The 67112-nt window shown below is 43.6% G+C and overlaps 1 protein-coding gene across 1 annotated transcript; it reads left to right on the top strand.

The window, feature by feature from the left end:
• Positions 1 to 6391: 6391 nt before the first annotated feature.
• Sel1l (SEL1L adaptor subunit of ERAD E3 ubiquitin ligase) lies at positions 6392 to 48610 on the top strand. Its single transcript, XM_021202138.2, has 21 exons — positions 6392 to 6578; positions 12482 to 12519; positions 13872 to 14088; positions 22548 to 22715; positions 24111 to 24216; positions 25074 to 25236; positions 27588 to 27641; positions 27729 to 27788; positions 28915 to 28996; positions 29321 to 29475; positions 30820 to 30876; positions 34353 to 34421; positions 36174 to 36251; positions 37163 to 37225; positions 38180 to 38267; positions 38566 to 38714; positions 39347 to 39512; positions 39793 to 39867; positions 40486 to 40658; positions 42495 to 42623; positions 44471 to 48610. Exons 1-21 carry the CDS (start codon positions 6506 to 6508, stop codon positions 44678 to 44680), a joined length of 2373 nt encoding a protein of 790 aa, XP_021057797.1. The 5' UTR covers positions 6392 to 6505; the 3' UTR covers positions 44681 to 48610.
• Positions 48611 to 67112: the final 18502 nt, after the last annotated feature.

Genomic DNA, 67112 nt, shown 5'->3' with positions numbered 1-67112 from the left:
AGAGAGAGAGAGAGAGAGAGAGAGAGAGAGAGAGAGAGAGAGAGAGAGAGAGAGAGAGAGAGAGAACAGCTGCGCACACAGCTCTTCTGCTAAGCTGTCCACTCTGACTTCGTCTCACTTTCCCTCTCGCCCCTCTTCCCGTCTCCCTTGGTCCCCACAGTCGCAGGCGTTCCCAGCTTGCCTGCCCTGTTGTTTTTCTCTCCATAACTCTAATAAATCACCTTTGCATTCCCGTATGCACGAAGAGATGATTTCATCTGCAAGTCCAAGAACCTGCAAAAATGGACCCTGTGTATGACAGTAACGGAAGGGAGGCAGGGAGGGAAGAAGGGATGAGAGAGGAAGGATTTTCCATATGAATATAATGTTTCAAATGCAAAATTGACTAATTAGACATGTTGCCATTCACTCCAGCACTGCCAACTCTGAACTGAATGGGGACTCCAAGTGTTCTGTCTCCTTGTAATATCAGCGAATCCATTCTTGCTGCAAGCTAGTTTTGACCTAAGAGTTTAAAAAAAAAAAAAAAAAAAAAATCTACTCAAAGACTAAACCCAAAGATGCCTATCCAGTTATTCTGGATACAAAAGCCTCCTGGATTTTCCTTTATCTAATATGATCAATAATGTCCAGTGAGAAAATATCCCACAAAGTAAATGCTACCTCAGACTGGAGCTTGGTAAACAGCCTGAGGGCCTACCACCCTCTGTCAGCTTCTCATCTTCTGTCAGCTTCAAAGTCTGGTAAAGCCACGCCTCCACAATCTATAATCTACTCTTAGAACTGCTGATCTTGAACTGTAATGACCGAACGGGACAAGAACATCTGAGGGTGATTTATTTGGATTATTATGATGTACCTTCCAGATGCTGTCCCCACGCTCTGAGGGATATGATGAGGTAGAAAGCCATTGTTCAAGTTAATAGCTCAGAATGTAAATGAAGACCACAGTATGCCCTCGGATCTGGTTACTACTTATTGGATTTATACTTTATTTATGGATGAAAAACAAACACGTGAAAAATGACTTTAATTTGCCTCCGCTCCATCAAAGAAAGTACTTTGTCTTCTATGCTCTGAGAACATGTCCTGTTTCTCTCTCCCTAATCCTTCCTTTGGCAGACACTGCAATACAAATGCAAGCAACCTGTGTACATTACCAGCTCAAACGAATCCCTTAGCATAGGGAAGGATATAACCCTCTAAGAGCTGATGATAGCCACTCCACTCTCAGGATAAAGCTAGGAGCCGCCCCACCAGGCGTAAGGGAAAAGTAAGCTGAGTGGGTACACTGAAGTCCTTTTAGGAGGTCACCCGCTGACTTACTGTCCTCTTTCAGGTTCTGTGTCGAGTTGTCATAAAGAGCAAACAGGTTCTCTGCAACTTGGCAGTCTACAACAGTGAGTTAGAAAACTAATAGGGGGCAGACAGAATGGGAGACAGCTGAGCAAATACTACAGACTGACAAATGATAGCATTTTATCACCGTGTGCAAGCACAGGAAGTACCTAACCTTAAGTGGAGATGCTGGCCGGGAACCTGGAGGAACATGTGCTCAGACTGGATAAGGCCACTGAGAATTCACAGCCTTTCCACCCCCCACCCCCAACTAAAACATCATTCAAGGCAGCAGGCTGACCAAATAAATCTGATTTTCCCACAGTTCCGACCCTACTCTGAAAATGTCAAGTTTACCCAGGAAGTCAAGGTTCTGTTAGCATTTTCAAAACATGTCAGTTATACATTGCTGGCTAGTGGTAAAAACTCTACCAGCTCTAGACCTTTCCAAATCAAGGGGCTAAAATGAATTTCCTTCCACCCCTTACAACCTGCAAGAAATAGTAACATTAGTTAAACACGACACAATATAGAAAGCACTTTCTCTCTGAATTTGGCAACTGTATACCAGACAAGTTCATCTATTGGTCAACAAGTATCTAGTGTTAGTTGAGGGCAAAGCCAACAGAGGAGTCATACAAATGATGGCTGATTTTAGCAAGTTTAAATCCATTTAAAGGGCCAGATTGAAAACAGTTGAGGGATGTCTAGAGAAATAACTAGGAATAAGGAAACTGCTAGTTGAAAAAGTCTCAGCAATGAAGAGATTCATGTAAAATTGGGAAGGATGCCAAGCTTGAGCCAAAGAACAAGTAAAGGTCATTGGGAAGAAGGTAAAGGGACAGGAAAGCAGAAGTTGGTATTAATGTAGAAATCTGCAAGGCAAATGAAAAGAAGCAGAGCTCCATCTAGGTAGCAGCTAGCCAGGGCTCTAACAGCATAAAGCACTCCATGAAAACCATAAGTGAGGGGCTGGAGAGATGGCTCAGTGGTTAAGAGTACTGGCTGCTCTTCCAGAGGTCCTGAGTTCAAATCCCAGCAACCACACAGTGACTCACAATCATCTGTAATGGGATCTGATGCCCTCTTCCAGTGTGTATGAGAACAACATACTCATATACATTAAATAAATAAATCTTTAAAATATTAAAAAAAATTAGTGGGGGAAAAAAAAAAAGTTGACCCTCCACAAAGCAGTGAGAGCTATCCAATCTCCACTGTTTCCTGTGTGGAAAGCAGAAGTTTCTTCCCCAAAAGAGAACCTAGAACACAGATTCCTAGTTTATAAGTAAAGGAAGTTCCGAATAATTTCTGTTAAAAGAGAAGCTGGTGAAAACTTCAAACAGATATATGAAAGGGATGTTTAAGGAAACACAGCCACTGTCTGTGTCTTAGGTTTGAGTGGAGGGAGACTGGCATTGGTGAATATGGCTACTAGGATTCAGGTGTGTCCAGAAAAAAGAAAATGAGGGCCAATAAGGGAGTTTCTAGGAAGAAAGGGAAAAAAATGAGTCATACAATACTATGAGCAATTTGATAATATGAACTAATATGAAGTAACACAACAGAATACAAAAATAATTAAATGTCATAAAAAAAGTGTGCTGCTGATAAATTAATTATTAGTGAAAGTACATTTTAAAAGTTATTACACGGTTCAAAAGGACTAGACTCGATAATAGGTAAGATAAAAGGTAGGAAAGTAAATCGTATTTTATTCTCTAGTTTCAAAACAGTGGATGTTAGGGTTCCTGCCGCTGCAATGAGACACCATAACCAAAGGAAAGTTGGGGAGGAAAGGGTTTATTTGGCTTACACTTCCATATCACTGTTCATCATTGAAGGAGAGAAGTCTGGACAGGAACTCAAACAGGGCAGGAACCTGGAGGCAGGAGCTGATACAGAGGCCATAGAGGAGTGCCGCTTACTAGCTTGCTCCTCACAGCTTGATCAACCTGCTTTCTTATAGAACCCAGGAATACCAGTCCAAGGATAGCACTACCCACAATAGGCTGGGCTCTCCCCAATCAATTACTAATTAAGAAAATGCCTTACATGCCTGCCTGTAGCCTGATTTTATGGAGGCATTTTCTCTCCCCTCTTCTTTAGGAATTTCACATCATGCACTCCAATCCCACTCATCTTCCCCTCCCTTCATACCTGCTCTCCACCCTTGTGACCTCCCCTACCAACAGAGGAAAAAAAAAATCATTGTGGTAGCTGCAGTGTGTCACAAGAGTGTTCCACAGCATACCCTTTTGTCCACACTTCTTTGCTTGCAAATATTTATTGCAATGAGTCGTTGGTCTGGTTTGACGCCTCTGGCTTCTGCTACACCATCAATACTGGAACTTCACTGGGACTCCTCTCAGACATCCTGTTGTTGCCCTGTGTCATGGAGATCCTGTTGTTTTGAATCTGTAAGACTGCCCCTTTATGCACTCCAGCAGTTCACTGATAGGGTAGATGTTGTGGTGGGCAATTTCAAAGCCCTGGATCTGTGTCTGCATGGTAGCTAACTGATCAGCCTGCCAGCTCTCCTACACCCACACCACCCAGGTGAGCTCTCCTATCTTGCCCTGGCTGGTCCATGCAATGCCTTGGCCAGCAAAAGGCAAAGCTAGGTCTCCTACTCTCCTGTGCTCAGGACTGGGTCATCCACACCCATGATGTCAGGACCAGCTCTACTGTGCTGCCCAGGTAAAGGGCATGGCCCGCTTTTCGGAGTGTTGCAGCTGATGAGGGACAGGGCCAGTTCTCCCAGTCTCGTGACTCCAGAGCCAGCTCTTCCAACTACCATAGGTATCAAGGGATGAGAGGGGGAGGAAGCCATTTCTCCCTCATCCATGCCACCACACAGCAGACAAGAGTAAGAGCCAGCTCTCCCATGCTCTCGCCCTCAGTCTGGGTCACCCAAAATCTTTATTGGATATATATATATATATATATATATATATATATATATATATATATATATTCAGATATAGATATACTCCAGAATGTTAGTAAAGAAATGGCCAAAATGACCACTCCATGATAAGGTTAAGGTTTTAATTGTTTATATGAGCAGGAAAACAGCCAGATGCATCTAGAAGAGTCCAAAACAGAAAGGAAAGCAGGCTGTGCATTGCCTGGGCTAGGAAAGCAGGAGAGAGGGAGAGAATCTTGGAGACAGCAAGAGATGGCATACTGGGAGAATAATAAGGGTTGGGGTACGTGCAGGAAGAGTAGAGAATGGTGAGCTATAAGGAGGGTGAGTAACTTCTGGGAGGGAAGGGCCAAAAGGCCAATGAGAGTGCTTTGAAATGTATAACAAGTGCTTGTGAGCAGAGACTGAGGGCACCTAGAGGCCGGCATGGGCTTTACTACACAGCCACAGGTCCATGTCAATGGTGAGCCATATGTCACTTCTGCCAGAGGTACAAGAAATGATTCCTTTTGGCAGATGGAAAGCAATTTCACAGGTTTCTGAAACCTGTAGTTCAGCTGGAGCTCATTTCTAAATATCCTGAGATCTAATACTGAGGACCTTAGCTCCATCCTTCAGAACCCAGGTTTTTAAAAAGCAGGCGCAACAGCATGAACCTGGAGTCCCATTGCTGTGGAGGAGCAGATGGGACAATCCTTGGGCCGTCCTAGTTAAACCAGTCTGGATTTGGCTAGATGAATCAACAAGACCCATATTGAGAACTTGTCTCAAAAACTAAGGTGGAGAAGGTGATCAATTGAGAACGAACCCTGACATTAACCTCCATCCTACGTACCTTTATGTGCACACATACGTGTGCATACACATACACACACACACACACACACACAGAGTCGGTGTTGGGAGGATGAGGGAGAGCTTTTCCCCATTCCCTCTGATGCAAACGTCCAGCAGCTAATTTTTAACATCCTCCTAAAAATAATGACTGCCAAAAAAGATAGAAAACAACAAGTGTTCAGAAAAGTCAAGACACTGAGACAGGAAAGACTTTCCCCTATCCCCCTGCTGAGTTCTTTGGCTTAGAATCAGCTGTATGCAGTGCTGAAAAATAAATCGTAGAAGGACTCAGTTTGATTAAGAAGACTGAAAAGCATCAAGGTGCTGCCCTGCTACTCAAAGAGATTGTGTGTGCATCGGTACTCACTACATAACTATCGCAATCTCTGAAATGCCTAGGCTCTCATCTCTGTGGCCACACAAACCGTCTAATCCCTTTTCTGGTCAAGGAAAAAGAGAGCATTGCAGTATTTCACTAGAGAAGAATGTTTGAAGGTTTGGGGAGAGCTGTTAGAACATTTATTGAGTGGCTAGTAGATATGAAACCCTTAGTGAAAACGATCACAGGAGCTGAACTAATCGTCCCTGGGAGAAATTTCTTCCCTTTTGTTTTATTAGGGAAATGACAAGCGGCATTGTCTTGTACTGCAGACTCTGTAAACTTCAGGTATTGCTTCCCCTAAGCTTTTTTTTTTTAAGACTTAAGTATTTTTTTTAACTAAATATCTAAATTTTTCAGTTCAGCTACAGCTTATTTCTCAGTGTTCACATCATGTCCAATTCAAATTCTCAAAATAATTAAAAAGAAATACTTAGCAACCTTGCAAGTTCTTAACCGTTTGATATCTGTTCCTTGATATTTATTCTGGTTCAAACGCAAGAGTCCAGTGAATCCATTTCCTTGAATATCCAGCCCAACTCCTTACGCCCTAAGTAGCCACCTGTGGCTGCTACCCTTACTTTATGCTAAACTGCATCTCCCAAGAGCATCAGCCGAGAAAAATCTAGTGCGGTGCATGGTGGGAGTTGTAGTCCTGGGCGAGGGTTCCCCGCCTTCGAGCCCTTGCCTCACGCGCTGATACAGGCGCTACCAATTAGCTGGGGCCATGTCGGTGAGGCCGTGGTCCAACCGGGAAGGCTGGTATGAGAACTGTACACAATGATTGGCTGAAAGATGACATAGGGGGCGTAACTATATGTGGGGCGGGGCGATCACGGCCATTGGCCAAGGAGGACGGAGCGGCAGGCGCGGATTGGCTGCGCTCTGGGCCAGGGAGGCCTGGGAAGGGGCGAAGAAGGAACCTGAGCAGGAAGAGCGGCTGCGAGGCGGCGGCACAGAGGCAGCGGCTGAGTTGGTCGCGGCGACGGCGACGGCGAGGGCTCTCGACCTTCGAGAGCAGGATGCAGGTCCGCGTCAGGCTGGCGTTGCTGCTGCTCTGCGCGGTGCTCCTGGGCTCGGCAGCCGCGACCTCGGGTCAGTATCGAGCCTCGGGCAGCAGGCCCCGAGCCACCGCCCCCCGACCGCGGTAGAGACAGGGCCACCGGGCTCAGCGGTCTCGGGCACTGCTCGCCCTGACTGTCACTCGCTCTTGCCTTGGGCATCGGTTAGCCTGGGTCGAAGAAGGTGCTTAGGAAGCTAGACATAAGGAAGGGACTGGTCACCCTGCCCACACCTCTCCCACGCAGCAAACTTTAGGTGACTTCTGACGAATTAGGAATTGACTGATGAGGAGGGGATTCCTGACGGCTGGCTTAGACCCTCCGAGATTCCTCTACCTTCACGTAGGTAATGTGTGCACAGGCTCTGGGACACGCTGGGGTTTGCAGTTGACATACCTGGAGCTGTCACTTTTGTGCAGAGCAGGGTTCATCCGGACTAGGATGTTGACAGTGGAGGGATTGCTCAACACCTGATCTGTGAGTCTGGTTTTTAAAAGAAAAAAAAAAAATCTGATATAATTGTAGTCACTTGTCCCCCGTCCTGGGAAAAATGTGACCTCTGCCACGGTGTCCATGGTCTTTGAGTTTGTAGAAAGTGATTTTATTTATGGGTTTTGAGAAAGACTTAGTTCTTTCAAAATTAATAGAAAATAATGTTGCCCTTTTAAATTGATTTTTCAATTTTTAATGTGCTTTTAAATTGATTTTTTCAACTATCTGACTTACATTACCTCTTTGCAAAGGATTTTCTTTTTTAATGTTTTGATCTGCCTGTATCAGAAAACTTACAGTCTTAGAGATGTTTCTTTTAAACGTACTTATAATGTTTAAGCGTTAATAAACATTGACTACTGTAAGACTTTGATATTTTTAATCAGTTTCGGTTAACAAGACAGCTGTTGGGTGGCTTTATACTTCTTTCTGGAATACTGCAGAATGTAAATATCAACTTTTTTTTTTTAACAACAAATTTTCCCAGATGGTTATTTGAATCCCCAGATCCTCGTTGTAAATGAAAGCCATAATGTCATCCTACTTCTAAAATAGAGAGAGTTAGACCAAAATGCTGTCGCCGGTGTGTTTGGAGACACCCTTTCAAATGTGGCAAGCATATGGTAACCACTTTACTGCCAGCATTATGCCTGAGGTCCGTTCTGCTTCATTTGAAATGACAGTTTGTGTTGAAGGGCAGTTCTTTAAAGACTGTGCGATACTTGACTCTCGCAGAAATTCTAGCAGGTATTGTTCAAAAGAAGCATGCGGTGGAAGCTGCCCATGCCTTGGGTAAAGTACCTGATGGACTGAGTTCCTCTTGGGATTTTGCTAAGAATACAGTTTTAGATCTAGAATATACCACATACCCATACATGAACGAGCTCTGTGACTCTTCACACTGAAGCTCGAAGATTCCAGTAATTAAATAGCGAAACATAAATCCCTCTGAAATTCTCATTTGCAGAGTTTAAAGACTGTTCAAACACAACAGTTTTTTCCTGCCTCTTCCATCAACTCTGTTGCATGTACTTTGAGCTCTGGACAGTGGAGACAATCTCTGGTTGATTCTAAGTATTTTAGCTATTCTAAAATACTTAGCACTCAAGTGTTAAATCTTAGGGTTATATTAGTGTAAGTGGAGTACAGAGTTTTAAGAAATGTCTGCTCAGAGTTCTGTCACAGTGACAGCCATGCCAAAGCATTTCTCTGGTAGAAGCATAAACTTAGCCCGAACTACAATTATAAAAATTCATGATGTGCTGGGCGGTGGTGGTGTATGCCTTTAATCCCAGCACTTGGGAGGCAGAGGCAGGTGGATTTCTGAGTTCGAGGCCAGCCTGGTCTACAAGGTGAGTTCCAGGACAGCCAGGGCTACACAGAGAAACCCTGTCTCAAAAAACCTATCTAGAAAAAAAAAAAAAAAAAAAAAAAAAAAGCATGATGTGAGAGAGTGAAGGCCAGTGACCCTGCTCATCCAAAGTTCCACATTATCAGATTCAGGCCTCCTTGGGGTTAAACTGTTCTATACATGCGTGGACTCATTTCCATTCTTATTTCCTAAACAGTATAATAACTGATTAGCACTTACCTTCTAAGAAGGGATGGACGGTGTCTGCAAAGTGTTCTTCTTTATATAAAGGACTTTGCAGTGCTTGGGTTTGGGTACCCGAGGGTTAGGACATGGTGGGGTGTCCTGGGACCCAGCATTTCTGTGTATCAAACAGTAGCTCTACTCTGCTTACATGAAGTTCAAATGTCACATCTGATAGAGAGCTTTATAAATTAAAGGCTTGGATTTTTCAGTTTTCCATGGCATGCATTCAGTTGCTTATTTTTAACCTCATTTTTGAAATTTAGATTTAAAGCTTTGCTCTTAATAAAAGTCACATTTTGTTGTAATGTTGTGTTTAATATTAATCTTATCCAAGGCAGGTCGAACTTACAACCACGTCACTGTTGGTAAACATCATCTAATATGTTGGCTTAGCAACATGTAAAAGCATGATACCTATATTAAAATTGCTTTCTTTTCCTTGTAAATGAATAAATTGAGAGGAAGATACACATACACACATTTCCCCATAATTTTCTCAAGCTAACAATGAAAAGGTGTTCATTTTTCTCACCTAGAAACACTGGCCTTGTTGGAGCTGGGAACGTTCCCTATGGGTGCTACTAGTTCTCCTAGTGCTCACGGGGCAGCCTGGGTTCAATCCAGAGACAGGGTGGGGAGAGACAGAGAGATTAGGAGAATGAGTGTCACAGTCTTTACATTAGCTACACTGCCAGGTATTTGAGGCAAGTTGTATTAATACATAAGTTCAGAGAACAGCTCCTGGATACGCAGGGATGTTTCATTTCCTGGTTTTACTTGTTCCTTATAAATAACATCATTGTGAATCAACAGACACATGTTCATATTCCCTTTTGACAAACTAAGACAGTAGAGGCCAAGCAAGCTTTCCATACTTAGCCACGTGTGTCCAAATAAGTATGTGAGAAAGCCAGGTCACAGCTTTCCAAACATCAGATTTGGGGTGACTTAGGGTCAGGGGTTTCCTAGGACCTGTCCATGTCAAGCGACGCAGCAGGCAGGGCGGCAGTTCTTCTCTCTAACCTCACTGCTCCTTGTGTTTGGAGGTGGATGGGCCTGGTTAATAGACAGGACACATAGCAAAATGAGTTTGTAATGACCACCTATCCTTGACAGAATAGCTATGCTCGTGTGTGGTTCTCTATGCTAGTTTATCAAAAATAAAAATGGATTTTTTTTTCAAAGAAAGGGGTATAGTTAAAGTAGTTTGGCAAGTAGTTCTATTTTAGATATAATACTAGTGAGTAATACTTATGCACAATTGCAGTGTCTTTTCTTTCACTTGAAAACTACTTTCAGAAGTAGTTAAAGAGTCTCTTACCAGCAGCTTTTTTAAAAGGTGATATGTGTAACTCTCAGCTAGAAAGAGCTTATTCTCCGCAAAGCTACTGCTTGGAGTAGGTTTTTCAGTTCAGTCACTGAGAAAGAATTCTTTTGTTGACCAAGTCATCTTAGTCTTTGCTCCTAGTGTATGAAAGAAAGCATGATGCAATGCATGTGAAACCACCCTGTTGTCACAGGCCCTTTCTCCTGGAGTTCAAAAACATATTTGCTCCTCCGGTGCCTCACGGACTCCTGTGTTTCACTATACTGTATATCATTTATATTTACACATAGGCTTCCCAGCTGTCTGTGGCTGACTTAGTGATTTGCACACGCTGCTAGTCAAAAAGCTCAGTGTACAGGGACACGTCATACATGAATTTGCACTGGTGGTACCTGCTCTATATGCTGAGTGTTTGGTGTCTGTGGTGAACAGATTAGTTTGCTCATGCAACATTGATAGAAAACACAGATGAATGTTCATCCCTTAGCAGTGATTTGCTGGGGATAGTATTTTTACCATTTAGGTCTTCAGAAAGTTAGGTGGTAGGAAGGCGGTTAATTCGTGGACCACTACCAAAATGCCATGGGCACTGTGGATGCCTTACTGCCCACTGTCATCTCCAACCTACAAAAGTAAAACATTGGGAAGGCCTTCTTAAAACAGGTGAATCTAAATAGTAGCTATATTCTACTTTTTTTTTAATTGGGAGCACAATTATATGGCAAAACATCACTGGGAGGCTTATTTTTCACAGATATGCAAAAAGAGAACACAGTTAAATGTATAGAACTTAGTCCCTTATGTTAACCACCATCTGAAACAAAAATAATACCACATTTTCCAATAAGAAGTAGCTTTACAGAATTTCCTGGTAAATGTCTCATAGTTTAAGGACAGGGATCTGAATGCCCCATGCAGGATGAAATCCGAGCATTTTAAGAAAAAGAAGAAGGAAACAGAAGGTCATGTGATTATTTTGTTTCTTTATACTGGCAGGGACTACAATGCTTATCCCTGGCTTGAGTTGTTGCCTGTTTCTATAGAGAGCAGGGGGATAAGGGCAACAGCCACTAAGATGAGTGGAAACAGCCAAAACATGGGAAGGACGATAAAAAAAACAAAAACAAAAACTGTTTCCTGAGAAAGCTAAGCTACCTGTGTGCATTCGGAAACAAGCTGTGAATAATGGTTGGGTCTTTGTTTTGTTTTGTTTTTTGATGATGATGTTTTGTTTTGTTTTAAAACAGGGTTTCCCTGTGTACCCCTGGCTGTCCTGAGATTCACTCTGTAGTTCCAGGCTGGCCTCGAACTCAGAGGTCTGCCTGCCTCTGCCTCCCGAGTGCTGGGATTAAAGATGTGTGCACCACCACCATTCACTTTATTTTTTTTTTTTTAAACATAAGCTATTGATTTCTTTTTTTTCTAAGGTTTATAATTATTTTCTGTGTGTGAGTGTTTTGTTTGCATGTATGTCTGTGCAGCATGTGCATGCCTGGTACCCATGGAGGCTGGAAGAGGGTGTCAGATTTCCCATGAACCGAGATCACAGACTGCTGTGAGCTACTATGTGGTGCCAGGAGGACAGCCAGTGCTCTTAACCATGGAATCATCTCCACACGCACATGCGCACCCCCACACACACACAGCCTCTGAATCATCTACACACACACACACACACACACACACACACACCCCTTTTAAGAAGCTATTGATTTCTTGAGGCTGAAGAGATGACTCAGCAATTAACAGTGCATGCTGCTCTCCAGAGGACCTGAGATCAGTGCCAAGCGCCCTTGTCAGATAGCCCATAGTTGTCTGAGCCCCAGCCCTTGGATGGCCTCCGTGAGCACCCACATACGCATGGCATATAATTACACACACACAGACACAAAGAAGCTGTTGATTTAATAAATAACTCTCATACAGCACTGTCAGTGTTGTGAACACATGACAGTTCAGTGCAACATTTGACCTATATCTGATTATCCCTTTAGCAAGGTAGAACACAAATTTAAACATATTTGTCTAAATTTATTTTTTAAGCCTGCTGAACAATAATAGCAGTTATTATTTGTTCTCATCCTATTAGTGAAACAACAAAATCCTGAAATAACCTATGGAAACCTAAGAGCCTCAGCAGAGACACAGAAGAGCTGAGAACATGGAATGTGATGAGAAAGCTTTATATTTGTAAACGGAATCTGAAGACGAGGCTGGTTTAGGGGAGTGAGAAGAGAAGGGAGCCCCTGGTTTTCTTATGTAGACAAAGAAGGGGGACACTTTCCCCTTAATGTCTTACGAAATTATTGAATATAATCAATTTTTAAATAATTCTAGGATCATTTATTATACAGTGACTGGTTCTTATCTGATGCGTATTTGTTCTTCCTTCAAGTTTTTCACATATAACTCCTGAAATGCATGGCCTCATGAGTAGGGACACATGATGTCTTTAGTGTGCTTTCTTAACTTTTATAGTCCCCAACAAAAAAAGATAATTTATCTTAAAATTTCTTTACAGATGACAAAACTGACCAGGATGAATCCTTAGATTCCAAGGTGAGTACTAAGATTTGCACTGAACAAATTAAAGCAGGAGTTATGTACCTTAGAAAGAACGTACTAATTTTGAGTAATAGAATTTAATTGAAATGATAAAATGAGGGCTGGAGAGATGGCTCAGCAGTTAAGAACACTGACTGCTCTTCCGAAGGTCCTGAGTTCAAATCCCAGCAACCACATGGTGGCTCACAACCATCTGTAATGAGATCTGACACCCTCTTCTGGTGCATCTGAAGACAGCTACCATCTACTTACATATAATAATAAATAAGTCTTTGGGATGAAGCGGGAGCAACCAAATGAAGGCTCACAACCATCTACAGTGTACTCATATTCATAAAATAAATAAATAAATAACTCTTTTTTAAAAAAAGATAAAATGATACCAGTATTCTAGCTCTTTGGCCTTAAAAACAAAATCCCTGACCTAGATAAGACAAGTAAGCATTTCCCTAAGGAGGCTGTTAGGGTCAGGTTCAACTTACTGTGCTGTGTGGATGGTGCACATTCACGTAAAAGAGCTTGAAGACAGCATGCTTTGTGCCTAAAAGAAGAATGAATTTATTTCCCTTTCCCCTCCAAGTCTTATGTAGCTCAGGCTGGCCTCAAACTCACTGTGTAGCTGAGAGTTGCCTACAAGTTCGCTTTCTCCTGCCTGCTCCCAAGTTCTGACATTTTAGGTGTGCACCACCTTGCCCACTTCCTTTGAATTTTTTTTTTTTTTTTTAATTTTTGAGACAAGGTTTCACTGTGTAGTCTTGGCTAGCCTAGAAATCACTGTGTAGACCAGGTTGGCCTTGAACTTAACGGCGATTCTTGCTTCTGCCTCCCAAAGACTAGGATTGAGCGTAAGCATCACCATGCCCAGGTGTAAAGTTTTTAGTCTCTTTTAAGTTTGAAGGCCTAGCCTGTGCCATTTGTTTCAACATATGTGATGTTGTTTTTAATCCAAATGAGGAAATGTACATGCTCACAGGTCGTATTAGAATAGCTGATTCTCATAGCCAAGGAGACCTGCTGGTTATGAATACTGATCCCTAGATTAGATGGACTAGAGATAAGAACAGGAAGTCCTAACACAGAATTACCAAGGGCAGGTGTAAAGTAGGGTGAGTAAATGTAAAAGAGGGGCAGAACCCAGACTCTGAGGACTACAGAGGGCTTGTGGGAAGGAGACATCTGAGTTGAAGTGTACAGCCAGTTGGGTGAAGACCTGTCTCTGAGAAGTGCATCAGAATCTGGTCAGGAACTGAAGGAGACAGCTGTAGGCACTTGTCAGAGCAACGGTCAGACTGGGCTGAGAGAGTCTTGCTTCTGCGATGAGTAACAATGCTTTTTTATATCCTCAGAGTTCTTTGCCCACAGATGAGTCAGTGAAGGACCACACCACCACGAGCAAAGTAGTTGCTGGCCAGATATTTGTTGATTCTGAGGAAGCCGAGGTGGAATCCCTTCCTCAGGACGAGGAAGATAGCCCCAAGACCCAGGGGGAAGAGATCAGCTTTTCAGAATCTCCGAATCCAAGCAGCAGGGCCTACGAAGAACTCAAGAGAGTGCCGAAGCCAGGTAGCCTGATGCGTTGCTTGATTTCACCACACATAGCAAAGAGACAGTTGAAACTTTAAAACTAGGGAGTGTGGACAAATGCTAGTGGGAGCTGCTCTTGCTGATCATTAACCACATAGAAAGTGCAGAGTGCAGTTTTACAGCATTTTCAAGTCTTCAGTCAATATTCACTGTGCAGATTTAACCCTATGTTACATGACCTCAATTCATAGATAAAATTGCATTTGTTTTTTGTTAATATCCTGGATTTTTTTTCATACTAGCATTTAAATTCCTTTAAGAAAAAAATTAAAATAATATGTCAAAGTGGGACAAAAGGAAAGAAACATGGATTTTGGGTGTGGTTGCAGAGTTGTGTTAGGAGTTTACCGTCCTTTCCGTCCTCTTAACTTTTCAGTCTTCCTAGGTAATCTGATTTAGGTTGTGACCTTCTCCCGTGGAAGCATTCCTGAACACCCTCTTCTAACTGCACCTGCGTCACAGCCCCTCACCGACAGCTGCTTTTTGTTAATGTGTTCAGTGTCCTTTTAAGTTTGATAACATGTCCACTTTGCCTTCCATTTTGCCACTTAGTTTATTACTTCATGGACAAGCATAGCAGCACTTACTGTATCACCAGTCACTGTCAGAAATCCAGCCCAGTTAAAATTATGCCAAACTTATCAGTAGAAAAATCATTTCACTATCCTGGAACTCACTTTGTAGACCAGGCTGGCCTCAAACTCAGAAATCCGCCTGCCTCTGCCTCCTAAGTGCTGGGTTTAAAGGCGTGCACCACCACACCCGGCAAATCATTTCTTAAAAAGCAAAAATTCTTAAATTCATCAACTAAAAAGAATGCTTGACAGCATCCTGAAGAATACTCTGACAGGCTTCTCACCAGGTGTGTGTGTACAGTATGAAGTTCTTTGCTTTGTTTTTGAGCATTGATAAGTATGTAGAGAAAAGAAACAAATGCAGGTAATTTTCTTACACTCACCAGCTGGAGAGTATTTTCCCAGGCAGCAAGCAAGCAGTTCTGTGTGGATTTTACACTTGATGCTGCCTGGTGTCCTCTTCTTTACCTTGGTTCCATCATACTACCTGGAGGTAGCATCAGGTCCCCTAGGTCAACTGCTCAGTCCCACAGGACTGCCACCTGCCCCCTTCACATGCCAGTTACAAGTCTCAGTTGCCTGTGCTTCTGACAGTCTGTGTAAGCCAAAGTTCCCATGACGTCACCCTTGGGTTCAGTTAATTTTTTAGAGCAGTTCACAAAAGTCAGTAATAAACTTGTGCTTACCCATCTGTTGTAAAATGTGTTACAGAAGGCAGGTGAACAGCGAGACAGGAAATGTGTAGACTGAGGTAGAGAGAAGCAGAACTTCCACAGCCCTCTGGGTCCACCACGCTCTTGGAACCTCCATCCTCTGAGACATTGAGACCCTCTTGGAACTCAGTCCTTTGGGATTTGTATGGAAGCTTCATTGTGTAAGCATTAGGACTGTGTCACCTGAACCTTCCGCCCCCGATGCAGTGCAGGGTCACTCCCATCGCTTCAGCCCTTTAACCTTTACCATGCTTGGTGGCAGATCTGTCACAAGCATGTTTGTAAGGGATATTTATCAAATCATCTCTTTTTTTTCTTAGGCCAGTGAAAGAACACAACAAATTGGGATTTCTGATTTTTTGTCTCCAGGATGTATCTACTAGGGATTTAAAATAGTGTTTTAACTGTCTCTTACATAACTTTATGTGGGTGGTTATACCAACAACTTTATAAATATTTACATTTGCCTTTTCAACTTGTTTTAGTTTTCAGTAATGATTTGGATTGATTTTTTTATTTTTCCATAATATATGAACTATTATATACTTATGTATATTAGTGTGTAACATATATTGCATGGATTACATGGCTTTGTGTGTTCCATTCAGCTATATTTGAATGAGATACTATGACAGTCCCTTCTAAATTACTCCTTCTGTCAGCTTCTAGTTCATGTTGCTGTTGTATTAATCTTCCTAAAATTCACAATTGACCCTATTACTTCCTTATTTACAGCTGCTCACTCCCAACTGCCTTCTGCAGAGCTCACACTTCACACTTCTTAGCCTGATTCACAGAATCTGCATGTCAAAAGCTCTTCTGTAATCTCACCTCCTGCAGCCCTTCCTAGGACATCCTTTTCAGAAAGTTCCCCAAGTGTGCTGTTGAGTTTGTGTCATGGGCCTTCCACAGGTTATCCTCACAGATTAAATGTCCTGTCCATCCCCTTGAACAAACCTGACTACAAATGTCTGCTCTTCTTTCAACTGCCCTGTGTGCAGCAGCTCATGCACCATGCAGGGTAAGAGCATCCTTCTGGCTCAGACTTTCACTCTTTCCTCTAAAGTCAGTTCCTGGTGGCAGGCAGGCAGGCAGGCGGGCAGCAGGCAGGCGGAGCCAACTTTCTGCTCAGTCTTGCAGGTGCCTGTCATCTTCAGAATCCAGACCCGTCACCTTATTGTTAAGACCTTCCTTCCAGCTTCTCCTTCTGCCGCTCCCCATCCTCCACATGACCCCAGCCACACGTGCCTTCTTAATACTCCTGAATGGTTCATACTGTGTTAGCAAGACCACAGCCCTGAGGTTAGCAATTCACCTGGAAGAATCTAAGGACTTAACACGTTGTTGTATTCATAGCTATTTTTTAATAGACTGATTTTGTACGTACACATGCATGCACACACACACCACTCATAAACACTGTGGCATGCCCTTGCCTCTCCCAGGTGGCTTCCTCCTTAAGTTTCTATTTTAAGTTTTTCTTATTTACCTGGCTCAAAGCATCAATTGACACACAGTTTTACTGGGTCTAGTAAGTTAAAGTAGACCTGCCGGCCTTCCAGAGCTGAAGTAGGGTTATGAGAAGTTCCATCCCACATGGCACACGTGATAACCCTGGAAACAAAGACCTAACAGTTGGACACACATTAAGTGATATAATGTGACCTTCCACTGTGGGTGGCTTGTCTTGGACTTCCTACTCTGGTCCTCAGTTTCAGAGGACTTGCTAGTAGGTGCCATGTGTTTGTGCTGTCCATAACTTGGTCCATCTCCCCATGAGTCTGACGGATCTGCAGGAGTTCTCTGTAGAAGCTGGGAGCTTGGGTCATTACTGTCTTCCCTGGCTAGCCTGTCTTTAGGACCAGTTTCTAAAGGTCAGGAATGCCCTTGGCTCTTTCCTCCCTCTTCCATGCAGGAGTTTCAGCTTATTTTGCTCAGTTGTTGAAATCAATAATTCCATTCAGAAATCATAAATATACATTTTTCATCCATTCCCTAGTTTTATATATATCATTTGTCAAGAGGGGTTATATGAAAGAGGTGTAGAATAATGTCACAGAAAAGCATTTTTGTGTAACTTTATTTGTACACAGAAATTGAACACAACAAAATCCTGACTTTTCAAATGCTTTGAAGATAAATTCATGAGTTCTCTTACACTTTCACTCTGTTCATTCTTCACTTACCAGTCAGTTCGAGGAGAGGTTGTGATGTGGAACAGGAAGTGGGTGAAGGACACTGAGCCAGGTTATCAGTCTGTTGTTGTGCACTGCAGATGATGGGGAAAGAAGCACAAGGCCAGCAGCAGTGAGACCTTCCCCACAGGAATCAGGCTGTCCTGCCTGCAGTGAGCAGAGGATCATGGTCTCTGCACTGTGTCTTCGCCAGACTTGCCAGGGTCACAGTGCTATCTGTATCAGATATGGACAGCCAGTCAGCAGCTGAATTTCGGTGGGTCTCAGCAATGAATGAGCCCATCCCTGGGGACATGTGGATGTGGCCATTTAGGCTAGCTAACATCCAAAATCGGGACTTTTTTCACAGCTGTAGGGCCCCTAAGCAGTGTCCTAGATGTGTGAGGCTGTGGGAGCCTCAGTGCTGTTCACTGAGCTCACTCCTGCGTCAGAAGGGGCACAGTTCCCACTGGCTGAAAACCTATCCTAGGCAGTGTTGGCTTTTGGCTCAGAATCAAGTCCAGGCAATTAAGGTCTGTAAAGTCAGGGCTCAAAAGAAGGCCAGATGTTAGCAACAAGAAAAGCAAAGAGCTTCAGGCTCAGGGAGCTGAATAAGCCAGGCTCTCCCCAGTCCTTTTTGTCTAGTCAGTCTTTAGTGTTAACTGACCTACTCAAATACATTCCAGTTGGAAAATCATCTGCCTTTAAGAAATCAGACTTTGCCTGGTTCTGGTGACATGTTTTTAATCCCAGCACTCTGGAGGCAGAGGCAGGACTGGTCTATATAGTGAGCTCTAGGCCAGCCAAGGTATAGTGAGCTCCTATACCAAAAGAGGGAGGGGGGAGAGAGGGAGGGAGGGGAAAAAAGGAAGGGAGGAGTCAATCAGACTTCAGCTTTTACAAGAGTGGGTTAGCAACCAAAACCTGTTTTTTAAACTCTAAGAGTATCTCCGTCTGTAGACCACCTCTTGGTTCCCCTTAAGCAGACCAATCCATGTTTTCATAATAGAAAAGATAAGATACTGCGATTTGTTACATTTCCAGTGCTCCATACTTCAATTCCAGCCTGTGCTGCTGGAAAAGCCAAGGAAGTTGTGTCTCAGTAACATAATCTTCCTTCAGGTTCCCTTGACCTCTTACACAATCATAAGTACTTAGTATTTTGTGTGAATTTTTACCTCATATCTAAGATGTACTAACCACATAGTACAAATCCACTAAAACCCCCTTTTCCACTCTTACCCTCACTGCTGTTTGTTCAAACCCTGAGTCCTAAATTCAGCGTTTGCTGTGTTGCTTGCCTCAGAGCAGCCAGAGATGACCCAGCTGCTGCCGCCGTAATGGCAGCCAGGCTGGAGATGGCCTGTATCCCTTTTGTCCTCTGCCTTATCGGCCATTTTTCTTCAGCCCTGGGACCTGATTTAATCATTAATACTACTCCCCACCCACCCACCCCTCTACATGCAGGTATACACTCTTAGAGGAGAGAGTTATGTAAAGTTTAATGTCTCTGGTCTCGTCTGGAGAATGTTAAGGCCTCATGAGAGGACAGATAAAAACCAAAACTACCTGTGTCAAGCGAATTACTATCATTTTCCCATTCCATAGACAGGAAGTCCAAGAACAGCCAGGGATCCATACCCACTCTCCTAAAGGTAAACCCCTTATTTTCAGCTCACACAGGCGGTAACTTTCTCATTCACCAGAACCTCGGGTCCCCTTGTGGCTCTGTAACCGACCTGTGCACCGGGCTTATCATGTCTTATCATGCCCCTTTCACTCCTCTTTCCTCACAGTGCTTCCCGGTGCGTCCTGGTCGTGAATCCCACTTGCAGGGTCATCAGGGTACCCAAGGCTATCCCAGGGTTTGGTGATTTCCTAAAAGGAATCACAGCACTTGGCCATGACTACACAACAGAAGGATTCAGAGCTGAATCAGTGAAGGAAAGTGACATGAGCAAGACAAGCTCCTGAGGTCCTCTCCCAGGAATGTCACATCCCTGCAGTTAACAGCAGACACAGCACTTACAGACTACTAAGTTCAGGTCCCAGCACCTTCGTCAGGTAGCTAGCTTACAACTGCCTGTAACTCCAGATTTCTTCTAATCTCAGCCGACACTGCACTCATGCACGTCACGCTCTCGAGTGCACACACATACACATCACATACACACACCTAAAAATGAGCTAGAGACACACAGGCAGACATAATGTATAAGCAAAATTTTTAATTTATTTATCATTTTGGCCAAAACAGAAGAAATTCTCAATCCATCAATACCTAAACAATGTTACAAGTTACAGAAAAGGCAGAAAAAATGCAGTTAGTGTACTTATGCAGATTTGGTCAATGTGTTTCAGTTTTTTGTTTTTTTGGTTTGGTTTGGTTTTTGTTTTTTCAAGACAGGGTTTCTCTGAATAGTTCTGGCTGTCCTGGAACTCACTCTGTAGGCCAGGCTGGCCTTGAACTCGGAAATCCACCTGCCTCTGCCTCATGATTACAGGCATGTGCCACCACTGCCTGGCTGTTTCAGTTGTTTGAACTGGAAGATAAGACTTAGCTCCTGGGAGCTGGGCCAAGGTCTGAGGGAACTAGTCATTTCTACTGCATACAGTATTTGTTATGGAGAGTTGGAGCTGAAAAACACTTTTTGCCTAAATTTTCAAAGTCTCATTTCTATATAGGATTCACTAGACACCTTGCAGCTCCCATGCACAGAGCACTTTGAGATGTCATGTGAGATGCTTGCTGCCCACAGGGAAGCTCCCGAAAGACCTAGTGTCTGATGTTTTGGCTGGGAACTAGCCATTTCTTCACCTTGGCCTACCATGTACCAAAACTACAGACTCCCCGGAGGAAAACTGGTGTTGAGCATAAACCACATTATACAAACAAAAGAGTCACATGGGGAGGGGGCATTGCACTTTTTTTCCCCAGTTTGCAAATGAAAAGGAAAAGCTCAAAATTTCTATAATACCTCCTTAACTCTGGAGAAAAGGAGTTTGAAGCAATAGACAAAGATGATTGCTTTCTTCACATTTGTATACTGTGCAGTTGGTTTGATTATGTCATACTTCCCTTACAGTAAAATAAAAAATACGAAGAATAATAACTCAGTAGAATAACCAACACCTTGCTTGATCTTTCAGCTGGCATAAACAGGTTCAGAGACAGCAAGTTGCTGGGTGATACCGAGTGTTTCTGCTTCTGTCTTGCTCTGGGAATGCCAGGGAAAGACCCTTCATCTAGTAGAGGGTTAAGAAGTCATAGGCAGTAGCTGGAAGCCCTAACTCTGATGGAAAAGTCTCCATTGCTATTGACTCAAAATATTACTCTCCCTCCCAGGGAGTCAGAAAGTTTGTTCTGAGTCAGGTATAAGTGGCCAGGGCCTAGAAGCATTGATTGTCCCAGCATATCAGCAGCTACATGAAGTTTTATAGCCACAGAAAAAAAGAAAACTGCAAATCAATGCTTTGTTTTGTTTTGTTTTGACCAAGTGAATTGATGGGGATGTCAGGTTAGAAGAGTTAAAACGAGGAAATAGGTTATAGGTTCAGATGCTGTCTGATGGCATTGTGGCTTGTGAGTTGGTAGAGACTAATGGTCTACTGAATTTATGCATACCAAAGGTTGGTTTGTTTTGGTTTGATTTGGTTTGGTTTGGTTTTCCGTGATAGGGTTTCTCTGTATAGCCTTGGCTGTCCTGGAACTCACTCTGTAGACCAGGGCTGGCCTCGAACTCAGAAATCTGCCTGCCTCTGCCTCCCAAGCGCTGGGATTAAAGGCGTGTGCCACCACCACCCGGCATGCTGTGACCTTTTAGTACAGTTCCTCATGTTGTGGTAACCTCAACCATAACATTGTTTTTGTTGCTACTTCCTAACTATTTGCTACCGTTATGAATTGTAATATAAATATCTGATATGCTACTCCTGTGAAAGTATCATTGGAGCCCCAAAGGGGTCACAGCCACAGGTTGAGAACCACTTGGTTAGAACCATATGGAAAAAAATCTGGGTAAGTGCATGCAAATCAGATGGCAGCTGTCCCTGTGCGAGTACCCTTTCCTCACACAGCCCTGGGCACACTTGGAGCCACTGAGCAGCAGGAGCAGCGGCTCTTGCAGAAGGTGTACCCGCATCCCTTTCAGCTGTAGGATAAGTGACATCTGCCTGATGCAACCATTGGAAACATTTTGTCTCAGTTTACTGAAAGTAATTTTACAGTTAGTATCTTAGGATGTAGTAACCTTTATTTAAACTGGAAAGAAAGAAGGGATGCTCTCCAGCCTTTTAGAGAAAGGATGTTAGCAATAATAGCAACTCTCAGCTCTTGAACTTATTATCTGACATGACAGCGGCCATATTAAATAGTGTAGCCAGAGCTACTTGTGGGGAAAAACTAATAAACCCTCAGTACATATGGTAAGTACCCTAATAAAATGTGCTTTACAGAGGAATATGTAAATGATTAATTTTACCTGGGGAAGCATTATCCCAGTAATTAATTGAAGTTGATGTTCTCAATTCAGAAAAAGGAACAGAGATGGTTCCCTTATATCTGCCTTAGTTTTGTTCACCCTTTAGGCGAGAATCTGGGGAGGTCTTTGGTTGCACTTGTTTTGCTTCACTTTGCTTTACTTGCTTTTTGAGACTCTGTAGCCCAGGCTAGTCTAACTCATCCCAGCCTGTGTGCCAGTTCACAGTAAACTTTGAACACCATGCTGCTTTATCGTAAGAACTCAAAGTCTATACTAAGTCTACACTAGGTGCTGTGAGTAGTCTGCCAGGCTCATTAAGTGGACTTGACCTCAAGTCATCTCCAATCAAATCAGCTCTGACTGTCCTCTGGCTCCCATTACAAACAGTGCAGTGTGGCTCTTTGTATCCAGAGTTTGATAGTTGAAGTTCAACACTGTTGAATCAATCTGTAAATTACAGAGGTGTTCATATTTAGACTTTTGTTTCTTTTCCAGTCTTGACTGCCATTGAAGGTACGGCGCACGGGGAGCCCTGTCACTTCCCTTTCCTTTTCCTGGAAAAGGAGTATGATGAGTGCACCTCAGACGGGAGGGAAGATGGCAGACTGTGGTGTGCCACAACCTATGACTACAAGACAGATGAGAAGTGGGGCTTCTGCGAAAGTGCGTATTGCTCAAGTGGGGCACGCCCTGTACTTTAGGGCAGCATTTGGAAGGCATTTTCTAGCTGTCCTCTTCCACATGGGCCAGTGTTATTGACAGAGTCACAGCCTGAAAGAAAGACTGTGAGCGTGTGATGCATTTATTTCAGGCTGTCACTTGTGTCTCATTGATTCACAGGTACTTCTGTAAACCCTTGAGGCAAGCTGTTGAACTAATTAATACAAAAACATTTTGTCAATAATGGAAGCTGGCTATGATGGTGAAGGTTAATAGTAATTAAAAGAAAACCAAAAACTAACTTAACTTAAACACTTAGAGTGAACTATGCTATGCATATGTAACATATGACATATGTATATTTAACCACCCTGTGTGTAAATGTTGCCCTCTGCTGGAAAGCTGTGTTTAGGGGACATAGCAGTGGAATACCAGATATCATTTCTAATATCACAGCACCCCTAGAAGACAGCATCAAATGTAGGCCGTCTCTGGATGCAGGCCAGCATGACTAGTTTAATATGTCAGGTTTTTCTACAAAAAGAAGAATCACTTCTATACATAAATAAATTCTGATCCTACTGTCTTATGATGAGTTCTGTATTGTTTAAAATTGTACATTAAAGTAGTAAAATCTTTTTTTTTTAATTCACAACAGTTGTATAGGTTTTTCACTGATACATTCATGAGTATGAAAAAGTAGTCAGCTGGACGTGAGCTACAGCTTGATTGATAGGGTGCTTGCCTCACAAAATCCTGGGATTGGTCCCCAGCACCACATACACTGGGTGTGGTGGCACACGCCTTAGTCATAGCACTCTGAACACAGCAAAAGCTCAGTGACATCCTTGGTGACATAGGGAATCTGAAGCCAGGCTGGGCTACATGAAACCCTATTTCACAAAAAAAAACCAAAAAAGTGAAAAAATTAATATACTTGAACATTGCACACTGAATTAGATCTATGTTTAATAAAAGTCAGGTTTTAAGATTTTAATTGCATAATTATTAAATACTTTTCTAAATGTACAACTTGTGACTTTTGAATATTGTGGAAGTTTCCATTTATTCTTCTCTAATAGTTTTTTGTTATTATTTTAGCTGAATTTAGCATTTAATTTGAAATTTTAGTTGAACTGTATTTTAAAAAGTCAACAGTACTAGCACAGAAATACCCAGAAAAGAAACCTGATCTTGCTTTCTCTAAAAGAAAGGGACTTTGGTGACTTTATGTTTTTTAGACGTCTTTTTTCAGTACAGGGCACATGTCAGCTGCTTTTAGAGTCAGTTTTGGTAGTAGTGAAAGATATTTCTCTCTGTGTATTCCTGGGTCACACGGTGGGTGAGCTTGGTACAGAAAACTAAGACCATTCAATGCGTGTGTCATTTCATTGTCAGCTGAAGAAGATGCTGCCAAAAGACGACAGATGCAGGAAGCAGAGATGATCTATCAGGCTGGGATGAAGATACTGAATGGAAGCAATAGGAAGAGCCAAAAGAGAGAGTAGGTTCACCCCCAGCACCTGCTCCTCTCAGACAGGCCTTTGCCGAAGCCGTCGTAAGACTGTGCTGCCAGAGACACAAGAATGTCTTAGTCCTATTGCGAGAAACCTTCAAGTATTTTTGGCAAACTTGAACTCATTAGGATGAAAAGATTATGCACATTGGCCATAAGGCTAAGAAAAATGGCAATAGTAGATTAAAGTTGTAGTCAGTTCTAAGGCTTTAGAGTAAATACACTATTCAGATTCAAAAATAACATAAGCCCGGCAGTGGTGGCGCACGCCTTTGATCCCAGCACTTGGGAGGCAGAGGCAGGTGGATTTCTGAGTTCAAGGCCAGTCTGGTCTACAGAGTGAGTTCCAGGACAGCCAGCGCTACACAGAGAAACCCTGTAATAATAATATAAACAAAAAGAATTGTTGATTTTTGGTTTTGCTTTGAAATTTTCACCTAGAATGTAACACTCCAAAAGAATTCTAATATTTTATGTCTGTTTGATTTCTGCTGGTTTTCTTAGTCTATGTATAGAATTAGAAAATTCTGAGTTATTTGAATATTTACCTGACATGATTATAATTTTCTACTGTAAATCTTGTTGACCTGCTCATTGGATTTCTCATTCATTGTTAGTATAATTAGACCATTTTAAAATATTAGATATAAGGGAAACTGACCCCTTAGCTAAAGCAAACTGTCCAGCATGTTTTCTACATATATAAATAACACAAGAAAGTAGAAATAATGTGTGAAAATTTATTATTATACAATAAGGAAATGATGCTTCATTTAGTAATAAAAAATCATTTAATGGCTGTTGTAAAAACACTGCTGACTCTGTTTGCTTGCTTCTGTTTAAAGAGCATATCGGTACCTTCAGAAGGCAGCAGGCATGAACCACACCAAAGCCCTGGAGAGAGTGTCCTATGCTCTCTTGTTTGGTGATTACCTCACACAGAATATCCAGGCAGCTAAAGAGATGTTTGAGAAGCTGACTGAGGAAGGTTCTCCCAAAGGACAGACTGTAAGTGCAGCTGCTGTGGCGAACTCTGTGCACGGCTCTTGGGTGGTGTCGGGGTTGGGTTGGGGTAGAGGGCACTGTTTATGTGTATGGATGTTTTTCCTCCCTGTGTGTCTGTGCACCACTGGTGTGCCTGGAACTCAGGGAGATCAGAAGAGGCCATCCTGTCCCCTGGAACTGGAGTTATAGATGGTTGTGAGACACCTTGTGGGTGTGGGAATCAAGCCAGGGTCTTCTGGAAGAGCAGCCAGGGTCTTGACTATGGAACCATCTCTAACTCCTGTAATTTTTTTTAGCATGTATTTTAATAAGTGTGAATGTGTGTGTGTGTGTGTGTGTGTGTGTGTGTGTGTGTGTGTGTGTTCCTGTGTGCACATGAGTGCAGGAGGCAAAGTACCCATATACATATATACATATGTCCATACATACATTTTTAGGTTTTGGTTTTTTCCTCTAAAATATCGTTTCTCTGCCAACCTTGAAAAATTCCTGTTTCCCCCTAACTGTAATTGAATGAACCTTGTAAGATAGCCATCTCAAGGTTTTATACTAACAGGATCATACCCATTATTACCTGGGAGTATTTAAAGAATCCACTGTTCTTTCTTCTCATTTTTAGTCTCATTTAAACAGATGCTATCGTCACTGTTCTTCTTTTGTTTCTGAAATGTTTTCCCTTAAGTCAGCTTACATAAATCTATGTACACATATATATTATCCTCAGAAGAATTGATGTCTTTAAGGCAGTGTTGTTCCATTCAGACCCCACCAGGCACTCTCTCTGTGGTAATTAGCTTTAGCTGTTGCAGCAATCAGAACCCCCAAATCAGATACTTCTAGCTCTGCCAAATGAGATTGAGCCTTGTATTACTTTCTTGCAAATGGTGACTCCTGGGCAACAGTTGACCTCCTTTGCAACCATATCTCAGATCATAGTCTTACGTAACTGCAGGGAGGCTGAAATGTGGATGCGCATCATAGACTAATGACTCTCCTATTCTCTGCCACTCAGCCCTTATCTCTTGAGTAATATGACTAACTGCAACCAGGTGCTTCTTTATTTATACAAGTTTCACCAAACAAAGAAAGACTAATGATTATGCAAGAAATACAGATTATGTGTTCAATTTTTCATTACACGTCCAGCGTTACAAGTACAGTCACAATTAGAAAATACAGACAGAACGGATTTTATTATCAATCCTATAACTCCAATTTAGACAATCTAAAAAATTCTCACTAAGATTAAGTCTCCGAAGGAAACAGATTCATTATAGGACAGCCTGCTTTTAGGTTGGCAGTGTTTGCAGTTTGAAAGCATGCCAAGCAGAAAAATATGAACAGGTTTTTTACGACTAGCAAATATTCATCCCTAACTTCTTTTTCAATATGTCGCATCATCTACACTATAAAGTAGGAAGTTTATTTCAGTCAACCTAACTTATTTACTGTGTGTTATTCCTCCAGGGGTGTACCTTGTCCCACCCCTTATCTTTAGACTATACTTTCAGAGAGCTCTAAGGGTATTGTAGGAGGAGTCTGTGAATCTGTAACCTATTTTTGTGGCCAGTCGGAGTTTGTTAATTGTCTCTGTTTACCCTGAGTTTACTCAGGGGCAGATACCCTAAGAAGATTCCTGAAGTAATGGCCTCTTCTAGCTATGTGCTTATCTGTGCTTAATGATCTCCTGAGCATAAAGAAGACTTCCAGATAGTAGCCAAATAAAGTTAATTTTAAGATTTTCCTAAAAAGACTTAGACATCATTTTCCCAGGAAAGGACATAAAATGAATCAATGCAGAAAGTCCCCAGCAACACACAGAGACCAAAACCCAAAAATTAGAGACAGAAGGACAGCGGTCGCTGTGGTCAGCTCAGCTCTGCTGGAACTGTGACAAGCAAGTGTGCTGGCTTCATGATTCTGTTTCCAGTGGATATGGTTGCCACTTAACCACTTAGTGTTTCTTCATTCCTGAGATTGCTTGGATACTATTGTCTTGGGAGACTTGTCCCTTTCATTCCTCCCTGCAGAGAAAGAAATATGTTGATAGAATGTCACAAAAGGTATTTTATCTTCATAATGGCTAAAACAAATAAAGTACAAACCATGTTTAAGTGCAGTTGACTTTGTTTTTCTAGTTAATACCTTCCTTAACTTTCCTTTAACCTTCCAACTCAGCTTGAGTTGTTTAAAGCTGCACTTAAAGGCTGAATGTATTGCTCCAGCTCTTTAACTGAGCCATCCTGCCTAGTTATCCTCAAATCTTCATATTTAAAGACCCTTGACTCTTCTCAGTGTGTAAAATTGTATGTGTCTTCACCAGCATAACATACTGACCTCTCCTTTTACCCCAGGGTCTTGGCTTTCTCTATGCTTCTGGACTTGGTGTTAATTCAAGTCAGGCAAAGGTAATGTTACTGAAGTCTTACTGCACATTAAATTTGGAATTGAATAAGCACTGGCCTGTGTTCATTTGTGTATCTGATTTTTCACAGGCTCTTGTATATTATACTTTCGGAGCTCTTGGAGGCAACCTGATAGCCCATATGATTTTGGTAGGTGTGAGCTTTAAGACTATTTACATTAAATGGTAAAATGTATGATTTCAGTAGCTATAAGTTTCCTAGCCTTGCTGTGAGATTCTCTTATGATCGAATACTCAGTTGAACATCCACCAGATTCTTGTTAATGGTTATAACACATTGAATCTACATGGGATAAAAATGTATGTGAATTGGAATTATTTATCGGAAGAATTTTTTGGATTAGATCATCATGGATTTTGCATTTAAATTTATGTCCTACTATACAAAAAACTGTCCTAATAATGGACACTTACAAGTATCTGTGTAAAGCTGATCGCATTGGCCTCTAATGTTGCTTAGTGATACAGACCTGTCCACCAAAATCTTTTGGGGCTAAATGGCTTAAGTTTCTTATGCACTCAGTTTAGGATAGGTCACATGGCATGTGGTGAGTCTTATATGAATATAAGTTCCTTGTTAACAGGATTGTCACAGTTGGGCTGAGTGGACATGAAACTGAAAGTAGGAAACGTGTCCAACACACTGAGGGATCTCCACACTTGGATACTGACAGCACTGACAAGGATAGCCCAGCCAGCTGCGTAAACCATAGATAATTTCAAGAATAATTATTGAGTGATCGTCAAGTTCAGATTGTCTACCTTGGGTAGACAGAGATAGCCTAAAGAATAGAATGCTGGGAGCTGATACACAGGGCAGATAGGAATCCAGCAAAATAGCACAACTGATTCCAGACAGCTCCTTCCTGCTTTGTGTTCTTGATAATCAGTCACCCCGCCCTCATTATTCTGTGGTCATTTGTTACTAGTGTGATTGTACCTGCTTCCAGTACACATTTCCTCAGTTTGCCAGTTTATGATTTTGGATTGGTACACTCGCCTCATTCTCACTAAGATTAAGTCTACAGCAGGGTTGCCGTTGGTTCTGAGTGGAAATTGGTGAGGACTATGTCCACGCCTCACTCCTGAAGCTCACGGCACTCATCTGCTCGCTCTAGGAAGGTTCTTTCTCCTGCTTGGCTATAGACTTCTTGGTGGAGTACGTGGATCAGAGGACTGCAGAATCAGATTCTGAGTGTGGTTGGCTCTACAGAAACTGTGGTGGTGGTGTAGTCTCACTCCAAGGTGTCTTACAGGGTTACCGCTACTGGGCTGGCATCGGAGTCCTCCAGAGTTGTGAATCGGCACTGACCCATTATCGTCTTGTTGCCAATCATGGTACCTGTTTTATTTTTCTCTTTCACCCTGTAGGGGGGAAAATGCAATTAATTTTAAATATATATATTTTGGTTGTCGTAGTTTAAATACTAAAAATGACTCTTTTAAGTGGGCTTTAACTGTTTATCAAGAAATACATTTCTTTTACATTTTATCCTTAAACGTTTTGTAGTGGAAATCTAATTTGTTAATGCCTTATTATGCTGCCACCTGTTGACTACTACAGAAGTAGTACCATCAGCACCATGTCTGTCAGTGTCTGCCACTGTTGTGGACCTGCTCCTCTGACTTCATCTCATACCCCTATTTGTCCTTCTCCATCAGTTGCTAGTGATATCTCCCTAACTGGAGGCTCTGTAGTCCAGAGAATACGGCTGCCTGATGAAGTGGAAAACCCAGGGATGAACAGTGGAATGCTGGAAGAAGATTTGATTCAGTATTACCAGTTCCTAGCTGAGAAGGGAGATGTCCAAGCACAGGTGTGTGTGTGCTTCAGGGAATTTCTTACTGCACTGTCTGCTTAACCCAGGAAGGGAGGGCAAGCACCCACAACTGTAAGGAATACTTGTCTTTGCCCTGAGCAATTATTAGCTCTGTTAGAACCACCAGAGGCTCCTGTAGCAAAAGAATATCCTACACTCTCGGCACCTTTTTCCCTATTAAAATGGCAGTTATTTGAGATATGTAGAAATAAGTAATATGTACTAAGAATGGTTTTAAGGCTCACAGAATGGAGTAGTAAGTTAAAACTGTAATGACTGGACGATCTGCCTGTTACCCATGGAGGTTAGAGTGCAATGCCTTGTCTACTTTCCCGGGGTCTCCTTTGCTTTCGGTGTTCTCTTCCTTGCTGTCTGATTACCTTCCTTTTCTACATTCCCTTCCCTCTGCTTTCTTGACCTTGATTTTGATGCCTGCCACTGTTACCTCCTCCGTCTGTGAACACAACAGCCAGGCCTTCCTTGTGTTCCCTAGAGATTACCACTGAGCTCTGCCTCCCAAGTCAGTGGGTAACTTGTTGCCGTTACCCAGGTGACACCGAGGCTTCACAGTATGCTTAGCATCATCTGATTCTACATGCTTTTGTGAATCCCACGACATTTTTCTTTTATACAGCACGTCCTAGTTTAAACTTATTCAGATTGGTCTTCCTTTTGTTTTCATTTCTTCCTTTCTAAGCTTCTCAGATAATTATGTTTGTCGGCTTAAGAGCATCCTTTACTATTTCCTTTAGAGCATGTTCACTGAATTGCACATCATTTGTCTAAAAGCTTTTTTAGGGAAGCAGGCTGAGGAGCCAGTAGATAAAGCTGTACAAGTGTGAGGAGCAGAGCTCATGTGCCCAGAACCCACATACATCCTAAGTGAGTGTGGCTCCTGCCTGTAGTGCTAGAACTCAGAACCCAGAGACAGGATCCCCAGAGCAAGCTGGCTGGCTAGAGTAGCCTTATTGGGGATGTCTGGGGTGAGTTGAGAGAGCCTGCCTCCATTAATAAGATGGAGAGCAGCTAAGGAATTCTAACATCAACCTCGGGCTTCCTCCTGCCTACAGTTGCACCTGTACACATGTGTGCTTACACATATGGAAAATACATACACTCACAAACTCAGTATATATATGCAAAAGAATGCTGTTTATTTTAAAGCATGCCTCTTTAGTGCTTGGCAGTTTTAAGATAATTGAAAAAGAATACTCAGGATTAAAGACTGGATTTCTAGTCTTGACTAATGCACAGAGCCACCTTGCAGCCAGCTATTGGTCTGATTTTAATTGCATGCCAGGTGCTCACTTTCACTTTTGCATCATTTTTGTTGCTTTTCAGGTTGGTCTGGGACAGCTGCATCTGCATGGAGGGCGTGGAGTAGAACAGAATCACCAGGTATCCACCCTGTTGTAGGGGTTTCTTTACATTGTAGCAAAACATGGTGCTCTGTGTGTGTGTGTGTGTGTGTGTGTGTGTGTGTGTGTGTGTGTGTGTGTGTCTATGTCTATGTGTGTCTGAGTGTGCCTGTTTTGGTATGCCATGTGTGAGCATGCACTGATACAGAGGCCAGAAAAGGATGTCAGACACCTTGGAGCTTGAGTTACAGGTGGCTGTGAGCCACCGAATGTGGGTTCTGGGAACTGTACTCAGGTCCCGTAGAAGAATGCAGTGTGTGCTCTTAACTGCCGAGCCATCTCTGCAGTCCCAGATTTTATTACTCTTAAACTTAACTCTTACTACTTCCCCAAACATACATACACATCCTGACTTTCTTGTTGCTGTTAAATATATACTAGAAATGGGTCTTCAGACACCTTTTGGGTCTGGAGAGCTGTCTCAGCAGTTAGGAGTGCTTGTTGAATCCTGAATTCTGTTCTCAGCACCCGTGCCAGCAGTTTACAGCTACCCTCTCCAGTTCCAGAGGATCTGACACCTCTGGGGCCCTGCAGGTACCTATACTCTGGTATACATACACACACTTACACACACACAAATACTCATAATTAAAAATTAATTTTTTTAAAAAAACAAAATGGAAGCTTTATAAAAAGGAGCACTTTTTAAAGGATTCTTTCTAGGGCTGAGGAAATGTTACTAGAAATCAGGAGCAGAAAACTATTCACATCTAATCTATAGCTACTCACCAAGTTGCTTTCTGTCCTAAAGATGACTGATCTCTTTCCTTCTCTCCATTATTGACACCTGTCACTTGTCTGAATCACCTGTCACTTGCAGTTTCTAGGTGTCGAGGTGTCTCTGTAAATGCAGCAACCATCCTGTGGTTCACCTAAAATTCTCAGTGCTCTGTGGGTTCCAGTAGCTTAAAGATTTTCCCTTTAACATGTCGTCCAAGACCCCATCCCAGTGTCTGTACCCCTCCAGCCCCTTGCTGTCTAAGGCATGAGCACACAGAAGTTTCTAAGGTCTTTCAACCTATTGAGAGCCTTTCTTTCTCATGACTTTAAGGGATGTCCCCTCTGTCTGTGGTGACCATCCTACCCAGCCTCCAGAACTCAACACCAACCTGTAATGTCTCCCCCATCAACCCAATCCCCACTCCAGAAAAGACCACATATGACAAAGACTGCCTGAGAATATGTGCTCTTTGTGATTCTTGTCCAAGGTAGATGGATTTGTTATATAACTTGTTTTCCTGGCTAGAGCCTAAGTTCAAGAGAGCACAGCCATGTGTACCTTGTTTACCATTTTATCCAGACCCAGCAGAACCAAGCACATCGTAAGTTCTCAAGAAGGATTTGGCAAACTCATAAAACTCTAATTTTTGCTATCATACTAATTATGCAAAGTAAAGTTATTTCATATACTGTATCGTCTCAACTTAAGAACTTAATTGTCCCAAAAATACACTTATCACTTACACCAAATACTTGTGGGTTTTCTTTATTTGGGCAACTTTTGGCAGCTGCTGTTGTCTCTTAGTCACCAAAATGTATGCTAGATGCTGCTACTTAACAAAAATAATGAGAGAGCGGGATTCTGATAGGCTTTGCCCAGAGCGCTTGCATAGCAGGAACTGGGAGTGTTCTTGTGCTGTGTGCTGCGTAAGCCTGTAAAACAGCACTCCAGTGGGAGGTTGTTTCACGGGCTCCACGAAAGGAAGGAAAGGATTTGCCAGCATCAATCCAACAAACACTGCAGTTTCTACTGTGTGCCAGTCACTGCCAGGTTTTCAGAATACAGCACTGGACAGAAAGCTCTGGTCATTGCCCTTACTGGAGTTTCAAGTTCAGTGGGATATTAGTTACTTTTTAAATAACTTCCATCATCAAATAGGAAGCATTTAAAGTTGTGATTGCTGATTAAAAGCAGAATCAAGGAATATAATTAGTAAGGGAAGGGAACAGCCAGCTGATAGGAAAGACTTCTTTAGGGAGAAGGGGTAGTATATTGACCCTGGAGGTAGAGCCATTCCAGGGTGAATAGAGGTAGAAGACAGTGTGGCTGCTATTCTCATAGTGCTAACATCATAGGACATAGTAGTTCTGAGTCAGTCAGTGCTTGCTCATGTCAGCTGAGCCTCTGCATTTCAAGGGACTCTTAGAGCCAGCATGCTCAGATTTGAAAACATTGGCTTTTGCTACCATGGGGAAAGTGAGTTAGTAGAATCCCAAAATACAATCAGGGAAGTCAAAGTAGAGAATATTTCAGACGTACATATGAGAGAAAATGAAATATGGAATAGAACCATGGTATAGGCCGTTAGCAGGGGGACTCATTATGTACATTGTGAGCTCCATAATTAGACTAGTTCCGAGCTCAGAAATGTAAATGTAGATGCTGCCATCATGTAGATGATAATGTGAAGCATGGCAAAGCTGCTCAGAGAATATAAAGTGAAAATGGGGGCATCAGTTGAGCCTTGAGGAACTTGACTGTAAAGAGGCAAATGGTAGAATAAGGGTTAGCAAGGGTGGCTTCCATGGTGCAGGTAGAGACAGGGCTAAGGAAACCAGGACAGAGTGACATGGGAAACTAAGAGAGTGGGGTATAGACTGCATCAGGTGCTGCAGAGGGGCGGAGTAAGATGACAGACTTGTACTAGTGATGCGAAGGTTGTCCTTATCTTAACAAGCTTCCTTCTGAAGTAGTCAGTGAAAGCCAGTCACGCGTGTAGAAGGGAGAATCCTGTAGTGGACCCATTGAAGAGAAGCTGAAAGTCTGAAGAAAAACTGCATTTTGTATATCTTGGTATATTTTTTAATAACAGATTAAGGAGAGTATATACTTGAACAAAAAAAAGAATAGAAAGGGAAGAGAGTAAATCATCCAGAGAAACAAGCACCAGGCAGTGGTCTAAGATCCGTAACAGGAGTGAGCCACGGCAGCATTGAGCTGTGTCCTCCAACACCGTGCTTAGCCATGGACTCCAGCCCCAGACTTTCCTCACTATACAACGGCAGTTGTAGTTCAGAGTATACCCATGCCTTGTGGCTGCCTCTTAATTTCCTTCCTTTCTCACAGGTACCAATAGTAAAGTAGACTGGTGAAGTAGAGCTGCCTGACCCCTATTCTCATTGCCTGTAAATAAGATGCCATCTTATCTGTGAGGTTTAGAGAACACCATTTCTTCGTGGTTATAAAACTTGTAGTTATACACAATTCTGTTTGAAATCCTGATGAATATTCTTGGGGTTTTTTGTTGTTGTTGTTGTTGTTGTTGTTGTTGTTGTTGTTCCTTTTTTTAATTAGATATTTACCTTATTTACATTTCAAATGTTGTCCCCTTTCCTGTTCTTGTTTTTAAAGCCGCTTTAATATAGAAAAAAAATGTTTCCTGATATTCCTGAAATAAGTGTTTTTGTTGAAAAGAATTCTGTTAAAAAATAATTATTCTTATAATTCTCTCACAGAGAGCGTTTGACTACTTCAACTTAGCAGCAAATGCTGGCAATTCACATGCTATGGCCTTCTTGGGAAAGGTACTGTACACCTGCAGCTGTTTATATAACAGCAAAATAAAATTCTCAGTTCAAGTGTATTATGTCCTGTCTTAAGGTGAATGCTGTGTGAAACACTTTCTCAGACAACTTAGACATAGTGTTCCTAAATGTATTCACTGTGAGTGAGCTCCTAATGTTGTATCTATTGGATACAGTGATGAGGGTTGTATTGTATGATACATAGGTTTTACTAAGAGTCACAGCTGCGTTTCTTTTCATAATGGAATGAGAGAGATTTTAGCACTTGTCTGCAGATCTTTTCATTGTCTTAAATATGACAGCTGTGAGCACCTATAAGTGTAGTCATCTAAAACCTAATGAATAGATTCTGTGTCAGGGAAGAATTCCATTGTCACTAATTTTAACATTAAAACAGTGCAAACTAACAGTTGTTCATGTATAGCCAAATCATAAAGTAAAATAAAGGAAATCCGGGTGGATTCCAAGGATTTCACGTATAGGAAAGTCTCATCCATACCCCCACATAATCCCAGCCAGCACACCAGGGGATAGAGCATTGCATGCAAGCATTCCAATGTCATCGTGTGGGCTGTGGTACTGATGCTGTGGGAGTGAGCATCAGAACAATGGGTGTCTTTCCTTTTTCCCTCATCTGTTTTATTCCCAACATTCTTACTTAAATTCCCTTAAATTACTAATTAATCCTATGTCTAAAAGCAACTTTAATGCTGTTTCCTTGGTTTATTATGTGGATGTGAAGCACTGCTGGTCACTTGTTTTCCTGTCCTCTTAGGCCCGACCTGGTCCTATAGTCATTATTATTTATACCTTGTTAAATAACTTTTTAGTTACTTGTTGTTGCTGTGTGTTTGCACACAGATACTGTGTGTATGTAGGTGTGCATGCACATGTGTGTGCCTAGAGAGAGAGAACAGAAAACAGTCTTGGGTACCATCCACCTTATTTTTGAGACAGGGTCTCTCATTGGCCTGAACTTAACTAGTAGGCCAGGTTAGCTGTCCAGCAGGCCTCTGGAATCTGCCTCCCAGGCACTGAGGCTGCAGGTGCACACCATCATGCCCACCTTCTTTATACAAGGGCTCTGGGTTCTAGCTTAGGTCTCCATGATTGCGTCCAGTCCTTTACCAACTGAGCCATCTCCTAGCTACCTGTTAACCCCAGATGTACCTTTTACCCTGTTCTGGGGCAACTTGGTAGAGGAAAGGGCAATGCAGACTGTGTGACTCTTGAAAGTCTGCTTGTCCTATGGGATCAATCATCTGAGCTCAATTAGATTATTAGCCACCTGGCAGCCCTGGGTTAAAGATTCCTTTTCCTGGCCTGGTTAGATGGCTCAGCAAATAAAAACAATACCTAGGACCCAGACTGTTGATGGAGAGGAGCAAGTTGTCCTCTGACCTCCACACATGTACTGTTGTTACCTACCCATAAGCACATATACGTAAGCAAATGTCATTTTCACATGTTTTAAGATTTTAAGATTTCTTGAGGCAGCCAGTAACCTGCTTTATATATTCATACACACACACACACACACACACACACACATTTAATAGAATACCAAATACTTAAATATATACATATATTTACCAATAAAAGTCTGCTTTCAATTCTATACTTTGCTGTGAAGAACTGTAAACTTTGTAGGGTAATGTCATGAAAGCTAGTAACAGTGAAAATGAAATGAGGAGGGGAAACACTGTCTGGAGACTGGGGACGACTCCACATGGAATCGGGGCTGTTTTCCAGATGTATTCTGAAGGAAGTGACATCGTACCTCAGAGTAACGAGACGGCACTTCACTACTTTAAGAAAGCCGCTGACATGGTATGACTTCCCGACCTGTGCTGTTACCCATGTTCGCTGAATGGGCATGCTGAAGGACTAATCATAACAACTGGGTGAATGTTAGCTTAGCGTTTCTAACCAGGAGAGGACTGCCTATTAGCTTAGCGTTTCCTAATCTGCAGAGTACTAGTTCTTAGCCATGAAGTTGGGAGTTCCATAACCTACCTCAGCTGTACTCCAATTTAGAGTTTAAAAGCATCCATAATCTAGTTCTATTGATAGCCATGATGCACAACTTGGGCTTTCTTTGACCCAGAAAAAAAAAAATGCATATAGGATACTTAAAACCCTGGATGCTTTCTGAGTATTTACCGACCTCTTTCCAACTATAGATGACTGTGCATCACAGTGGTACTTGAGTGTTTTCCTGAGAAATGCTGTGACACATCTTTTAAAGATGTCATCTGTCCCTCTGAGTTTGAGTGAATTCTAGAATTTTCTCTTTACTTGGCTCTGTATCACTTCATTAGTCTTAAGGATTGTTACCTCCAGGCAGCATTATTGCTGTTAACAAGACTGCTGACTCTGCCCATGGCATCGTCCTTCCTTCTCCCTTAAGCGGGAAAGCACCAATGCATAAATGCCTCATGGGAAGTAATGGAAGCCACATTTGTGTCACAAATTCATGGTACTGATGGTCATAAGTCAGGTCACAAGAATTAATCTTAAAGGCCGTTAATGCTTTAATCTTTGAAAGCAAATTACTGACAGCCCATTGGTGTCTAAAAGGCAAGTTATGTTTAATATGATTAGAAAGAAAAAGGTTGTCTTTATTTTGGAAACTACTTAAGACATATTTCAGTGTTCCCAACTATTTCTTTTGTAGTCATTTATCTTCCCCCTGTGTTTTGATGCTCTTATCACTGTTGTCTGATTTCTCTGGTTTACAGGGCAACCCAGTGGGACAGAGCGGGCTTGGAATGGCATATCTCTACGGAAGAGGCGTTCAAGTTGTAAGTGTGCAGTGTGGCATGCTGGCATTAGGGAACAGTTGGCCAGTGCTGGTGGGAGGTAGTCCTTGACCAGAGCCACCCAGCTTAGTGAGCCGTCCCACTGCAGCAAGCCCATCCCTACTGTCTCTCAAGCTGGCTTGTTCCTCACACCTCACCTAACTGTCTCCTTAGGCCAGCTCCATCTCTGGACCATCTGATGGGTAGAATTCTGCCGAGTCTTTCCCTCTGCCCTGTGCTCCTTCCAGCTTTTGCCTCTCTTCTCTCCAGTCCTTTGCTGAAAGCCCAGTGCCTCCAAAGAGTGAGCCTTGATAAGCACCTTAGTTCTTGGTTTTCAGGTTTCTGTCTCAGAGCCAGGTCACCAGTAACCTCCTAAATGTCGGTTTTGTATCTGCAAGCACTTGCTTGTCCTCAGCCCTCCTCTCAGGGTAGATGCCACTGAGTCATGATGTTATTCCAAGCAACATACATTGCTGTGTCTGAAACTAAAGGCTGGGTTTCACAATCTTATCTGTAGTTTTTTTCTAACATAAAAGACGGTGATGCCTTTGATTCCTGGTAAGTAGGGTACCAAATTTCTGAGTAATGTATTTTAAGTCTTTCTACAGTTACATAGGCCTTTGGGATTGAAAAACAGCATCTTTGTATGTACACAGGAAGGGAACAAATAAAAAATAGTATTACTTAATATGAGAAAAATTAAGGTTTAAAGGTGGATAGTAAAAAGAATTTTTCTTAATTCGTGCTCTAGTGCTCTACTTGTGTTTGTGCTTTCTGAGAGCAAACAGAAATTGTTTCACAAAACTCTTATTTTGTTTTGGCTTTTTTTATCTAAAAATGTTTTTTTAATGTTTTTGTGTTTGTTTATTTAGAAAATGTTTACTTTGCGAGTGGCTCTGTGCTTCCATGTGTATCAGTCTTTGATGCTTTCTTACCATTTGACCTCTCCTTCTACAGAATTATGACCTGGCACTCAAGTATTTCCAGAAAGCTGCTGAGCAAGGCTGGGTGGACGGGCAGCTGCAGCTCGGCTCTATGTACTACAGTAGGTATCATCAGAGTGACCGAGGGAACAGTCGCAGCCGGTGTCCACTAGATGGCGCTAGGATAAAGAGACGGGGGAGCCAGTTCTGGGGAATTCATACTTTACCAATTCAATTACTTATGCCTCTCGTTTCTCATTACCATTTGTATTAATCTACATTGGTGAGATTGACGTGTTTTGCTGGGTAAGACCTCTGACTTCCAGTGGTTTCACTCCTCTTGAAGTTTCTCTGGTGCTTAACTAAATCCTGTTTCAGACTGCTCGCCTTCCATTTGTCCTTGTTTTGTCTTTCTTGCAGATGGCATTGGAGTCAAGAGAGATTATAAGCAGGCCTTGAAGTATTTTAATCTGGCTTCTCAAGGAGGCCATATCTTGGCTTTCTATAACCTAGCGCAGATGCACGCCAGCGGCACAGGGGTGATGCGGTCCTGTCACACCGCAGTGGAGGTGAGGACTGTTCGGCAGCTCATCTGTAGGAATGGGCTTACTGCTGGAAAGGCCTGCCCTTTGCATGCCACTTCCCCTAACCTGATGCCTTCCATGGTTGAAACTGACTCCTCTCATGAGCCTTGACACACTGAGGGAAGAAACTGGAGAGCTATGCTTACTGCTGTCTTTACCTGTTTGTTCCTGTAAGAAGCAGTGTTTGCAGGGGTCAGTGTAGATGATGCTAGTATCAAAGAGTACATTGAAGGAGGTATGAAAAGAGCAAGGCCAGCATCTCCTAACTGGGACTGCTTCCCCTTAGCTCTCACACCTGTCTTGGAGGCACACTGTTAAAGGCTTCGCACCTTTTGGAGATCTTTCTTTGCTTTATTTAGAGTCCTCACTTGCAAACTGAGATTTTCAATAGAACTCACCTCATGAACAGTTCCTTGGGTAGGAGAATGTGCTGATACCTGTAATACACAGATGTCACTAGAACAGCCATGGCCACAGTAAATAGTATGTAGGTTGCTGTTATTTTTACTATGTGTTTGCTTCTAAAGAGTAAGGAAAGCAAGCAGCCAGCAAGTCATGGAGCAAACTTAATAATCACTCTTATTCAAGATGCAAAGGTTCTTGTCCTCTTTACACAGTTGTTTAAGAACGTGTGTGAACGAGGTCGCTGGTCAGAGAGACTGATGACTGCCTACAACAGCTATAAGGACGAGGACTACAATGCTGCAGTGGTCCAGTATCTCCTGCTGGCTGAGCAGGGCTATGAGGTGGCGCAGAGCAATGCAGCCTTCATCCTCGACCAGAGTAAGTCCTGTCGACACTTTAACCACATTAACAATATAGTTTCAAAGTGAAGTGAATACCAAACTCCCCTTTCCCTACCCAAGTCCCTAGACTAGACTCGGTATCCAGCGGGCTAGAACCTGCTCCAGGAAGTAGAGTCATCCTGACCCAGTGATTCCTTTGAACCTGGCATCTTCTAATGCTCGTTTACTTCCCAGGCTGCCTTAATTTAGAATTTGCTGTGCTCCACCCTAACTTACAAATGAAAACCCTTGGCTTCTGTTTCCTGTCTCTCCTGTAGGAGAAGCAACCATTGTAGGTGAGAATGAAACTTACCCCAGAGCTTTGCTGCATTGGAACAGGGCCGCCTCCCAAGGTGAGTGGCTGATTGTCAGAACGAGCCTTGCCCTGACTTCTCACTCTGTTGGTTTTCATCTCTCATGGACATCGTCAGACACTGCTACTTACCTTGTGATCAGTCTCCATTCCTCGGTTAGTGCTTGCAGTGCCAGACCTTGATGGACGTTTCCATCACCATTTGGTTTTTAGCTTCAGGCTGGTTGACTGTATTAATTGATAACTGAAGAATGTGTAATAGAATTCCAGCCTGAAATGGAAAAGAACTCTTAGTTTTCCCTACTCTTTCTTTAATGTATTTTTCTCACACACTCCTCTCCACATTAGGCCTCTCCTTCTCCAGTCTGCACACTGCTCACACTCAAGAGTAGTTTACGTTAAGTGACGTAGGTGGAGCATGGTCCTTTGAAGGGTGCATTAGTGAAGCAGCCCTGACTTGTCTATGCCTGTTATGTTCTTTCTGAGAAGAGATGATGCCTACTCTAAATGTTTACTGACGTTACAACTTGGCTCAGGGAGCCTTTTAAAGTTTTTCTACTACAAATGAAAATTCTGTTTTATATACACATGATAACTTTTAATTTCTTTAAAGCACACTTTCTCAGTGGTTTTGAGTTTATTTTTATTTTTATTTCAGGTTATACTGTGGCTAGAATTAAACTTGGAGACTACCATTTCTATGGATTTGGCACGGATGTGGATTATGAGACCGCGTTTATTCATTACCGCCTGGCTTCTGAGCAGCAGCACAGCGCCCAAGCTATGTTTAACCTGGGCTACATGCACGAGAAGGGCCTAGGTATTAAACAGGTAAGTGTGGGCCACGATGGCGCTGAGGAGCAGGGGGGGGACGCCTGCACTGCAGGAAAGCAGTGCTTCTGGAATTCTGTCAGACCTCGGGCTAAGGAGGAGAACCGGGTCTCCAGTGTGTCAGCACTGTCCCTGCACCTCATTTCCAGCACACACATGAGGGTGAGCTCTGCTGTATGCTGGGTAGCGCTCTCTGTTGAAAGCCTCTTTTTTCGGGAACTATATCCGCATTTAGTCACACAGTTGCTTCTGAATCATTTTGAAATGGAATAAAATCTTTTCTACCAATGAACTTTTTCCTGATCTTCATCTTCCTAATGAAATCTAGTTTTCTTTAGATTGGTTCTGAGTTTTTGTCCTATCTACCCCAAAAGGATTCAGAGAAAGTATTACTACTTGTATGCTTTGGAATAAAGACAACAATAAAAGAGTATTCTAGAAGGGAAGTGGGGTCCAACCTTTGAAAATAAGTAATTGGATACAAAACTCACAGTGACTCCTGACTCCATAGCATGGTGTGACTTACAGAGTGTCACAGTCACCCTTTCCTTTCTTTCCTACTTTGTAAGTGAAGTCAACATTCTTACTACTACCAGCTCATCAGTGCCACTGGACATGCTGGCTCACACTGTAACACCAGCCAGGGGAAAGGCAAGAGGTCGGGGTCAAGGTCTTCTTCAACTACCCAGCTCATTCAAAGCCTGTCTGGGCTAAACGAGGCCCTGTCTCAAAACAACAGCAACAACAAAATTCAATTCAACACCATGTAAATTGCTACCAAAGTATAAATATTGATGATGATTAGAAAATGTGATTCAGGATGTGGTTTCATATGGCTTAATTACCCTATTAGTCATTCACAGCACAACATCAATGATATCACATTAAGTTGGATCCACAGTCTCAAAAGAGTCCATTGTAAAAGATGTTTAAATTATGTGTTTTTAATTGGGTTCTAGTCACAGTCTTCCTGTTAGTTGAAAGTGCTCTTCTCTTTAACAAATGACACATGTTAGGGCTGGTGAGGACCAACTGAAAGTAGCGTCTTCTGTTTAGTCTGTGTGTGGAGGAGGTAACTTGTGGTGGTCCTCGTCCTTTGCCATGTGTCGTAGCGTTTTGTCCTATAAGTTTGGTTTGCTTCAGTGCTCCCAACATCCTATCCTGCCATTCTGAAATCTGAACCTGCCGTCCTGGGGCAGAATTAGTTATGACTTGGGTCGCTCTTTTCAGATTCCTTTAAGCAAGACTGCAACAGTTTGTGTCAGTCCGCACAGGAGCCTGCTCAGGAAACAGCATAGCAAGATGCCTGCCTAGACAGTGATCTGTGAGGTCTTCCTACCTCAGAGAGTAAAACCGCAGCCCTCCTCTGCAGACGTGGGCTACCATATGCAAAGGCTGGGCCCAGGCACTCTGTCTTAGCAAAGCACTTAGTAGAACTTGAGAGATCCCCAAATAGACTGCCATACTTCTCTAGCCCAGGACCAGCTGCAGATTCTTGACTGTGCTTCCCCAGTGTAGGGCCAGAGCTGCTTGCACTAACGTTAGCTTGAGACTTAGAGACTTTGTGTGGAAGTCTCCAGGTCAGTAATATGATGTCAGGCGTGTGGCTGAGTCCACTATGTCCACGTAAATTCTGAGGTTGTATTAGAGGAAATGCGTTACATTTTCTAATTTCTGATTTTAAATTTTCAAAATGGTTTAATTAGATAATTAAAGAAGTTTTGCCTGGGTAAAGCTTGAGGTTGTCCTTTAGGTAACAGACATTAATTTTAGGTAGGATCTTGAAAGGCTAACACAAATTTTTCTGAAACATTTCCTTTGCTTTCTGTCCTCTAGGACATTCACCTTGCAAAACGCTTTTATGACATGGCAGCCGAAGCCAGCCCAGATGCACAAGTACCTGTGTTCCTAGCGCTCTGCAAATTAGGTGTCGTCTATTTCTTACAGTACATACGGGAAGCAAACGTAAGTGAGCCCTGTCTCTTAGTTACAAATACAAATTATGTCACTTTCTCAGGTCTGGAAAATAAAAGTTGGAGGCACAGGGTCTCTCTGACATCCCAGGTAAAGGGCAAATGAGTTCCTCATGGGCATGGGCAGCCTGTAGAGCAGGTTTTCAGGTGGCATTTCTCAGAGCTCTTAACACGAAATCACGTGTCATCGGTGCAGGTGTTCTCTGGTTCAGGGAAAAGAGACTTAACTCATGACACTCTGAAACAGTAATAAACATTAAGTCAGATGAATTCCTGGCAACAAGTCAAACCAGTACCCTAAGAAGACCAAGCTAGAGGGGACGCCGGAGAGCTGATGCACTGTGCATCTGATTGTTCTCAGTGCCCCAGAAGTTAACATGATGACAGAGCTTCCTGTCTAATAGAGCCTCAGCTGCTTACATAGGCTGGTAGAACCTAAAGAGGAGGTGGGTTACATGTTCCCTTCAAAGCTATCACCTGTAAAAGAAACAAGGCTTACATGGAAGTGCCTGCCCGTGGGCTCTCCACTTAGATTTTGCTCCTGTCCCCATAGTCTCTGATAGTGAGTTAACCAGTGCAGCATTTTGTTCCATAAACACTATGATGCTCGAAGTTGTTGTTGGAGCCTATGAAACCCATCATCAGGGTCAAGTTGCCCTGATGCAGAATTATGAGTAAGCACTGCTTCTTCCACATTAACATAAACAGTGGACCTCTCTCCCTTTGCCCTTGACCACTCTATTGAGATCCTCCCCACAGATTCCCAGAAGCCAGGATGCTGTAGATTCGTACACATGTACAGTGTCAGGTGTTGCGGGTCCTTGTAGCATGAGCCAGTATGCTGCACTTCCTGCCAGAACGCACTAAGCAGCCGACTGTGAGGGCTAGGTTGGGGTGTAGGGACAGAGTAGTGCCTGGCCTGGGCTGGGTCTCATACCCTGCCAACAGGAGGTGGCTCTCACACTCTGCAGGGCTGACCCAGACCTTATACCCCACACTTTTCCTCGGTGTGTGCAGTCTAGGATACAGGGTGGCAGCATACCTGTCTTTTTATACAGATCTAGAAAGAGAACAGTAAGATTCTCCAACTGAAACAAAAAAGAACAAAGCAATCCCAGTCCATAAAACAATGCAAGAGAAATAAGTATTGATGAGAAGGAAGTCACACTAGATAAACAGACAAAATTCCCTGGGAACACAATAATTTCCTGGAATTTTTTTCCTACAAAATTAAGCACCTGTGCCTATAAATGTGTATTATGGGTGCTCTTAGGCATAATTTTATAAAATCTCATAGACTAGGAATGTAATTTGTAAGTTTAAATTTCTTTGTAAAATGGTGTGCGTTTTAATTAAAACAACCAAAAAGAGGTGTTTGTTCAATACGTGGACACCTGGTCCTGTAGCTGTCATTTCCATGGGAGAAGCACAGCTGGCTGTCAGGAGAGCAGGCTGCTAGCCTGCTGCTGTCACTGCGGACAGGTTAGAGGTATGCCAGGATTCAGATTTGGGGGCAAGGGGAGGTCTTTTACTGTCCTGGTGATCCTTTCAAATATCTACTAAGGAAATAGTTAGAAATTGCCGAATTAGATTTCTGATGGAAAGAGCAGTTGGACATCTGATGTCCGCTGTTCGGGAACCCTAGCTTAGTTCTCGAGACACACCCTTCTGGGTGTAAGTAGAAGACAGATTTAAAAATCACCACAGTGTCCTAGAATTTAGGGTTTCAGGGTCTCCTGCTTATGTCTACTGTTATATGTAACTATTACTAAGGAACTAGTTTCAGAGTTCTTTCACCGACATTGAAGTGCTAATGCTTTTTGTGTTGTTCTCCTTAAGATTCGAGATCTGTTCACACAACTGGATATGGACCAGCTTTTGGGACCCGAGTGGGACCTTTACCTCATGACCATCATTGCACTGCTGTTGGGTACAGTCATAGCTTACAGGCAGCGACAGCATCAGGACATACCAGTCCCCAGGCCCCCAGGGCCACGGCCGGCTCCTCCCCAGCAGGAAGGACCACCAGAGCAGCAGCCACCGCAGTAGCAGCCACATGCTCACCTGGGTCAATGACCACTAGGGAGCTGCTTGCTGAGGACGCTTGCCTTGATATAGGGCTCTGGATGGTGGCCACTGCCTGGAAGAGGCGTGAGGTGTGTTAAATCCCAGAGGCTGCTTAGAACCTGCTGCCTTCCTTTTCAGGGATGTGTAGCTCTCGCCAGAGCTGCAGTGAATGTTTGTTTCAGTGCCATACGGAATGACAACTCTCAATGGCTTTCCTCTTTCCTTTTTCTTTCTTCGTTCTGCAAACATACACAAGACACTCGAGTCATGTCTACTGTACCCCGTCTTTCCTGAGAGACCTTTCGTCATCCTGTCAATGTGCATAACTTCTTACATGTCTTCTAAGGTCCTGAGCATTGACAAATTGGGAAAACCCAGTTAGTTGCAAGTTTAACCCTAAAAACATGCTTAAGTCTGAGACTAGAACTTGCCATTAAGTCAAAAGCAAAACAAGCCAAGCAGGACGTCTTCAGGGTGTTTGGGAAATGCAGTAACTGGGAAGTTTTACCAGTCTTCATGCAAGTTCATATGTTCGCCACTCTTATTTTAAAAGGGATTATTGAGCGGGTTCCTGTACTGTGACTATGACACTTCCTAGCAAACTTCTCTTCCTCAGAGACTGAAAGGCTTTGCTAAAGACGACTTTGTGACATCACTTCCCTGCGTGCAGTCGAAGTCAAACTCAGTGAGCTGACTCCGTGCTCTCACAGAGGACTTTGCCCCAGCTACTCATGTGATTTGCGTATACAGAGCCCTAGTCCAGACGCCAGAGGATGATCTAAATGGAGAAATCAGAAAACAGCCTTAACCAACTTGAGGTGGGATCTGGAACATGCCCTCCCTTGGGTAGATGCGTTGCTTCCCGGGTCTCATTTTACTTCGCATTTCTTATGGCACAGAGAACAGACAACCCTCCGAAAGTCTTCAAATATGAAATGCTATTGTCAAGATTGGCAGGTAGTGACTTCCTTTGTACTACTAAAACTCAGATAATGGAGGATGGGTTAGACCCAATGCATGGCAAAGGCCTGGGTGCACCGTTGTGTATACTGTGGGAGCTTTTTATTTCTGACAGTTTGATGTGGCTGTAGAAAGTCAGCCACTGTGTAGCTGTCTTGGTATCGCCCTTCTGTTGTAAACATGAGGAAATGAAAGCAGTTACACTCAGCATTGTCTGCTTAAGTAAGAGGCAAAAACAACAACGATGGAGAGCTCCACATAATCACCCCTACAAAAGAACCAAAGCCCAAGCTGAATTTGTGGTTTGTGTAATCAAATTTGTGGCTGGTAGTGTTCAGCAGCCAGCACCCCACGGGAGCTCACGCCCCTGTTTCGCCTTTACATTGTTTTCTGTAATCCTTGTCTGCAAATGAAACTTGACTATCACTTGTGGAGTTTGGGAAGCTTTCAGTTTGAATGTTGGGATTGTAATCAGAATTCAATTTAGTTCATCTATACTGAACACGAAGGCTTTAAATGTGAAGTTGTGTACGTTTGTGTGTACGCACAGTATTATGGGAAACCCAGTAAGCAAAAATTTTCCTCAAAGATATTTGCCTCCAAGTTTGAAGACGTGGCCGCAGAGAGGCAGATCTCTGAGAGGCAGCCAGCGTTCCTCTCAAAAATGTAATGTTGCTTTGGGCAGCATTTGTAAATAGTAAGGCTTCTTTGGTGTCCTGTGCTGAAAGACTAGCTTGTGAGTGGTGCAGTAAGCAGGGTCCTTTAGCCCTGCCTCTTCTCCCAGCCCCTCCCTCAGCCCAGGAAGGGAAATCCACGGCCCATCACTCTTCCTTTAGAAGGCAGGTTTTACATTATTCACAGAAACTGGGCACAGTGGTGTGTACCTGCATCTCCTGTCACTGGGGGACTGAGGGAGGACGCTCACAGTAGGCCAGGGGGGTTAAGACCAGCTTAGGCAATACAACAAGACCCAGTCTCTAAAAATAAATAAAACGATGGGAAACTCTACGATGCCAGAGGCTTCTGTGGTTTTTCCCGTGCCATCCACCTCAGGCCTCTTGGATGGCAGCAGTTTTGCCTCCCACAGAAAATACTTGAAGAAAATATTTCTTAAATTAGCATACACTACCTAAGGCTGGATGGGACAGTCTAGGTTTGTTCTTCGTGTAGTAGACTTGCCCCTGGCTGTTCTTTTACGAAAGGTCACTACAGCAGATGCCCTTCCCTCGACTTTTACCCTCTGTTTCCAGCCTGGAGCACCTACTACGAGAAATCTAGAGAGCGTGTTTAAAAGAGTTGGGTTCTCACCGCTTCTTTCCTAGATGGGCTCAAAGGCTTTGCTTTGTTCTCTTCCTGTCCTCTGGACATGGCACCTAAAAAGTAGGAATTGGGTTTGGTGTTTCTCTTACAAATAACGCACAGTACTTACTAATGGCATCCATTTGAATAAAGTGGCAATAAAGCTAGTTGATGTCAGTGACATTAAGCCAACTCCAGGATTCGGGAGTTTTAGCATTAGGATTTAGATGTACCAGCTAGAGTGTGGCTTCCTTCCTCCCTGTAGCCCATCCCAGTATACTGCCGCCTTTCGTGGTCTCCCTTGCAGCCTACCAAGGCTCTCTGTTGAGCCTCTGTTCTCCTGTGCCCCTGCCCCTTTGGGCAACCAGCTATGTCAGAGTCTAGAGACTCTGTGGTGATGTACAAAGGTGGAGTTTTTGATTTTGAAGTTTTTGTTTCTGATTTCTGGGTTTTCTTAGTTACTAGCCGATAATACAGAAAAAGGTTGGACAAGGGCTTTTTTTTCCCCAAAATTTATTAGTACCTAAACTAGATTAATGTAAAAGTACAAGTCCTAAATCTTGATACTCCTGAAGGTTTGTAATTCTTCTGAAAAAAAAAATATATAGATTAATTTCTGAACATATTATCCCTCACCATCTCTACCATGGAGAAGCGTTAGAACCCTGCTCCAGGGATCTGGCGAGGAGCATGGGGCTGGGGGTTCTCTACACAGAATTTGGCTTTGTTTGGCTGCTTGGTTGGGTTTTCTCTCTCCTCTGCTCCTCAGGTTTACTCTCTCGTGCTTGGGAGCATGCATGGCAGCCTCCACATGCAGACCTCAGCCCCAGTGTGTGTGGCATTTGCACCAGTGACTCACCACATCTGCGAAACTTTCCTTTCCAGGGGTTTGGACTGACACCTCACATGCATATTTTAGAACAAGATGCTTCTAGTGACCCCCTCCCTGCCCGGAAGAGCAGGCTTGTGTTGACTTAAGGAACAGCCGGTATTTGAAAGTGATTCTAAAGTATATTATTCAATACTGTGGCCCTGAGATATGCAAGAAGTAACCAGAGCAAAGGAAAACTATTTTATGCAAAAAAAAAAAAAAAAAAAACCTATTTTCATCAGTTATTGCTCAGATACAAGAGAAACTATTTCTGGATGCTGTATTGTCAGGTTTTTAAGTAGGTATTGTTCCTTGAAAAAGAAGCTAAGTGTCTTCACCCACTAGGGACTTAAAGAAAATTTGAAATAACCCCATATACCAATGATTTCTATCAAAGAGACTGTTTACACATCAAAAAGCCGATTTTGTATGCATATGAAGGGTCCTTTGGTTATGAGCAGGAAGCCATTCAGATGTTCTTTCTTTACTATTTATTGGTGAACGATCTGACACTATTTCTCTTTTATTTAAAACAATGTTGATATGATCAAAGTATGACCACTAGAAATGTTGAGGGACATGCTTAAAGAGCATAAGCTGACGTCATGAAGGAACACCATACTAGACTTTTTGTAAATTTATTTTATATTTAATGGAATGCAGTATAACGGCTGGAGAAGTGTATTATAATTGTGTAAACAAATCCTGTTAATAGAGAGATGTACAGATTCATTTTGTACTGTATCTTGAAACTTGTGAAATAAAGATCCCATCTCTGGTTATCTGTCTGTGGTCGTGTGCCACATTCAAAGGCCTTCATATTCACTTTGCTTTTAACCTGAAGATTGAACATTGTAGTAAACCTTTATTGAAGTACAGAAATGAAATTCTAGAATGCATTCATCTGGAGAAATTTGAATCTGTCTTTCATTTTTCATATCTGTCAGTCAGATTCCCATGAATTGATTGAACATTGTCCTGGGGAGGATATAGATTTACCAGGAAGTGGTAACTATTTGTAGAATCTGATGTTGGACCTCAGTCTGCCTGCGATGATGTATGAAGTACACACACCTCTATTTACCCTGGTTATAGTACAAACTTAGCAAAGTATGCCTGCATGCTCATCCCCAGTGTCTAAGAGAGCTTGCAGAGACACAGATACAGCACCATAAGGCCTACTTAAAATAAGATCTCACTAAAGAAGACCCAGAGGAACAACACTAGCTGAGAGTAAGTGTTGTGCGCAGTTCTAGCTAGGGGTATGGCGTGTGGCGGTGGGGGGTGTGGCGTGTGGCGGTGGGAGAGGGCTTCCTAATGAGAAGCCTTGGGTTCCATCCTTAAGAAAAAAGGAAGCAAGCCAGAAGAGTCATAGGTTTGTCCTTCATCACCCTAGCAGACAACTCAGAGGTGATAAAAGCCAGGTGACCCAGCTTAGCAACATCAGATCCTTGGGTAAGAAGTCTGGAAATGCAGACTGCCACAAATCAATTTTTGGGTCTCAACTGCTACTCCAAGGAACACAGCTACCTGAGATGGCCTAGGCTAAAGTAAAAGTGAAGATAGAAACATTCAAGTGACAGCCCCCGAAATCTGCCTGGAATTAGGCATGGTGGCTGTATACCACTAACAGAATTTCTGTCTGGGCACTACAGTGTAGCTTTCAGTCTTCGTCCATTGGCTGTTACAGCGCCTGTCCTTTAGCTTCCTTGAGGGCAATAACATACATTGAGTATACCCCCCTTGGGAATCTGCTGATGCTGAACTATGTAGTTGAGAGTTTATCCATCTGCATTTCCCAGACGCTTAGACCATGGCCTTGCCCATTGTATCTTTCTGGGTGCATGAACTACACACAATTTTAAGAATAGAACCATTTCTGTAGTAAAAACTATGAAAAATATGCAGAAGGAAACACTTTCTATTTCCCAGGAATATAAGAATTAACAACAACAACAACAAAAAACACTTTAGAACCCACTAGTCCAAGAGGATGCGTTCCTGGACCAGCTACAACTTAGCAGATTGAACATAAGTGGATCCTGAGAATTCTACCAAGCTGGTAATATGTGGATAATGTCCCATTTTGGACAAAACCAACTTTCCTAATTCCAAGTTGTTCTCTGGATTAATTTCATCATAATACAATAGTATCAAAAGGCTGAGTATAGTGGTGCATACCTTTAATCCCTGCCCTCAGAGGCAGGAGGATGTCTGTGAGTTCAAGGCCAGCAAGTTCCAGGACAGCCAGGGCTTCAAAGAGAGACCTTGTCTCAAAAATAAATAAAGGAAGGAAAGAAGGAAAAAAAATATAACCTGACAAACTTGCTGTTTGGACAATTTTGTTTGGTAACATCTTACACAATGCATGCAAATGTCCATCTTACAGAAAGGATTGAAAATAACATACTATTTCCCTATAACCTGATTTTGACATGCACTGAAATAAGTAGGACTGTCCACAGTGGAGCTGCAAATAGCTGCCTCTGTTCATTTGAGGAGCTCCTCCCCACCCCTCTTTGACCCGTTAGTATCTATTTCATCCCTCATTTGAGACTTAAAAGTAATGGCAAACTTGGTGTTGATGCCAAAGTGTGTATTAAGTTTTATTTTTAGAAATGCATGCTTTCTTATATGAATTAAGTAGCATGTGGTCTGCCAGCTACGCACCTTTTGAACATCCATGTTGCTCGACCCAGTTTCCTTTTGCCTTCTCTTGGCCTCCCAATAGGACCAGCCTCCCATTGAGAAGGACTTCTCCTGAGTCTTAAAAGTACTGGGAGGGCCACATGGCCCAAGTAAGGACTCTGAACTTGGAAAATGAGGCTGTCACTATTTTACATGATTCAAGATTTCAGTGAGTCATGAAATGAGCAGAGAGAAACCATTCTTGGAAGCAGACTTATTTTGAGCTCTCAAATGCAGCTGTGAGTTTCAGAATTTACCCATCTGGGTTTCCCCACTCCCCTCCCTGCACCCCTGTGGCCTTGACCATTCTATGCTTTTCCTAACAAAATTGGGCGCAATGAACACTTTTGTTCTAAATGAGATGTATACCCACTAATCCTGGCTCTGTGTATGGCCAGAGATGGGGAGCAGAGGGAGCCTTGGAGCTGGCGCTTTTGTGCTTCATCTCTGAGGACAGTTGCTCTGGCATCCCGCACACATGCTACTTTCTTTCACTTGCTATTTGAATAGCATTGTTTGGTAACATCTTACGCAATGCATGCAAATGTACATCTTACAGAAAGGATTGAAAATAGCATACTATTTCCCTATAACCCAATTTTGACATGAACTGAAATAGTCCACAGTGCAGCTGCAAACAGCTGCCTCTGTTCATTTGAAGAGCGCACACACACACACACACACACACACTTTGTTCCATTGGTATCTTTCATCCCCCATTTGAGACTTAAAAGTAATTAAGCCATCATGACAAAACTGACATTTTCTATATACTTGGGTTGGCGGCACCAAGAAAGAATCTAATCAGAGTCACATACAGCTCGGTAAGTTCCGGTGAAGACACACATGCCTTAAGATATTGATGGGAAGTGCCATAAGCAGGAAGAAGGCCCCAGCGTTAACTGAAGAGAACCTGGTTGCCTCCCTCTGGCCTGTTAGCTTTATTAAACAGCTTTTTCCTTGTCACCATTCTGGACCATGGGACAGGTGTGACGGACACACCGCCATGGCCTGCAGCTGTGTTCCCCTCTGCTCCTTCCACCAGCCCTCTAGACCAGCTTAATGCAGTGGTCACACAACCCTTTTCCCAGGGGTCACCTAAGGCCACCAGAAAACTCAGATATTTACATCATGATTCATAACAGCACTGATATTATAATAAATCTTTGTTTTTGTCCCTCCTTGCACAGCCTTTATTGTGTTCACCAAGTCACTGAGGTAAATCTGAAGATGAGTGTGTATGGAAGAATGAATGGAGAATGGCTCTGTCCTCTCAGAGACATCTCCACCACCGACTGAACACTGAGGTACCTGGCATGCATTACTGAACTGGATTGTAATTCCTCCATGATGTTACTCCCTCTCCCATCTCTCTCCCAACCGCTGAAGAAGCAAACCTCTGAAAGGCTGAGCAACTTGAGATTGCTCAGCTGATGCTAGTCCTAAAAAAAAAAAAAAAAAAAAAACTCAAATGCAAATGAAAGATGTTCCTGGCTCGAATACCTGGGTTCTTAAACTACTGTGATATGCTATGCCCTGAATACAGCATGGTAAACTCTATAATAGAGATGTGGACAGTCCTGTGGGGAACAGAAAGAGTAATGACACAAAGGGCGACATCTGCCCCCTTCCACATCAGCCTGTTCACACTGACAGGCTGTTCTGTATTTAGCATGGGCTGCTAAAACTGTTTACAGGTGTCTGGAATCATGCTGTGACTACAAGCATTGCAGGCATCTGGAGTGTCGTGAGGGTGGTACATCTCTGCTCCACCATGTCTAGAGCAGGGTGAAATGACTTAGATGGCTATAGGAGCCTTGTGACCAGGACCTGAACCTTTTCCCCTATGACTGGCATCTCTCCCTGAAGCCAGAATAACCAAAGGTCCATCCTGCACGCACAGGCCTGACTCCTGGGCTAGCCTGCCCAAAACATCTGGGAGCCAGCCAGGATCTCTCTAAGGGTGCAGAAAGAATATAGACTCAAAGCAAACACCCAAAGAGCTCAAGTAGAGCTGCAAGCTGCTTTAGGGTTGCATTTCATGAATTAGCATGGAACTAGGCAATGTCTGACATCTAGATCGCTTCTCTACAGGGTGGGAATGCAAGGATCATGCCAGAAATCAAACAGCAGCCCATCCTCGAGGACTTCAACGGTGGCCTTCAGCAACTTCTCATGCCCAAGCTCTTTCTGTGGTACCAATTTTCAGGGGTTTCTGATGTAACTGTCATCTCCCCAGTTTGCCTATAGATTTTGGATCACCAGCTCCATTATGACACACTCATGCTCCAGTCTCTGCTTAGACTCCACTGGGTCCACATTAAGTCGGACCCATCTGTTATGCACCCTTGTGTGTTTCTTTGATAGCTCTTCTTATCATTGATTACAGTCTTTGCCTGTTGTACTCTCCCGGCTTGTAAATCCCAAGACAGGCACCAGTCTGTCTTGTTCACCCGCAGGGGTCCAGAGCTTGGCTCGATGCCCAACATGCAAATTAATTTGTTTCATTTTTTTTTTTTGAATTAGCAGATGGAGTTTCTAGTTGGAAGAACATGGAAAAAGGGGGCGTTGACATCCAGAGAAAGTGCAGATGTGCAAGTGGACATTTAACAGTTTGAGTGGTGCCCCATGGCTTAGCCATTCTATATGAGACTTCCCTGAACTCTCTCAAATCCCAGGAAGGATGGAGATATCCCTTCTGAGAAATCAGCTTAGGAGAGGGACACCTGGAGGGCATCACCTGGAGGGAGGCCTGCTCAGGAATCTCTCCTACACACAGGCGGTGTCCAAGAAATAGGAACAGAAAGTTTAACACTGAACTCGACCCACTGGAGTAACAAAGCCCTTTCCAAACTAAGAAGGGGAAAGCATGGAGTACTTAGAGCATCAATGAAAAGAAACTAAAACAACCTCTGCCCTCTTTAGCTCTGCTGTGCCAATCCCATCCAATGTTGCCTGGGTGTTTACTGAACCCAAGCCTGGACCAGAAAGGAGGAGAAAGGCAGTGTATCCAGAGGGGCTTTGAGTGCCACCAGGAGATGCCACCTTTGCCCTGTGTCTACTAACTCAGGAGACATGGGCCCTTCTGTACATATCTTTCTTCACTCAGAAAGTCTGGCTATCATAAAGATGAAAAACTTGCCTGGAATATATGTAGTTGAGCCCTTTTTTCTCAAAAGTCTTATCAAGTTGGTAAAGTACCATTAAACACTAGCTGATCACTAAAAATGTCTAGTTCCTTTTTTTACGATTCTGTGGCTCCGGCAGTTACACAGCCATCTCCGTCCTGTGGGGTGTGGTTATATAGAAAGAATGGGTACACAGAGGACAGAGACCACAATGCAGACAGACTCCGCTCACTCTTGCAGTGCTGCTTCCATCTAAGCTAAACAGCAAGTCGGGCTGAACTGCCATTCATATGTCGACCAGGCAAGTCCAACCTACACCCCGTTGCCACATGCACTCAAAGGCAGCAATGATTGCAACCTAGCACAAAATCGTAAACTCGCTGGTAACACCATGAGATTATTTTGTTACTCGATTGCACAATCCTCAAATGTGAACGCTGTAGATGATAACGCCATGCCGTGTTCCCATCTACGTCAAATGATTGAATGCACCAGTTCAGAGTCTAAGCTCTTGTGTGTGCCTGTTTTCAACTATGTATCTCACATTGTTTTTTTAATCTGGACCTATCAGTTCCTCTTGAGGTATAGAAGACAAAGTCATGAGGCTATCTGGGCAGAAGAATGGAACAACTGGGTGTGGGGATGGGAGGATCAAGGAGGTCAAGGGTCAGGACCAGTGAGGAAGGGAATGAAGGAGGATGACGTTATAATGAGACACATGCAATCAATTACTTTATAAGCAAATGTAATCCTCTGAAAAACATGGGTGTAGTTTCCAAAATATCCCCTAGAGGGCACCAGAGTGTCACACCCGAAAAAAGTTGTGCTTGGGGTTTTTTGTTGTTGTTGTTGTTTTGTTTGCTTTGTTTTGTTTTTTAAAAAAAACAAGTTGGGGGGCGGGGAATGGAATATGGAGTGTAAAAAATAAATTAATTTACATAAAAAGACAAGTTTTCCAGTTTTTTTGTTTGTTTTGTTTTGTTTTGTTTTTCCAGGCTACTTTTCTGAAAAAAAGATGAAGTCTAAAGTCAGGTGTTCCTCACAAGAATATAACTGTAACTTCTAGAAGCATCCTTGGGACCTCTTGGCGTCATCAGCACTGCCTCATTGTATTCTCATGCATAATCCTGAAGTTGCAGGGAACACATGTCACCTGACATCAACCCAAGGAGCCATCTGGTCTACCCAGGTCCTGGATGCAGTGCGGTAAGAAAGAAAGACCTCGTGGGCTTGCACCCCCTCCCGTGGGTCTCCACAGGTGGCTTCCTCCTTTGGCATCTACCAAGTTGTTCCTTCCACAACTGTGTAAAGCAGGGAGAGTAAGGAGGATTAAGCATTTGGTGTGGCAAACTCCCAGGACTTACGTCCAGTTGTAGATAATTCAGAGATGGGCCCGGGGGGGGGGGGCATCTGCTAGAGTTTCCCTGGAGAGCCTCTCCACAGTGCTGTGACTCCATCTTCTGACTTGAGGATTGCCATTCAGAGCAGCCACCCACTTCCCTCTTTGGACCTCATCACGAGCAGCTACCCACTTCCCTCTGCGGACCTCATCACGCTGCTCCCCTTGCCTCTGACCCTTACTGGTTACTAGGAGCTTCTGGGCTGTTGTCAGAAAATCAGTCTCTTGCAGATAAAGAAATTGCAGCATGTCACAAATTTGTGTGTGCTTTGTCTCTTGGTCCTGGTGTGTTGTCTTAGTTAGGGTTTTACTGCTGTGAACAGACACCAGGACCAAGGCAAATCTTATTTTAAAAAGAAAAAGAAAAACATTTAATTGGGTCTGGCTTACAGGTTCAGAGGTTCTGTCCGTTATCATCAAGGTGGGACCATGGCAGCATCCAGGCAGGCATGGTGCAGGAGGAGCTGAGAGTTCTACATCTTCATCTGAATGCTGCTAGCAGAATACTGGCTTCCAGGCAGCTAGGATGAGGGTCTTAAAGACCACACCCAGAGTGACACACCTACTCCAACAAGGCCACACCTCCTAATAGTGCCACTCCCTGGGCCAAGTATATACAACCTATCAACACCCTTACTACTTTGTTCTGTCTGTCTGTCTGTCTGTCTGTCTGTCTGTCTTTCGAGACAGGGTTTCTCTGTATAGGTCTGGCTGTCCTGGAAATCTGTGTGTAGACCAGGCTAGCCTCCAATGCACAGAGATCTACCTGCCTCTGCCTCCCGAGTGCTGGGATTAAAGACGTGCGCCATCACACCCGACTTTGACTTTTTCAATGCAGCCTCCTGAAAGAGAAAGACCTTGGAAAATGAGGAAAGTCATCAGGGCTAGTCATAATGCCAAAACAGGCAAATAAGAATCTTTCCAAATTGATATTCATTAAACATATCTAGCAATCAGGAAAGAAGAGGATTAGCAAGATGTTTCATTGAGTAAAGTGTTCACTACATGAGCAAAAAAAACCTGACCTTAGGCCCTCAGATGTCATTAAAAGTTCATGGTGGAATGATGGTGACATCCAGCACTGTGGGGGCAGAGACAGAAGGACCACTGGTTAGTCAGAGGAACTGGTGGAATCGGTGAGTTCCAGATTCAAAGAGAGACCCTGTTTCAAAACGTAAGGTGGCGAGGAACAAAGGACGGGTGATAGTGACTTATGGTTTCCACAGTTTGCACACACACCTGCATACATCATTCGCACACATGCAGAGAGGGGGGAGGGGAGGGGGAAAGGGAGAATCGGAACATAATAACAAAATACATAAGAGGATTCTGGGAGCACTCCGGACTCACCCTTCTTAAAGTCAGCTGGCAGCCAGCCAGCACTTCCTGGGCAGAGACCCTTTGGATTTGAAACGAGACAACTCCCCACCCCACCTCCTACAAACACACCTTCCAGGCCGATGCCAGACGTTCCCTGAGAAAAACTCTTGTTCATGTAGCTTTTTCCCCCTCAATTATTTGTTTGCTTTTGTGTGGGGGGCCGTGCTGATCAGACGCAGGGTCTTACCCATGCTAGGTCCAACAGCTAAGCTCCTGAACAGCCCCCGGCCCACATCCTCCTGCCTTTCCTGACCCTGCCTGATGAATGGCATCAATAGAAACTGTCCTCTCCCATGTGGGCAGGAAGCTGATTCCCCTTCCGGAAGACTGGACGATGGCTGGCAAAAGCTTGTGAGGAAGAAAACATGTTTGATGGATTGCAAAGGGAAATGCAGCTGGGTGTGGTGAGGGAAGGCTTCGCTCTCTCTGTGTGGGAGCTCAAGGTTTCTCCCAGAGACCCAGAGCCATGTGGGACCTCTACATCTCCTCAGTAGATGTATGCTCAGGGTTCACTTGCCTGCCCTAGAGCAGAACCTACTATAATTTTGTTACCTTTAAAAAAATTGTGGGTGGGTGAAGTTATGTGGGTACTCACCCATGTGTAGGGGGTCAGAAGACAACTTTCAGAGTTGTTCTCTCCTCAACCACCAATGCATTGTAATGACAGAAAGCTGGGCAGCAGCACCTTTATTGGCTGAAAAAATCTCTCCAGTTCAATGACCTTGAATAACTCCTTATAATGTGTAAGGGTATTTTGCTCACATGCATGTCTGTGTACCATTTGCATGACTTGTACCCTCAGAGGCCATCAGAGCCCCTGAAACGGGAATTATAGATGGTTATGAAACACCTTGTGGGTACTGGAAATAGAACCTGGTTCCTCTAGAAGAGCAGCCACTGCTCTGAACCATCTCTCCAGTCCTAGCTATAATAATTTTTAAGGGACATGCCTTCTCTGTTCATTATCCTTCACTCCTCTTTTAGATGCTACTGAACGCAATTCTATAGGTAGGAGCTATTCCAAACCATTACGGTTGCTGCCTGAGTTCACGAGTCCTGGGGAATGGCATCATTTGCGAAAACTCTTTTTTTTTTTTTTTCCCCCTTCAGCTTTTGGAGACAAGTTCTCTCTGCGTAGCCCTGGTTGTTCTGGAACTCACTCTGTAGCCCAGGCTGGCCTCAAATTCACAAACATTCACCTGCCTCTGCCTACGGAGTGTTGGGATTAAAGGTATATGCCACTACTGCCCAGCTAATGAGAATTTTTTTAAAGCCAGGAAAATTAGGAGGAGGAGGAAGAGGAGAAAGAAGAGGAGGAAGGGGGGAGGGATAGAGGGAGAAAGGAAGGAAGGGAGAGAGAGAGAGAGAGAGAGAGAGAGAGAGAGAGAGAGAGGAAGGAAGGAAGGAAGGAAGGGAGGGATGGATGGATAGATGGATGGATGGATGGATGGATGGATGAATGGATGGATGGATGGATAGCTGAAACCTTTCTGAGTAAGTCAAGAAAAAAACATGCCTACCCATATCTGAGATCGTGTTCTCTCACTCATTCCCATTCTGCTCTGAACGTCTATAGTAGAGTCTTGGGACACCCTTGGTGGTCCCCAGGCTTCTGGGAAGGTGGCCCTCCCTAGCATGGATCAATAGCAACCTCAACAGTTGAAAGTTCCTGGAAGGTCTCCAGCGGTCACACCAGAGTCTCTTTGTCACCAGCCTCTCAGATTTGCTCCCATGCCCATGTGCACACTTGTAAGAATACCACATGGTCTTACCATCTGTCCAGACCCCATCCCTGGGAGTTTTAACGGCACAGAGACAGTACACATCTGCTTCTTACTGTGCACATGTCTGTATAATATATCAGCTGGGAACCTGCTCCAGCTAGAGCTGAAGAGGGGCACAGCATTGTACGAAGGTCAATAGACTGATGATCCCCGGCCTTATAATCTTTCAGTTTGTGCTTTAATGATTCTGGTGTACTTCCTCTTTTGTGCTTTATTAAGTTCTGGTTTCTTTTCTCTAACTATATCATGATTTAATAAGTGTGGTTTCTTATTATTTTATGTATAAACACCGCTGGTTTCTAGTAATAAACGCCTGTTAGTAACAGTGGATTAGAAAAAAAAGCTTAGTTACCTGGTCTTTTCTCTCTGGTTCAAATGCCCCTCACTGGCCAGGCAAGGGGCTTGGAGCTCATTAACTCTTTGTGAACCAGCAAGAAAAGAAAAAAAAAGAGAAAGAAAATCTTTTTTTTTATAATTTTAGGAATTTTTTTCCAATTTTTATTAGGGAAAGAAAATCTTTTAAACAGTCAACTCGCACAGACACACACATTCATACCACACACACACACACACACACACACACACACACACACATTAATCTGTTTCAAGCCTGCTCTCTTCTCCTAGTACAGTTAGCCTGTGACACGTGAAGGTTTGCAGAACCGTATTTTCAGCATTTCAGACAGCTGGAAATTACTTGTATACATTTAGGGATCTATAAAATCATTATCAGAAATTATGAAATCATCAATTTGTCTATACGTTACTACAAGATAGTACATCTCCATATTGATTCTGCAGAAAATCTGCCCAATTGGATGGGCTAGTGCCCAGAAATCATTAGGGTATGCAATAGTGACAGGAAAGGCAGATGAGCAGCAAGAAGCAATTCTGAAATAAAAATCTCCAAAAGCCCTGCAACTCAGAGCTTACCCTTCGCAGCCATGCAAAGGGATGAGCCATCTCCAGAAAGCTCACGTGCATGCCTTAGGGTTTCCTAGATGGCTGCTAACAGATTTCTTTACCTATATCTATATCTATTTTTACATGTTTTGTCCTCTATGACCCTATCTTAGTTAGGGTTTCTATTGCTGTGATTTAAAAAAAAAAAAAAAAAAAAGACAAAAAACAACTTGAGAAGAAATGGATTTATTTCAACTTACAGTTCCACATCATAGTTCACCCTCCAAGTGTGCCAGGGCAGGAGCTCGCCTGGCCAGGAACCTGGAAGCAGGAACTGAGGCAGAAGCCACAGAAGAACTGAAAGGACTGTCCTTACTGGCTTTGCTCACTCGTTGCTTGCTCAGCTTGCTTCCTTATACAGGACCGCATGCCAGGGATGGCTCCACCCACACTGAGCTGGCCCCTCCCACATTAGTCATCAATCAAGTAGCCTATAGGACAATCTTATAAAGTCAGTTTCTCAATTAAGATTTCTTCTTCCCTCATGGCCCTAGCTTGTATACAGTTAAAATAAAACCCAGCTTGGGTAGGACCCCCCGCTGTGTTTGGTATAAGAATATAATAGAACTATTTGTAATGGCAAAAACAATAGTCAAATAAGCAAAAGAAGTAAATCCAGTTCTTTTGATGGCTTATGTATTTTTTGCATATGCCTAAATTATGATAGAAAATATGTACTTAGAACAAATGGGACAAGAAAGAAATGGGAGATAAATTCATAAGTGTGTACCCGGTCCTCGGAATTTTGTTCAAACTCAGTATTTAAAGTCAGTACTGATGCTTCATGGTACATCTTAGAGACATCAGTGCAGCATTTCTACAGTCTCACTGGGAAACATTAACTGAAGGACTCTCTCATGTGCTGAACCTGAGGGTCTGCCAGCAGACGTCAACTTGCCTCCATTGGCTTGTAAAGGATCTTGGGGGTAAAGGATCACCTCAGGGTTTCCCACAGCAGGAAGAATTCAGCTGAGCCTGAAATACAGAACTTTCCCGACTCTCCAGTTTTCATCTCTGTGATAACACACATTGTGAATTCCCATCTCACTCCCTGATTATCCCCACTGAGGTTTGTGCGATGGCTTCTGCCACCTGTCACAGTGACGTTATCCTTGGACAGAGTCATTGCCTGATTCTCCCCCCCCCCCAAAAAAAATTCCAGCCTTTAATGACTCAGAATCGTGGCCACTGGGGTGCCCTCCAGACACTCAATTTGCTGGGTCCTTCTCCTTTTTCTCATTAAGGGTTTCAGTCCATCAAATGGTGCTCTCTCTGCAGCACAGCCTCCTGAAGCTTCAGGGGAGCTCCTACTCGACTTTAGCTGGCCACCAGGCTTCCATCTAACAGTTTATTATTTCATTCTGGCTGTAGTCTTGCGATGCTATTTTGGAAGTGATGATGATTTTAAGGGCTAGCATAAAAGCTTTCGTTAGCGCTTGTGTTAGGTTTTCGGAATGGGCCCAAGCTTCCTGATAGGTGGTATGGGATCCAGTCTGAAATAGAAACACAATCTAAGGATCTGTGGGTCAAGAAGCAGGTGTGGCCTCTCCTGTTATGTGTCAAGGTTTGTGGGGCCTTAAGATAGAATAGGAGCATGGGGCTGGTGAGATCAGAGGGTCACAAGAGACAGAGTGGGACAGGAAATGAAAGTACAGCTGACTTTCTATGAGGGAGGGGTCCTGGGTGGGGCTCCTAGCCCCTTCAAGTGAGCTTGCTACAGTTACTGTTAACTGCTGAGGAGCTACAATACAGGACCCAATAGCAGGAGGCTGAAGTCCCAGTGTTACAATTTCAACAAGTGTACATTTAGAGATGTTTTATCCTTTTCTTTCCTTGTGCTTGTGCCTGAAGTCTTGTTAGACATGATCAAATTGCAGTCTAAGGTTTTGTTTTGTTTTGTCTGGAGAGCCCACCAGGGTATGTGAGTAAATACCTCGGGCTATGATGTCACAACAGCCAAACAGCAATAGACTACAGGAATTATTTGCTTCTAGGATAATCTTTTTAAACATTATTTGTTTATTTTTTTTATTTATATGTATGTATGTATGCCTGTTTGGTGGTGTGGGCACTATGTTTGTGCAGATGCCGGGAGAGGTCAGAAGAAGACATCAGATCCCCTGGAGCTGGAGTGACAGATAGTTGTCCTATTTGTACACTCCACCCAGTGTAGGTGCTGGGAATCAAACCTGGGCCCCGTACAAAAGCACCAACTGCTCTTAATTGCTGAGCCATCTCAGACCCCAATGTTCTAATATAATCTTATGGAGTCACAATCATACCGAGCACATTCTGTTGACTGAAACATTGTGTAATACCTGACTATACGTGTGGGTTGGACTTCAGAGCACATCGTATATAAGTCAATCTACTACATCCCCATTGGATAAAGAGTCATTGCAGACTTAGCACCTGGAACTCTCCTATTCCTCTGAGGCGGATGAAAATGTGCTCACAGATTCAAGAAGAAACTGGATTAAGTGAAATGCAATCTTCTAGATTCGTTCTGATCATAATGAAAATAGAATTCATCATTAGGAGATGGAGCAAGTATTAGAACTGCACAAAGGAATCTTGAGTAGGCGGATGGTGCCAACAACCTGGCTGAGTGACTCCAGAATGAGAGGACTGGCAGTGAGTGGGACTTCCACTGCCATTTAGAATTCGATTCTGGGCTGGCCCATTCACCAGAGGAGAGTGGGACCCTGATTGACAGTGTCAGTGGGTTGAGGGAGGAAAGGAGAAGCTGGCTAAGGGTCTCCCAAACAGAAAGGAGTTCTAAGCAGGGAACCCTCGTGGATTTCTTTACAAATCCAGTATTTTTTCCTGGGTTTTGCCTTAGTTGTGATTCTGTCAAGAAGCAGGACCGATGGGATGAATATGTTTTACAAGGGGGCTGTATTCGACGTGCGCCCTTGATTTACATGCTGTGGGACTGGATAGTCCAACAGCAGCTCTCTGAATTCTGGGGAGGCGAGAACTCAGGGGTTGAGTCCACGATGCTGGATGCCTAAGCCGTTCCACCCTAGTGCTGAAGGAGAGCCCTAACCCTGCAGTACCTGCTGGAAGTCGGAAGAGGCTGGGTTCCGTCCGATGTCAGAGGAGGGCGGCGCCAGCACCGGCAGTAGGCGAATGCATTCACAACCAGTGCAGCGAGCAACAGCTTCCCTTAGAGCTCCTTCCATCCAGTCCACGGTGGTTCCTACTGTGAGGGAAGGTTCCGCTCCTCCCTACTTCCAGGAAATGGCCTTATAGACCTGCCCAGAGATGTCTCTTAGTTGATTTCAGATCCAGCTAAGCTGACAAGCAATCGCTTGGCTCCTAGAGAATCTTATTCAATGAAAACCCAAACCCAAACCTAAACCTAGTAAGAGTCTGGAAGAATCTTAAGGGAATTTGAGTCTTTCTCTTGAGGACCTGACCATCAAGATGAAGTCTAGAGGCACTAACATACCCACCCATAGACACAGAAACTAACTTGGCAGTAGTGAAGTACATGGTTAGAGAAAATGCGACAAATTAACAAATCAGCCTACAATTGTGACCTCATCTCGACTGCCCAGACGGGTTTACTTTAGTGAGTCCAAACATTCCTGTGAGAGGACACGATTGTAATTCAAAAGACCTTCCTAGATAGTTATCATAATGTTATATATTCAGCTTTGATAGTATAGAGGGGCCTAGACTCTAGGCGTAGCCACACAGCTATTTGCCAGCCCCTTGCAATAACACTTGTGTACACTAGGGGGCGTCAGTACATATGTTTTAACTTAGTCCCACCCAACTAGAGTATGTATTTAGTCAAATACACACACACACACACACACACAGAGAGAGAGAGAGAGAGAGAGAGAGAGAGAGAGAGAGAGAGAGAGAGAGAGAGAGAGAGGGAGAGAGAGAGTCGGGGTGCATCAAGCTGGGTATAGAGGTGTGAGGACAATTTGTAGAAGTCAGTTTCCTCCTTCCTTCTTACGGGAGCAGAGGATTTGAACTCATATCTTCAGATTTGGTGACAAATACCTCTCTCCCTGCTAAGGCTGACTCACCAGCCCTGAAAACAGACTTTTCACAACTGGCTTACCTGGATGCCAGCTCTCTTCACATCAGATGGATGAGCCTTTGAATAATCACCTCGAAGACATCCGCAGGCTTAAAAGAGAAGCAAAGGCTCTGGACCTTGAAGGTCAGGTTCCGGTTTTGCTTCTGGCTCTCTTAGCTGAGGAGTGGGGCAACGGTGAGCCTCACGTCGCTACAGCGGGCACACTATGAGCCTATCTCGTGGCTTCTAAGCAACTTCCCCTTCCCTGAGGTATTGCTCACAAACTCCGTCCAGAACTCCCCCCTCCCCCTTTCACTGTCCAGCCTCTGGACCCCCACAGAGCTCGGTTGGCAGAGAATCCTCGGTTGTGGAACAAAGGGCAGGGGCTCATGGTTGGCGAAGAGGCTTGCTGGTGATGGGTTTGTGTAGAATAATAAGTGCCCCTTCACTTGGTGACCAACTGGTAGATGGTACGAGTCCCAAGGCAGCTTGCACTTTGTAAGTTTCTCTCACATACAATAAAGGTGAGAGTTGAGGACTCCTTGGTCACATTGCTGGTCGGAGGGGAGGTCACACTAAGTGTGAAAATCCCCACCCACTCTCAAAGACATAACGTGGAAAACAGACGTGTGGAATATTGTTTGAGTACATGCTGGCTGCTGTAACAAAGAACTTCAAACCTGGATGCTCATACGCAACAGGGTTCTGTTTCTCACACAGTTTCGGAAGGTAGGGAGGTTCCAGGCTGAGGGAGGGGTCAGCAGAATTTGTGTCCAATGAGAACCTGTTTTCTGGTTTACAGATGCTGCATCCTCGAATGACTGGGGAATGAGATGGCTACTCTTGGGCTTCTCTCAATAAGCATTAATCCCATCCATAGGTGTTCTTCCCCCTCCTTCCCACCACACACACCCAGACCTCGCCTTATAATACCAACCACTGCTGTGTTGCCTACCATGTGATAGCTGATCTTAACTGACAACTTAACCAGATTAGCAATCAACCAAAACTCAAGCTACTGGGCATTCCAGTGATGAATTTCCTTGATCAGGTCTATTTGAAGCAGGAAATCCCATGCTAAATGAGCCATCACCTTCTGGCGGCAGTGCAGACAGACAGACAGACAGACAGACAAAGAAGAAGGAAGCTTTTGCTTCTTTGTCTGCTTGCCATCGCTGTCGCTAGCTAGCGAGTCCATCCTTCCTGTGGATGTTGCGGCCCTTTGTTGATCTTGAAGCCAGCTTTTCCCAGCTCTCATGTAGACTGAGGACCAGCAGCTCTCCAAGAATCTCAGGCCCTCGGGGTCAGAGCGGGACAGCTGAGACATCCAGCCGGACCGAATAGTTACTGGAATCTCAGCCTCTCCAGTGTGAGACAGCTGCTGTTAGACTACCCAGACAGACTGCGTGCTATAAGTCAATCTAACACATCCCCTTTTATGTATATATTCAGTTTATCAGTTCTTTTCCTTTAGAGAGTACTAATGTATCAGGTCTCATCATAAGAACGTAAATATCCATACCATAGCAAAAATTTTAACAATTTGCATTTGAACATCTACTGAGATATTTTACATAAGATTGAATGAGTATATTAACTTTATTGAAGTGGCTCCTGAAGAGTTCAAATGATTTATGTGACTCCAGTTCTGTTTCTAATAGATGAGCTAGTCTTAGCTATACAATTTACAAATTTTTATCCTGGGTCTTAGTGTACAGTCTGGTCATACAGTACAGGGAAACATGGGCAGGCTCTGGGTTCACCGCAGAAACACCGCAGAAACCGGTCTTGTCACCCTGTGAGGTCCCATGATGTCAGAAGTATCCTAGAGTGGAAAAGCAGTTCCATAAGCGTTGTATCCTGAAGCTCCGTTCACTGAGGCTTGCTCTACAGAAACGCCTGAGTATCGGCTTCTGTGTCTTGGCTATGCATTTGCAGCACAATTAAAAAAAAAAAAAGTTAGGACAGCCTAAATGTGCAACAACCTAGGAAAAATTGGTAAACGGTGAATGAAGATATAGGTGGCTGAGGGGGAAGCTCATTGATAGAATACCTGTGTGGCATAATCAACACCTTGACTTCATAGCTGGCACGTGCGGGTGCACATGCACACACATGAATGTGCGTGCGGGGGAGGGGGACTATTATATCCATCTATGGAGTATATGCAACCATTGTAAAGACAGAGAATCTTAAGAATCACCTGAGAAACTTAAAGAATCCAAAAGGAAAGACTACCCAGGCTCCTCCAGAAGAAATTCTCCTTCATCTAGTGTCGGTTGAGACCTGTCAGTCTCTGTATTTTAAATAACGTTCTCCCAGGAGAGTGTGATACCCAGACAAGCTTGAATGAGGCTAAAATAATACATGTGTGTAACTACATGAGAGAAAGATGCTCAAGTCAGCAAGATAGCCTTCAGAATCACGTAACACAATGCACCACTGGTTGTTGCCCAGGACTGCAGTGCCCGGTGGAAGCCGGAACCACACAGATTCACAGAGAAGGACCTGAGCCCAGGCAATCCTGGCAGCTGCCTCTGGGAAGGGGAAGAAGAAACGGACTCTGCATTTTTGTGTGTGTGTGTACTTCAGTGTTTGTTTATACATTGGAGAAGAAGGAGGAAGGGAAGCGGGGAGGGGAAGGGGAGGGGAAAGGAGGAGGGGGGAAGGGAGGGTCGGGAGGAGGTAGAAGACAAGAAAGAACCCCTTGGGGTTTCACAGGTTCCCAAGTACATGGAGAGGGTGAACATGGGAGGAAGTGTCACTCAGGACCACAGCCATGCAGCCCAGGGACAGGCCCCATGAGAGGACTCCAAATGATGCTGTGCTCCCTCTGAGAGTCCCAGCCAAGCTCGACCTCACCCTGCAGCTAAGGCCCTCTCTCCCTCTGCTCCTTGGTGCTGAGCAGGGAGAGAGCCCAGACTTGGGAAGAGAGCTTTCCAGATCAACTTGGCCCAGGACAGAGCCAGCGTGATGAGGTCATTCAGCACAGCTGCAAACTATTTCAAGGAAACAGGTGGTGACTGTAACCTCTTCCAGGCTTGGGGTTTTGCTGGGAGAGAGGCCTCCTTCAAGGGCATCCTCCCTGGGAGACCAGACACAAAGGTCTAGGCGGCTGGGAAAAGGGAGCACAGGGTCACAGGGCGTCCTCAGAAGCCTGCAGAGGTGTGTCCCTCCACAACCGAAATCTCAGTGCCAGCTGTTTGTTTCTTCACCATAGCAGCTGGGAAACTGTTCCTCGGGAACCGCACCTTCAGCAAGAAAACCGTTCTCTCTAGAGAAGACCAATGGAGCCATGTAATTTGAAAGCTCTTGGATCATTTTAACTGGTCAGCCAAGGTTGACACCAGCTGAAGTCCCTGGACAAGTATTATACTCCCTTGGAAGCCTGCTTCGAATTTAGAACTTCAGGTCTGTACCCATCCTCCCTAGATAATCAGAATTGCATTCCTAAACAAGAGTCCCCAAAGAGTCGTGTGCTCTTAGAAGGTTGCCTTCTCTGGGCATTGGCCCAGCTGGTGAACACAGATCCTGGGAATCACACAGGGGCTGCAAGACAGGTCAACACTGGCCTTCTCTAAGATGTAGCGACCTCTCGAGGGTGCAATAAAGTCGGCACAATTTTCCTTTGCTTGTGCTGGTCGTGACCGGTGCTGCCTGCAGAGCACCTGGTACTTAGCACTTAGTAGATGACGGCTCTGATTTTGTGAGGATGGTTACCGGTTATGATACTGAAACACAAGCTGGTTAGCTGCCCAGCTTATTCGAGCATGTGCTGGCTTTTTTCTTCTCCAGCTCAGCCCCCACTCTGCCAACATCAAACATCTTTTCTCACTGCCGCTCAGAGAAGGGGATCAGAAAGGTCAGGCTCTGCTGGCACTCTCTCCGATTCCAGCACTGGTT

Source organism: Mus pahari, chromosome 7 (assembly GCF_900095145.1).
Source record: "Mus pahari chromosome 7, PAHARI_EIJ_v1.1, whole genome shotgun sequence".
Lineage (NCBI taxonomy): Eukaryota > Metazoa > Chordata > Mammalia > Rodentia > Muridae > Mus > Mus pahari.
Note: the sequence above shows the minus strand (reverse complement) of the source record. Positions and strands in the feature narration are given on the sequence as shown.

Bases quoted from the DNA above. Each gene is read 5' to 3' on its own strand.
- Sel1l (XM_021202138.2), top strand. From the start codon at position 6,506: ATGCAGGTCCGCGTCAGGCTGGCGTTGCTGCTGCTCTGCGCGGTGCTC. The intron at 24,217-25,073 runs GTAGGTTCACCC...TTCTGTTTAAAG, and splicing joins AGGAAGAGCCAAAAGAGAGA to AGCATATCGGTACCTTCAGA. The intron at 39,868-40,485 runs GTGAGTGGCTGA...TTTTTATTTCAG, and splicing joins GAACAGGGCCGCCTCCCAAG to GTTATACTGTGGCTAGAATT.